Genomic DNA, 70680 nt, shown 5'->3' on the forward strand with positions numbered 1-70680 from the left:
TGGACTCCTGGACTGAGTTACCCTCATTTTACCATTCCTTCCTCTGTTTTTTCCTGCAGAATTAACAGGGTATTCTTGCCTTCTGGCCTCCTCAGAGTTCTGCAGTTGCTGCTGCTCTGGGCTCTCTGGCACTAGGTGGAACTGCACTTGGATGCAGCCACAAGCAGGAGGTGCAGGAAGGGTGTCTGGGATGTCAGTCTGGAGAGCAGCAGGAAGAAGGGACCTGGACCAGCTCCATGCCTGGTGTTAATAGTGCCAAGGAAGTTTACTGGAGGAAGAAGTGTGTGTAGAGCACCCTGTGTGGCTGACGTGTGTCTGTATATTCATCATGAAATTAAACACCTTCCCTCAACCACAGGCCTGTTGGGGCTGGAGAGATCCACAGGTGGACTTGGGAGCTGTGTTGCCCTGCCCTGTTCTGGGTCATGAAGTCCAGAGTGGTCTTGCAGGCTTGGCACTGAGGCTAGTGACTTGGAAGGAAAGTATTGGGGTGACCCCTGCTCCACTTGGAAGCAGAGATAGGTGTGCTGGTGCAACCTCTGCTTGGCACATGTTGGTGTGAAACTTGTTCATTAATTTCTATGTTTTAATAAGAGAGTATTTTTATTATTTTGTAACTGTTCTGACTTGTGATTAGAGGGTTTGGAATGCCTGGAGAAGTGCTGAAGAATGGCTCCCTTCAGGGGAGGGGGAGGGTGGTGGGGCTGAACCTGTCTGGGTTCTTCAGCTTGGAGCCGTGGAACAGGAGATCCACACCTGAAGCAGGGCTGTCCAAACTGCAAGGAACAGATGTGGTGAGGCCCCTAATAAAGCACTCTGTACAAATCTGACCTTTCCTATTTCCAGCTGCTTCAGGCCAAATCTGTATTACTGGACTGGCTAAAAACATGTTTTTAGGGAATAAAACATATTGCTGTGCATACTTGTTAACACAACTGGCTTCTGAGCATTTTCCAGCCTGTTGCACCTCAGGGTGGAGATCTGAGCTTGAGTGATGGGTGTGCTCAACCCTTCAGGTTCCTTTGGGGTGCCAGCCCTTGGGAGACAGGCCTCTTTTGCAAGGAAGGACAGTGGTGGGGTGCAGCCATGGGGGCAGTGATGCCCATCCCCAGGGAAGTGGACAAGGCACAGCCCTGCAGAGCATGAGCTGTGTCTCATCTGCATCACCTGAGGCTCACTGCAGAATTAAGTGGAATGGGGGGAGAGTTTGGAGGAGCCAGGAGAGAGAGGGTTCAGAGGGCTGGGAAACAAAGAAGCTTAAGGGAGGGGGGACTTAAGCAAAGTGAATTCTGCAGCGGAGAAGCCTGGGAGAGGGTCTGCAGAGAGCCTGCTGTCCTTGTCCCTTCGAGGTAGGTACCAAGTGTCTGTAAAATGTGAGACTTGCTCTGGATCTCTCCAGTTCACGAAGGCCCTTTTAAGAAGACAGCAGTGAAGGTTTGGGGGTGGGGCTGGTGGGAAACATGGGCTTCCATGTTGGGGTGCTGGAGAGCACGTGTGGTGTCTGCCCATAATGGGAGAACAGATCCCTGCCTGCTGTGGAGGGGTTGAGAAGGGTTTTTGGGGCTGTTTTAATACCAAGGCAAGTTTCAACAGGTTTGAGCATCTTGTCTGGGCACTACCTGCACCAGCGCTGTTGCTGGCAGCTGCTCCAACCTCTGCTGCATTCAAGGTGGATGTTTTGAGTCTCCTGTGTGTGGGGAATACATCACCTCAGGAAAAAAATCCAAACAAACCAAACATTTTGTGTGTGTCCTGGCCACCTTCTAAGTCCTGGCCTCTTTCATCCACTCCTGCACTCTAACCTTCCAGACTTGCTGCTGCTGGGCTGTTTCTGGTGCATTTTTGTTCTGGTTTACTGCACATCTGTTGCCCTGCCCAGAACTGAAGCTATTTTATTCTCTTAGTCCTTTCATATCCTCCAAAGCTCTTTTGCTGCCGTGTCACACCTTCTGCACCCCACTCTGCTCCTCGGGGGACAGCAGTGACCGCTTCCCCGGGCCGGGGCATACGGAAGGGGCGGGGAAGGGGCGGAGGTCCCTCGTTCCTGGAGCTTGTTGGAGCCGGTTGCTATTTCGGTGCGCTGCGAGGTGAGGCTGGACCCAGTTTCACGTTTATTTTAGGATTTAGCGCGTGGGAGTTGACTCACAGCCCATAAAAAGCAGCCGCCGGCACTGCCCGGGCTCGGCTCCGCCCGGGCTGCCGCGCCCACGGACAATTTTGGGTTCGCGCTGGGGTCCCCCGAGGGGGGTCCGGGCCGTGGCAGCCGCAGGGTGGCAGCAGGGGACCGGCGGCGACAGCGCGTCCCTCCGCCCGCGGGCCCGGCACCGCTCATTACCGGCCCTCATTACCGGCACGGGGCGGGAGGAGCCCGGGGCGTGGGCTGCTCTCTGACCTCATGGGCAGCTGTGACCTCACACCGAGAGAGCGTGGCCATTGGCTGAGTGCTGTGTGACCTCGTGGGCAGCCTGTGACCTCACACCGAGAGAGCGCGGCCATTGGCTGAGTGCTGTGTGACCTCATGGAAAGGGCGGTGCTGGGTGGCTGAGACTGGCACTGTGTGAGCCCATTGGCTTGGCCTGTGATGTCATAGGAGAGCAGTGGTGGTTACTGGTTGGTTTCTGGGTGGCCATGGGAAGGACAGGGTTGTTATTGGCTGAGGGTCCATTGCCTCATCAGCGAGCCTGTGACCTCACAGGAGCCTGTGTGCTCATTGCCTGGCTGAGAGCGACTGCCATGATGTCATGAGGTAGCAGGGTGTTCATTGGACAGTAGCATGTGACATTGCAGGGCTGCCTGTGATCTGACAGGGAGCACAACAATTGCTGACTGGCAGAGTGTGACATCACAAGACAGTGCATGACCTCACAATGGCACAAGACACTCATTGGCTGGCAGGGTGTGATGTCCTGAGACAGCCTCTGACATCACGGAAGAGGCAGATTCTCATTGGTTGTCAGGCTGTGACTTCCAGGAGGAGCACATGACCTCATGGAAGAGGGGACACCTCATTGGTCAGTGGTGTGTGACATCCTGCAGCAGCCCGTGACCTCATGGGTGAGCGGGCGCTCATTGGCTGTTGCGTGTAACCTCATGCGGGACTGCGCGCCCATTGGCCGCCGGGCCGTGACGTCACGGCAGACGGGCCGCTCATTGACGGCCAGCGCGGGAGCACGAGTGGCGCCGTCTGGCGGGCGCGAGCGCTGGCGCTGCGCGGGGGGGGCACGCGGGCAGGAGGTGCAGCCGTGCCGGGTGAGGGGTGAGCGGGGCCGGGGTGCGGAGCGGTGCCGGAGAGGTGTGATGGGGGCTGGTGCCGTGGGTACAGGGGTGTCTGGGGGGCAGGAGGTGCCGTGGGGTGCTGGATCTGTGGGGCACCTGCAGGCGAACGCAGGCAGGTGAGACAGGAGTGTGCACGGACTGCGAGCCGAGGGGAGAGACGGTGCGGCTGTGGGGTGTGGGCAGCAGGGAGAAGGCAGGTGAGGTGAGGCAGGTGCAGTGGGGCTCAGGGAGGTGATGGAGGCACCCGAGGCAGGTCACTGCTGGAGGGTACAGCCCCAGGGGAGCTGGCAGCGCCGGGACACCCGTGGGTGCTGGGGAGGGCAAAGGTGCGATTTGGGGCTGGGTGTGGGAAGGGATGGAATGCCCGAGGAGGAGTGTCGTGTTTATGGGGCAGGAGAAAGCGGGGTGCTGCCCGGTGGGCAGAGGTCCAGCAGCAAGGAGGGAGGCATAAGGAGAAGGGAGAGTGGTTCCGGTTTGGTGGGTCTGGTCAGGATGGGGGGATGGTGCCTGGCACCACACGGCTGAGTGCACTGGGGCATGTGAGCACCCCAAACGTCGCCACCCCAAATGTGACCACTCCCAAACGTGGCCACCCCAAGTGGAGCCAGCACCAAACGGGAAAGGTCGTTATGTAACAGGAGGGACATGCAGCCCTGCCAGGAGTCATCGGTGCAAAACCTCGCAGGGAACTGCACCGAGCCGTTCTCCTTCTGCCAGGCAGTGCCAGCTGGGAGGGAGATACTTCGGAAGCGAGTGCGGGATAAGAGATATTCCTTAAAAGAAAAAAGCCAATCCTAAAACATATCTGAAAAAAATAAAGGCAAGGAGCAGAAAGTTGCACAGAGGAATGCGGAGGACTCGCTGGGTGGTTCACCCTCAGTGTGTGGCTAAGGCAGGGGCATTCTGGGCTCTTTGCCTCACCTGGGCAGTGATAAGTGCTGCTGGTCTTGCCAGTTGTGTTGCTTCAGACAGGGAAAATCCAGGTGGGAGCCTGAGCGGGAGGCTGCAGTCTTGCCTGGTAGTGGGCTCTGTCTTGCTGGGCTGCAATGGCTGCTCACAGGGACACTGTAACATCCAGTGGGCTTCGGGGATGCTACAGCTGTGGGCAGGCTTCTGTCTGTAAGATCTCTGTGAGCTTTCACACAGAGAGTGTGAAAAAAATAACTCTTTAGTGAAATTGTGCTCATTTTCCTTTACATTTTTCTCAGTTTCCCTCGCTAGAGCGTCACAACCCCTCTGCTTTGGATTCTGCCAGTGAAAAGTTGTCGTAGCTGCTTGGACAATTTAAAATTAAATACCTGTGGGGCTGTTTAGTCTGCTGTAGTGAGAGGAGCCGAGGAGGCCATGCAGGTCTGCTGTCTGTCCAATTCTGGCACTGCTCCTCCATTACTGTCCAGTGTCTGTGTTGGCTGTTGTGCGGTGCTGGGGGGTTCCAGGGGCTTTGGGGGTCCTGGAGCATGCGGAGCTGCTGGGTGGAGCAGCAGGGTCTGTAGCACTGGCCATCCACGCTCCTCTCCTGCCAGAAACACCAGGTTGTTTTTTCCGGCCATGCTCCAGCCCTCGCACACTGAGCTGATGCTCCTGCGCCTCCTGGGAAGCTGCTGCTGGGGAGCTGCCCTCCCTTGCAATTAATTAAAGCAATTAAAGAGGTGGGCCAAGTGGGGCTGTGCTGTGGAGCAGCAGTGGGATGGGGACGATGCTGAGCTATGCCAGTGTTTAAAACTTAAGCGTGGGAGGGGTGTGGGGGGCTGAGATGACACTGAGGGTTTTTAATTCAAGGTAGCAAGGTGGCAATGAAGGGAAATCAGGCCTCGAGAAGAAAGTCGCTTTGGTGAGGTGCGGGAGTGAGCACATAAGACAGACCATATGTTGTGAAAGGTTCAGCAGAGCACAGGGTGTGCTGGCCAAGCAGTGAGTGTGCAGTGCAAAAGGTGCTGCTCCAGAAATCTCAAGTGGTCAGAGAAAGGGAGTTTCTCTCAATATCAGAGCAATTATTTTTTGTCCTCTGAATTAAGTAAGTAAAATCCACATATAAGCCAGTGAAAACTATAGTAGTGTGACTTTTCTGTGTCATTTTCTACAGTGTGCTTTGTGTTACCCAGAGAAATAGCCTGAATACCTTATAGGGGTTGCCCTGGATTTTGGGGTCTTGTGTTTAAATCCATAATAACAGTTTCTAAGAACCCTGCATCCACTGTGAAGATACTTCAGAGAGTAGAAACCACAAATAGGAGTAGCATCCTCTCACTAAGTTGCAACGTCTACCACTATTTATAAACTTTGATTTTTTGCTTGCATGCTTTGCCGAGGCACGGGGGAGCCAGAGGTTGGAGGGAAGCTGGGAGCAGTGCTCAGCTCTGGGGTGGTTTGGCTCTGCCAGCAGGATGCAGCTCTGGAAAGGCCAGCATGGTGCAGGGCTGCATCAGGCAGGGTGTTTTCAGTGCAGACCTCACCCTTGTGCAAGGAGCTGCTGGAATCTCACCTGAGGAGGCTGTGCTTGACTCTGGTACAAGGAGAGATTGAATCTGAGGAGGGAGGGAAGGGTTGCTGCTGGTCTGCTCAGACAAACAGGGCCTCTAGCCTGAAAGGAGGTGAATGGCTGGGGCATCGTTAACCTGTAGGATCAAAGGGACCCAGATTGGTTGCTGATGCATTTGGACAGAAAGCTTTCCAGTGCCTGGCAAGTTCTAGTCTGTTCCTGCAGAGAGACCCCCTAAGCAGAAGGGACAAGCTCATTTCACTGGATGGATGGATGGATGGATGGATGGATGGATGGATGGATGGATGAAAAAGACTTGGATGGCAGAGCAGGGATGATCCCAAATTCAGAACTGTAGCTTGGGGCACAGAGCTTTACATGGCTGGTTTTCCTGGTAACCTGCAGAAAGACTTTATTGCTGCTTCTGATTGTGTGTGCCTGATTTATGCTGGATCCATTCAGGTTTTTGGTCTCTCTGCTGCTCAGCTGTGGAGCTTGTAAAAACCTCTTTTTGACACCTGGATGCATGAGCTCAGGCTGAAGGATGGGAGAGGGGAAGAGGGACAGTCTCCTGGGGAGCACTGAGGACCAGCCACAAATTCAGGGGCTGTCTGTGGGAGCAGCAGTGCCTTCAGCACCACTGTTTCTCTGGAGCTGGGCGATGCACATTGCGAGCAGCCAGGCGGGCTGCAGGCTGTGAGGCTGGCAGGGAGCTTGCTTCCATGACACACTGGCAGAGGTGCCAGGACCTTTGTTTTCCACACTGTGGGTCGTACCCCAGTATTTCTTAAGCCTCAAGATAGGCTGTGAGCTGAAGGTCTTGAAGCACCCAAGAGGGAATATCTCCAGTACTGCGTGGTAGCACCTTTGGCATGGGTTGTGAGCTCCCTCAGAGCCTTCCCTTGGCTTGGAACAATGGCAAGGCAAGTGCTGATCCTGTTTAGCCTGCTGTACATTCAGCATTGCTCTGTTTGGCAGGTGATGGAGCTTGAAGTAAAAAATCTGGTGATAGGGAAGAGTATAGGAGAAACAGAACTGGAAGAAAAAATCAGAGAAACTTTGGACAAACCATTGCAGTTTGGATGTTCCTTTTACCCTCTGAGTAGCACACTTGAGTGTGCTTGTTTGCTTGCCATAAGGTACCATCACAATGAGAGACAAGAAGTTTATACATAAAGATAATTGTTTTTAAAAAAGCAACTTGGCCTCTTTCTTTTTAAATGGGCACTTTTCCCAAGCTTGCAGAAACGAGCAGTCGATGTCCACTTTCATATGACTGTGCTAGAGATAAAACCATACTGTGTGATGAGAAGTCAGGCTGTGGAGAGGGCTCACGCTCACCTGGAGGGCCCAGAGAGCCAGCTCCATCCTCATTTCCGTGCTCTGCTCTCCCCAAAGGCTCTGAGCCCTGCACAGGATGGGGCAGAAGCATCACCATCAGACGCATTGCTGGGAATTTCCTCCAATATTAAAATAGTTTTTCCCTGGCTGAGCCATGGACTGGCAGTCTGGAAAAGCCTGCCATGCTTCTGCACTTATTGAGCATTCGTTTATTTGCTGCAAGACATTTGGAGGGTCAGGAGGAAACTGAGGCTGGGTTTAAGTGAGGAGGGGAAAAACAGATCCTCGGTGTTTTGAGATCATTAAACTTGTGTGAGCAAAACAAAAAGCAAAAGGAGTAGAAAATGGTGTACATGATGGATTGAATCAAAATATTTGTGGTATTAAATACCCCATTGGGCTTCAGTTTATCTTCTCTCATGATGGGCAGGCGGTGCTGGCTGTGACACAGTGCTTTGCGTACTTGTGATTGCTCTGACAGCAGCCATTAGGCCACTGAATCCAGACGGCACAATTCTGGGTGCTTAAGTAACTCCAAAACCTCTTCTGGGAACGTGCTCATCAATATTCACAGTGTTTGGCATCAATTATTAATGCCTTTATTTCCAAAACAAATACACAGATTTGCAGTCTGCCTCACAGGCTGGGGTTTCTCTCTGCGGGATCCAGCCTGGATGGTTCGCTGTGGGCATGGATCTTTACCCCTCACTGTTGCTGGCTGAGGGGCTCCTGGGGATGTCCCTGCAGTGTCCACTTCTGCTCAGAAAGGATATAGAAGAATTTGGAAGGATTAATATCCTTTGCTGTGTTGGCTTGTGCTGGAAAGTTGGAGGAGTCCTTGACTTCTTCAGGTACAATTGGAAGCTATGGCAGGGCCGCTTCCTTTGCACTGGAAAGCTGAGTGCTGATGGTCAGCCTTCTAGTGGAAGGTGTTTCTGCCCTTGGCAGGGGATGGGAACTAGGTGATCCTTAGGGTCTCTTCCAACTCAAGCCATCCTGATTCTTCTGCTGATGCTCAGGAATGGAGCCACAGCTCAAGTGGCCACATCCATTGGGGCTGGTGGGTCCCTCCACATTGTTGCTCATGTTGAGCTGGCTTCTGCCTCTCCACTTCTGCTTCTCCAGCATGCTGCAATAAAGCTGTTTCTTTTCTCTGCTGTGTGAATCAAGCACATATTTGATGTTTCCCATCATGTCTCCAATTCAGTGCAAACAGATAGTCAGTGCTGTGGCATATTCCTGCAGTTTATATGAGTTTGGGGAATACTTGATGTGCATCTGGACTGGCAGAACACCACAGCCTGCCTGCCACACAGCCTCTCTGCACAGCCGTCTTCACCGCTTCCCCGGCTGGGGCTGGCACTGTGGCTGGCCCAGGGTGTTTTTCCAGCAATCCTTTTCCAATATCAGGCTAATTTCCTAGCGTATGAGGTGCCCCTTGGGAAGGATGGGACAGGCAGTCAGGGTGCAGAGAGTGCTTCCCAAGAGCAGGTAGCTCAGCAGGGTGAAACGGTTTCATGGCAAAGGCGTTACCGTTTTTCGCTAAATGTGACAATGACATTATCACGTGGACTTAGCTGTTGAGCGCCGCTGCTCCAGGATGTTCCTTGGGGTTTTTTTTGGCTAGTGAGTGACAGTAAGTGCTGATGGTCATCCCGGTCCCACACATCGTAAACTGTTATTCATCTTGAATTTGAGATCCTCGCTGTTGAGCCATCACTGTGTTTTCAAATGTCTGTTTGAATGACAGATTTGTTATTTTTGTATCAGTCTATGAGCACGACTATTCCTACGAACAAGTTTTTTTGTCTTTTTTCGTGCTTGGAGGTGCTAAGCTCTGGCATGACCCTGAGGTGCTGCTGTGCAGCCTGTCAGTCATTGATGAGCACGCCATACCGCTTTTCATGTCACCGATGCTGGGAAGTTTTTATCAATGTTGTGAGCTGCCTCCTCTCTGAGAGCAGCCAGCACCTCCAATGTGCTGTTTAGGAGCCTGTAAGAGCAATCAGCATCGCTGGACTCTAGTAACGCTGGCCTGGGCTTTATGGCGTGCCTGGAAGAGATGTTCTTGAGGTGCTCTGCTCATGTTTAATACCAAAGGTGACTTAACTACACTGATGGTCGTGTCTCACTCATTCCTGGCCTCTGCAGCTTTCCTAGTGTGTGTTTGATATTGAAGAGTGACCCCAGCCCCATTAAGAGACTGGGAACAGTGGGTTGGGAGGACAGGAGACAGCAGCTCCCTGCCCTTGTTGAGCTCCCCAGAGACAAGTCAAGGAAAGCACCTCTGAATGCAATTTTTATTTTGTTTTTTCTTTTTATCTGTGTAAGTGCCATGGTTTGGCTGGAGATGGAGAGGGAATGCACCCTCCAGCCTGGCTGCTGGCACTGGGTGGCAAAGATGGTTATGGTGGCTCATGGCTAGCAAAGACACACCTCTGCAGTTCAGAGGCCCTAGCCAAATGAAATGGATGTTAAGAGTGAGGATAAATAAGTGTAGAAGCAGTTTACCAGGCAGAATAATGGGATATGTGATCATAGAAGGTTTAAGTAAAACCATCGCCTTTGAATATACAAAGTTGCCCGCGGTCCAAAACTATGTTTCTGTGATGAGCAGCAGATTAGCTGTTCTTACTGGCTTCATTCCCCCCTGAAGATGTGATTAATTAGTTTGATGCATTCTCTTTTTTCAAAAATGATTTAGTTGTGTTTCTAGGTCATTGTCTATAGAAGAAAAATGTTGGTATATTTAATGCAGTAGAGTGAATTAGGCATCTTCTAAGAGAAGCTACAACACAAACCCCTCTCCTGCCCAGTGTGTTCCCAGACCTCTCTCCTGTCCTTAGCACAGGAAGAAAGAGCCTTTACACCTTCTCCCTAGAGCAAGAAGATGAACATCTCCATGTGGAGACTGTCAGTGCTCCCTGGGCTGGGCACGGTTGTCCAAGAACCAAGTGACTGCAATGGGCTGTGTGGGGTACTGCTGGGGAAAGGTGGAAGCACAGGGCTGGGGGAAACCTCGGCCATTACTTGCTGGTAGACACCATTAGACACCCCATCACAGCCCCACTAACGAGGTAATGACTGAGATCTTAAATGAGACACTGTTCTCTTACGGAGGCAGACTGAGAGAGCTGGGGTTGTTGGGTCTGGAGAAGAAAAGGCTCCAGGGGGCCCTTAGAGCCACCTGGACCTCTTCTCTCATCATGTGTAGGTCCTCATGAGAAGAGCACTTCCTGTCCTCTTGGAGGGTTTCCTCTTTTTTGATAGCTATAACTGAACTTAGAGCAAGCAGATGCTGCATAGAAAACGCATCCATGCTGCTTAAGAAATGTTGCAGAATTTTGAGGGTTTTTGGGCATGTGTGACTAACTGTTCTTCACTCGATTCCAGGACTTGACAGGGACCACAGGCTCTCAGACATGACAAAGCAGTTTCCCACGCTGAATAGCTTTCAGATGAGGATTTGACAGCTCCTCTGAAGGACGTAGAAGAAAAATCACCGTGAATCAAAATGTCATTCAGTTTAGATGTGGCCAAATCCCACATTTCAGCCGGGATCTCCAAGAGTGGCAGGACCTCCTCGATCCAGCCCAGAGTGCTGGAGGCCTTACGTGGCAGGGATACTTGCAGAGGCCAGATGTCAATAGCTGAGAGCAGCCCCTGAACCTTTTTTTCTCTTTGTTTCCTTGCATACCAGTAGAACATTGCTTTCTAGTCTGTCTTGAGTCTTTCCTGGCCTTGGGGGCTCATGAGCTTTTCCAGCTGCTGAGAGGCTCAGAGCCCGGTTCCGGTGGACATCCCTTTGCAGGACCAGTCCTGAGGGTTGTAGCATCATGGATAGGGAGATTTATTTTCAAATTTGCCTTTATTTATGGATTTTTAGCTCTGTTAGGAGATGATTGGAGTATGCAACCTCTTCTGGCGTGATCTCAGGGTGCTTCTCAGGTTGCTCCACCCTCAGAAGTTGTATGGGGGTATGAAGTCAATGTGAGATGTCTCTTCTTCAGCTATTGAATGAATCCCCAGGGGTTTGCTGCTCTTAACCTACCTGAGACCCAAATGGGCCTGCCTTGGGCTTTCCAGTAGAAGAAAGAGTCTGTTGGTAGCTTGTGCTCTTCCTTCATCAGTCTAGACATGTGGAGTACGAAAAGATTCTGCCATATTTAATGTCTGCAAAAGGATGAAGTTGTGCGTGGGAATTACTTGCAAAGATTGACATGTTGTAGCTGCTAAACACACTTTTTTTTTATTATTATTTAACCAAAAAACAGATTGCAGCCTAGGAAAAACAGCATGTTTTTTTTTTTCTTTCATCTTCTAAAGAAAACATTTCACTTATAGATATTTGAATTTATGCATTATAAAATAGGGATAGTTGAAAATTGGAAATGTATAACAAGTTCTTAAGGGACTTGATAATTTGCCTTTGTCGTGTGAAAAAAACCCAAATCAGCTGATAGTACAAAGCTTATGAAAGGCTGGGGAAAATGTGGGGCTGAACTAGATCTTTTTCCATGTTGACTCCAAACTGTACTTTTTCTTTTGATGAAACATGAAATTACTTTTAATTTTGTTTCAATCCTAGTTACATAAACTATTATTTGATTGTACAGCTGGACTGAAAAACTGTAGGAGGTCTCACATTTAGGATTTTGCTGCCTCTCTCTCATTAAGCCTACAGCCTGATTTCTTTAAATGCACCTATTAATCTTCTTAGGGAGACAAATTGTTGTTTGGTTGGGTTTTTTCTCTCTCTCTCTTTTTTTTTTAAACACTAACCTCCTAGTTAACTGGCAGAGTAAACTCTGCTGGTTTGGAGCCCTTGCAGGTAGGGCTGTGCTGCAGCTGGGCACTGCAGTGCCAGTGCCTGTTGCCTTGGTGGGTTGGGTTTGGTCTGCTTGGCTTAAACACCCGAGGTGGTCACAGCCTGAACTGTTCTCATCGTGCTCAGCAACAACCTCCGAGTCGACAGGAAGGAGTAAAAGTATTTTTTTCCATTTTAATTTTGCTGTAGGCTACTTCGGTAGTTCATGTGCGGTAACTCGCCAGAGAAGTGGCTGCCCCATCCCTGGGAGTGTTCAGGGCCAGGCTGGATGGGGCTTGGAACAACCTGGTCTAGTGGCAGATGTCCCTGCCCACAGCAGGGGGGTTGGAATGAAATGATCATTAAGGTCCCTTCCAACCCAAATAATTCTGTGATTTTATGAACTTCTGTTGTATTTTTGATTCCAGTCTGAGATTCATGGGGTTCCAGGTTTGAGACCCATTAATATAGCCCTTGTAGGACCAGCAGTAGGACACAAAGAGCTCCATGATATCCTTCAAATGTGCAGATTTTTCCCATATTTTCTCTCAGATGCATCAGCTTTGTTGTCTCATGCCCACCAACAATAAGCCACCATAATTTGGGTTTCTTCTTCCCTGCTCAGCAGAGGATTTCTCCACACTCCGGGCCACAGTAGTAGCGGCTCTTTGGGATGCTGCCCTTTGGAGCCTTCTCCGCTCCCCTCTGCTGGGATGGCTCTTGGGAGGGTGGGGGAACTGCTGTCAGTCTCAAACACATCTGTGGGCTGCACCAGCTCTGATATGAACATCTGAGATGTCTGGAGCAGATAGTGCTGGAGCACATTGTGCTGGGGCCGGGCGGCAGCGGCAGCTTTCCGTAAATGCTCTTGACGCCGGCGTACGTGAGGAGGTGATGGTGGCTGTTGCTCTCATCCCTGTAATACAGACCATCCTTTGTATTCCGGACAGATCTGTAGTCCCAAGGAGCAAAAATATCCAAGCCTTCTGCTTTTCCCACCTGTATCTAAGTTGTGGATGTTTTGCTTGGGAATCCTGTAGCTGGGGAGCACACCAGGAAAAGAGTGGTTTTGTTTATATAGTGTATTATAGAACCTATTGTGATGGTGGTGATTTTCAGAGCCCATTTACCACTATATCAGATGAGATTTTGACTGGTTACACACTGCAGTTATGACAGAACATCAGTTCCTGTTGGAGTGGAAAAGATGATCCCTATCACTACATTATATGCCACTGATTACCTCAACCTGGCAAAAATAAGGCATCCAGAAACATCCCACTGGGAGGAAACTGTGAAGAAGTGTCTCCTTAGGCATGCTTATTCTGCTTTATTTTATCTGTCTTCCTCATCTTCCAGTCTCTCTACCTCCTGCATTGTTGATGGATGTTAAGCACTGGTGAATGGATTAGGATAGGATTCCTCTTGGCCGTACAACTCAGTTTCATCCAACCCATGTCCACAATTACCTATTTAATTTTGATTTATTATTAAGTGAAAATATAGATCCAAACACTCTGAATTGGCAAATTATCACACCCTTCTTTTTCTTTGAAATATGCGAACAAAAACCAACCAGCTGCTCTGGGTAGGAATAAAGTGCCTTCTGCTTCTCAGCGTATCTAAAATTTGCTTCACTTACCAACTAAACTTCTCAGCCTTAAATTTTACCTGCTGCCATTTCTGCCAAGCTAAGCCTTCCGAGGGTTCTGCAAGGACAGGTACATCAAATATGCAGATGCCTCCATCTCTTTGGGGACAAATGTTCTGGGCTGAGGTATGTGCAGCAGGGAAATGCAGGCAGGGACAAGGAGCCTCAAAGAGTTGCAGAAGCTGGAAAAATGTTTTCCTTTGATCCTATAAAGAATTTGGCAGGGGAATTTCAGACTCTTCTATTTCAAAAGTACATTTAAACTAAACAGCTTGAGATATTGAAGTTGATGGTGTCTCTGACAGTATTGGTAATGTATTGTTCCTTGCGTTTCCTTTACCTTTCCTGTTGTGAATAGTGAGTTTTACACATAAAAACATAATTCTGAGTTTGGTTTGCCATTCCACTTCATATCTCTGAAAGCCAGAAAGTGCAAATCTAAGACACAAAACCACTGATACTGAGCCCATCCAGTGCCAGCCCCCGGGCAGTGTCCCACCAGGCACTTGAAACGACATTCTTAAATAACAGACATTGTTGGACCCTGTGAGCTGGTGTGGGGAACGTCAGGGAGGAAGAAACCTCTGCAGCTGAGAAGTGTTTTTGAGAAACATAACCTGATGTGAAGATTTTGTTTAAAGGCATCTGGCCGTGTTGGACACAGATTTCTCCTCCTCACAGGGAAATGTGGCCTCATCAGTTTTTCCATGTACCCCTCCACATGTGCTGTATTTGGAGCTCTTCATGGGGGATCAGTTGATGGCTGTTTCCTCAGTCCCTGCCCAAATGATGTCTTGATTGCTCTTCCACACCTCGGATATCCGCTCTCCTGGTAACCTGAGGCAACACAAAAAAATAGAATTAAGGACCTAAGTGGCTTGGGGAAGAGTTAAAGGGACTATTATGAGCTAGCTAAAATGCATAGAGGTGCAAAGACATGAACTGCAGGATGGACGAAAATGCTATGGTTTTTCACAGACACACACAAAAAATTAGGTCCCTTGTTTCATTTGCCCAGGCTCAGATAAATGAGGGTGCAAAGTCAGGATTTTTTGGTTGCTGCGTAGTCACCAGGAGCTGCCTGTCTCTCTGCAGTATGGCACTCTGATTTCCTCTCCTGGAAATTGCTTTTTAACTGTGTTTTTCTTTCCTTTTTCTAAAAATACAAACCAGTTTCTTTCTGGTCTGTCATTACTGCCTCTTTTTTAACAGCACTTCTCTTTCTGATGGATCTTCCTATTTTTTTTATGCCTGGAATGAATGTTGTTCTTCGTTCTGGGCTGAGTTTGGTTGACTCAAGCTGTCATGGAGATGGATAATGATACATTTTTTTGCATCAGATTTTAATTTTGGAGCATGGGTGGAAGTCATCCAAAAAAAAGTCCCTGCAATCTTCTGAGTTTCTTAATGGTTGAATACCAACTTCTTGTGGAAGGTAGAAGTGTGGGGACCCTTGTGTGGTGTGGGCATGACTGGGGATGTTGAGCTGTTGGAACCAGACCCCTGGACTGACCCCTTTTTTGCCACCTGTGACAAAAAAAAAAAAGTGTTGGTGCTCGTTTTGGATTAGTTTTGTGCAGCCAGCCAGCACCTGCAGGAATCTGTCCAGCTCCTGGACAGAGTCAAGCCTGAATGCAAAAGGGAGAATTGCAAAAGCAGATCTTGGTGCCACTCTGTGGGGAAGGAAGCCAGAAGCAAGTCCAGAGAACAGGCTGCCTTTGCTCTTCTCTTTGAATTGCTTTCCAAAATGCGTTTTTCCCAAAATAACTTAATTGTGTATTTTTTTGGGGTGGATTGTTCTATATTTGTTGATGAGCATTAAATTGATGTTTTCTGAGAATGGTCCAACATGGCTTGCAGAACTCTTTGCAGAGCATCAGTGTCTGATTTAGAAGCCATCACTACATGTGGCTATGGTTGTTCTCTGTGCCTCACTCTGCATTTCTTGACCTTGGATTTCACCTGCCATGGTGTTTTGAGACATCCAGTTCAGGAGAGCCTTTTACAGCTCTTTGCATTCGGCTGTAGTGTTGAATATGCTGAATAAATTTGCATGGCTCAGCAAACTTGTCCTTTCTTTATCCCCCCTCCTTCCCAAGCCATTTATGAATATCCCATTTATCCCATGGCAAGATCCTGCACCTCTGCTTGTGAAAACCTGACCATCTGCCTCTATCCTTGGTGTCCTAAATCCTGATAAGTTATTAACCCATAAGAAGGATTCCTCTTATTTCTTCATCTTCTGTTACTTCTTTCTTTTTCCCCTTTCTTTCTAGATTTTTATCCTAACAATTCTCCCACTTGAGATGATTTTTCATACTAAGTGTTGCCTTTTACTCCTGTAGCTTGGTTGTTTAATTATATTGCTGTGTTATAGCCATGGCTTAAACCTTTTCTTGACGGTGCATGTTTTGCTAACAGGTGCCATGGAAACTTCCCTTTGTTACCTTTCCACCTGCTGCTTTTAATTTCTTTCTAACAAACCTTCTCACTTCTTCTCTTCTTTTTTTCCCGGTTGTATCTGAAAATTATAGTAATCATGTGAATTTCTGTGTTTTTTCCCAGCCCTGCAAATAGATTGAAGCCAAGTCTCTTACAGTCACTGTTACTGAAAGTTTGTGTGTCAGGTTTGGCTCCTCAGAGCAGGCGCGTTCCTGTCACAGGATTAAGTCCAGAGCAGGTAGCTTCATTCTGCATTGCTTTAGGGAATAGCTAACGAACTAAACAAAAAATTGTGTCGCTGCTAATTAAAATCAGAGAGGCTCTCAAGGAGGGCGGGCGTGGGTTATAATCATAGATTTACAAGATAAGCTTTCACCAGCCGTGTGCCATAAAAATTCCTTAGCCTCATGCCATGGTTTATCTTTCAGCTTTGCTGGCATTTCGTAAATACAGAGCAGTAATTCATGGTGTTGGCTTTCCTGGGACAAAGGCCTTCAGTTAAGCGTGACTGCAGCAATCAGCTCTTCTACCCTTTAATTGCCAGAGCTCAGATTGAGGATGTGAGTGCATTGAAGGCTGAGGGGAGCAGTTGCTGCTTGCCTGGGGTACTCTCCCCAGCATCCTCATCCTTTCTGCTGCCCACAGTGCTTTCAAGATTGTCATGGCTCTTCTATGTAATTTTAGCACACATAAATTACTTGCTCATAGCAATCAGTTGTACCAGGGAAGGATATGGAGGCAACACATGGAGTAGCTGAGTGGAAATCAGACTGAGGAGTCTGCAGCCCACACCTCTCTGTGGCTCCTGGGGACGTTTATCCCTGGTTTAGCTGCTGTTTCCCTACATGCTCCTTGGTATTGGTCGCAGGGCCATACCTCTGTTGAACAGCTCTTCATCATTCATTGCAGACCTTCCAAATCCTGCAGTAAAAAGGAGAGGAGCTCTGCAGGCAGCAGCTCACTTTCCTGTGCAGGCAGCAGCATGGCCACCCTCAGCATCACCTGAATTAATGTCAAACGAGGGGCACTTAATGACCCCAGACCTGCTGAGCATCCTCCCCTTCAGCAGTGTCCTCAGGTCCAGCAGCTAGTGACTGATGCTTCCTGTCCCTCCAGGCTTCAGCAGTGTCCTCAGGTCCAGCAGCTAGGGTGACTGATGCCTCCTGTCCCTCCAGATCTTCCCAAAGACTTCAAGGCTTCACCTGCACTGAAGGTCCAAAGCTGACCTTCCAGCTGCACCCATTCACTGGATGAGGAGATGTTCCTCCTTGTCTTGGATCTTTCAGATACCTGCTAAGTGCCCAGAGAGAGGCAGAGAGGGATTAGATAGCCCATAGCCTTTCTGGGATCTCTGTGTTCATCCCAGGCACAGTGAAGCCCTGGCTGTGCACCTGCACTTTCCTGGTTCTCATCACTGAGCTGCACAGCTCCTCTCACACCGTGCAGCTGATGGCGTTTTGATCAAGAGGTGGCTTCTACTCTGTCTCTGGAAGATTTAAAGGTAGTTTTCAGCTATCACAGAGGAAACAGATTTTCCCTGTCGCTGAAGTAGAATGAATATTGGACACTGCACTGACCCCTGAAATATTTTAATGCTTTGAAGTTCAAGATCATTAATGTTCTCAGCAACAATTATATAATTTAAAAAGGAGACCCTGTTCAAACCTTTGGACCTTTATAGTGCCTGCTCCTGTAAAGCTATCAGAGGTGATCTCTTTGATATATATGGGACTGAGATCATTACCTGCTGACTCTTCTGTCAGGCCCATTTGCCTTTGGCTCTGAAGGGTTTGGCCAAGATCCTGACAGTGGTGGCCACACATTTCAGCCATCAGCAGCTGAAAGAGCAGCTCCCCAGAGCAGCATGTGGTGGTCTGCAGGTCGCTCAGTGACCTTCTGGCTTGTGAGAGCTCATGTGAGAGATGCAAAACTCTGCCCTGACTCCAGTTCAGGTCTTGGGGTTCATAGAGGCTGCTCTGGACTCTATAGGGATCAGTTGCCTTGCATTTAATATCAGATGTTCATTATGGTCTGTATAGGGTGTCTAATAGACATCTGACCTTGGGATTCTTTGGAGAGGTCTGGGGATGTTGGTCTGAGCAGGAACAGCCACTGCTCTGGTTTTATATTGCAAAGTGCTCTAAGGGAAATTACTCTTGGCTCAACCAGGGCTAAGTAAGGTTCAAATTAAGTATTTGCTTGCCACATATCAAAATTAGAATGGTAAACAACAGAATATAATAAAATAGGGTTGAAAATAAAGTATTTCAAGTTGGAAGGGCCTTCAATGATCATTTAGTCCAACTGCAAATAATAATGATTCACAAACCTTTACAAAAAGGCAGTTGTGCAGGAATGAGAATAAGCAAGTATATGCTTATTTAGAGCTTAAATCAGTCATAAACCCCTCTTCTGGTATGTAGGAATCAGCTAATAAGATGGCAGATGCCTCTCAACAGCCGTGGCTGACAGAGCAGCAGCGAGAGTGACATTGATGTGTTCTCCTGTTGCTGATTCTGGGTCGAACTAGACACGGTGCTAAGACAGAGAGTAACTGGTTTGTGGTGGCTGTGTAAAGTGGAAATCTCCTGGTTCCTGTTACCTTTCCATGGATGGCATTTTAAACAAAGGGAAAAACCAGCAGCAGCAGCTCTAGGTGTGTTATCTCCTGCAGAACCAGGGCCAGAGGAGGAAGCTGGCAGGCACACCGTGCATGCAGCACTGCTCCCCCCATGACAGTACCACCCCTGGGCAAGGCTGTGTGTGTTGGGTGCCAGTGGCTTGTGCCACCACCTGCCTGGCAGCCCCTCCTTGAAGCCCAGCCCAGCAGGGTGTAACAGCGAGGCGGAGGACTCGAGACTATCACATTTCTGTTTCTGTGAGGACAGGTATGAGGGTCGAGGTTAAGGACCCGAATGATTACCACATTGGGTGGAAGCAGGAGCTCAAGTATACTGTCAGCATCAGGAGATGTGCTTTAGGGATGCCTCAGTCACTGGGAAAATGCCTGACAGAAGCTGCATCTTATTTGACAGGGATAAGGCAGCCCTGGAGCACAAAGCTGCAGGAGAACAGGGTTTTTCCACTGCTCACAAGAGCAACTCATTAAACACTGTGGCCTTTCACAAGAGTGCTTGTGTTGCCATCTAATAAAATACTCCCTGGCAGTTTCTAGTCACCATTTCATATTTTCTATTTTGATTTCAGCTGTGTGGCATTCGCTGTTTTTAAACCATCCATTTCCAGAGTGATCCTCTTCCTGCATGGACATCAATGTAATTAATTTAGGGGCACTTGGATTTAAGCAGGTGCTTAATTCTGTAACTGCTGGGGGCTTTTTTTTGTCAAAGCAGAGCCTGATACAGGATTCCCGTGTCGGATGTAGGACTTTTTAGAGCTACAAGCTGCCTCCAATAGAGCACCCAAGCTTGGGGTATATCTGAGCATCGCTAGTGTGAGATTTTCAGTGCACAGAGCTGAAACCAAAGGCCCTCCACATCAGACACTTCTTTTTCTGTTTATTTATTAAAAGGGTTGTCCTATTTTCTAGTCAGACTTGCTGACAGGCAGTGTATAGCAGCTAACATTTGCTACTATCCCATGCTGTTCCTTTGCCGACCCATAACCATTCAGAATTATGTCTTTCCAAGTCAAACCCCGTGCCATTTTGACCTAGAGTACAACTGCTGCTTGTTTAGCTACCTTTTTTTTTTTTTTTTTTTTTCTTTCTAAATAGGTTATACTCAGTGATTCTTAAAATCAGTCATGTGGATGTTCACATCAGGTTTCAGTCGAACCAACTAGGTCAAATCTCTGCTCGTAGCTGAGCAGCTCTAATTCTTGTTGGTCAGCACAGCCTCCCTCTTTTGGGTGTGAGCCTCTTCACATGTCTCTCTTCATATTTTATCTTGAGTTGTTTGCTGCTCATCCCCTTGGTTTTACTGCAGATAAAAAATCAATTCCCCTCTTTTTCTACCCAGTTTTCCCTCTTTTTTTTTTTTTTTTCTACTAACAGAAAAGACTTTCTTGTCCTCATTTTGCTGATTTTTGATCTGGTTTTGAAGCTGGGAGCTCCCTTCCATGGACAAACTCAGCTCCTCTTTGAAAAGCCTGTGCAGGGCATGCAGTTTGTAAAATCATGGTGACACTGCCACTTATTTTCATGGTTTTAATCTACTACAATGCAGTCAGTAGCTCAGTTGCCCAGCAAGCAAGGACCCATTTCCCTTAGCACCAGGCAGAGGAAGGGATGCAATCCGTGTTTCTCAGTTGCACAGAAGGGCTGCAGCTCCTGAAGGATTTAGTCAAACCACAAATGCCTGTGGATGCAACCACTGCCAGAGTTTTGTGGCAGCTGAGCAGGTGGATGTGGCCAGTGTGCTCAAGGCAGGGATGTGAAATTAGACAAAAACCAATAAATCAGTAGAAAACCAATGCTGTCACTTAAACTTTCCCACACAAGTCAACAAGACTTGATTTACCAGCTGTGCATGTAGATTTTGTGTAATATTGTTATTGCTTGATTTTATAGCAGAGACATTAACAGTGTTGGCATTTACCTTGTGATGGTTATTGCTCCCAGGTTAACACCTCTGGTGAAAAAGGGCCCGCTGACATCTCTTGGGATGCTGGCTCCAAGCCTGGGTCTTGCCTGTAAAATTTAGTGGCACTGATGAACCTACTCGAGTTAAATTAGAGCAATTCCCTCCTAGAGACCCTGACTTTACCTGGGAATTCCCAAACAAGAAAGCTGTACCAGTTTGCTGGCAGAGAATTGTAAACCAGTGCTATGTCATTGCATTGCTTTTATCTTCACTGATGATTCTGACATCTTTTCCCTGGTGCTGCTGTGGCATCAAAAGCCTGGTTTAGGACAAATTATGTTTTTCTGAAATTAAATATTAACCAGCAAGCAGTCTAACATTTGTTTTGGCTGTAAGTAGGACTTTGTTTTTAAAGCTTTCCCAATTTTTGTAATTTTAATGAAAAAACATTATTTTTACAGTAGGGAAAAAATCAGGCATAAAAAATCTGAGGTGCTTGTGATATCTTACACTGCTGAGCTTGGTTTTGTGGTGAATGGCTTTGACCCTTGGTTTTCCTTGTGCTGTTCATGCTTCTGATCATCTTGGGCAGCTCTTCCCTCTCAATACTTATCCATCTCCTCCCAGGGTGTTGTGTCAGCCCTAAATAGAAAGGCTGGTTCCATATCCATATCTGTTCCCGAGTGGAACTAAGGAATTTCTGGGCCTTTTAATCAGAAGTGTCTGATGGAGAGGCAGAGCTGGATATGGATTAATGTCTCAGTGTGATTTTTAGCTCTGGGCTGTGTGGCAGCAACCTTGCAGCTTTACCTCCTCTATTTCGTGGAGCTGTGAGTTAATTTTTGTGGGTGCTTACTTAGGTTTGTGCTGGAAAATGGAGCGAGTTTTAGAAAGAAAGAAGAAAGACACAATTTTCCAATTTAAAAACAATGAAAAAAGGAAGGAAACAATATCTTCCCAGCTGCCCACCCTCCTAGTGACTGTGGCAGCTGAGTAGAGCTGCCTGCCTGCCCTTCTTGTGATAAAAAGCATTCATAGGATATCATAAATGAAAACTTTAACAGTATAATTGTTAATACAGTTAGTCAAACACTTGATATTCTTCAGTTATACAAAATTATTACTCCGTTGGTAACAGAGAGTGCAGCTGAGTTTGGACCCTGCAGAGGTCTTTGACTCCGTATTACCCAATATTTCTAATTCAGCAATTAGGGCAGTGTAAAATCAATACATCCCCCATCAAATGGGAAATCCTGTCTTAATAAGGCATTCCAATTTAATTGTTAATAGACACTCCAGTGGAATTGGAAGGAATTATTTGGAACCGGTTAGCAGCCCAGTGCTGGTCAACTATCAGTGATAAAGCCTGGAAAAAACCAAAATAGGGCTAAGCTGCAGTTTGGGCTTTTGTAACAGGAAAAAAAAAAAGGATTCATAGATGGGTACAAATCATACAAATGTTGGATCATCCTTGCAGAAGATGCAGTGAGCGTGGGCCTGTGTTTGATTCCATATGACTATTCTCATGTTCTTTCCTGAGGCATCTCTCCTGGATTCAGTTACTGTATTTGACAGACCAGATGATTTCTTCTGGTCTTAAAATTTCACGGGTATGTTCAACTGGTGCAAGTGAGAGACAGCACAGCCTGTGTCACAGGGGGGTTGAGGCATCCTGGATAATTATAAAATAAATAAATGCAGTGTTGGTAGAAGTGCATGGAGTGAAACTGCTGCTGGGAATGGGACGGAGGTGGTGCCCGGCATTACTTAGCACTTGAAAAAGTGCAGGGAGCTGGGAGGCAGCTCGAGCCCAGTCTGGGAAAGCATCTCTGGAGCAGCACTGGCCTGCCAGACAGTGGGCATCCAACCACCCTCCTCTGTCTTGTGTGCCACCAATGAGGCTCAGCGCAAAATAACAGCACCTGGTGTATTGTTCCTCGTGGGCTTTTGCATTTCCAAGAGAGGCACACTGTTTTGGGTAGGAAATGTGAACTTGTCTGTATGTTATCTGACAGCTCCTTGATGGAGTCCGAATTCTTACTGGGTGGCAAGTATTTTTCATATCAAATGGGGAAAAAACCTTGAATTTTGAAATTTGCAGTGGAATAGAATCACAGAATGGTTTGGGATGTGAGGGAGCTTACAGACCACCTCATTCCACCCCCTGCCATGGGCAGGGACACCCTCCACTAGACCAGGTTGCTCCAAGCCTCAACCTGGCCTTGAACACTTTGAGGGATGGGGTAGCCACAGCTTCTCTGGGCAGAATAACCATTCTGCTGTTCCAAACAACAATTATTTGTTTGACCATATAATGCTATTTCAGAGTTGTTTAATACACCGTTAGGATAGGGTGTGTCTAATACATAAATGCTGAGGGTTTTATAGAAATACTAAATTTAAGGTGAGAAGGTACATCTGCTTTCTGACAGTACTTCTTCTGGTGTCTGGGGCTGAGCTCTGCAATCTCCACCAGCTACAGATGGTTTTATGTGTTTTATGAGGCAGTAGCTCTGCATCCCTCGACATCAGGAGTCAAACCCCAAATCTGAACTGAAGGGTGTCAGAACTAACAATGGAGGAGCAGCACATGCCAACAACATTCTTGGCAGGTGCTACTGTAGGGCCAGGAGCAATTTTCTCTTCAGTCTAGAACAGATCACTCCCTCCCTTAGTGCTTTGCTTTATTATTGTTGTGATTCTTTCTTCAGAAAAGTGGGTTTCAACCTGCAGCTGGAAAGTATTCCCAAAGTGCTATTTTACTATTTATTTTCATCCAACTTCCTATTACTGTGGCAACATGCACTTTGAATTTCATTAGTTTTATGCATTTAAGTTCCCTTTTTAAACCTTTATAAGGTCAGGTCCTGCTTGGGTAAATCAACAATGTATTAAATTTGAGGTTCTGAGTAATACTTTTCCTTAAACAGCTGTAGATCACAGGTAGTGAGGGCATTAGGGCTTCTGCTTTTTTGAGAAATATTTGTGGGCATTACTGATAAGCACATGGACCAAATTACTTGGTAATTAGATAAGTATCTTCCATCACAGATTCATTCTCGTGTGCTTGTGGTCCATCAGCAGCACATTACAGGGTGCCTGCCCTGAAACCGTATGGGAGGAGGGTGTGCAGGCTGTCATGCTGTGCACTGCAGCATGTGCAAAGCTCTTGCAGCTGGAGCTGCTCCAGAGCTCCTTGGGATGGCCAGGAGCATCCCTCAGCATTGTGGGGTGCTGAGCATCCCACACAGGCTATGGGACTGTGGGACTGCTGCTGAACCAGCAGTGGGTGCAATGCCAACCTCAGTGTTGCTCCTTGTAGGTAGCTCTGGTTTCACAGGGAGGTTTCACCACCCTGTCCTGGTGACCAGCTGGCTTTTTTTGCCCAGCCAAGACTCACATCACCCAGAAGAGGGTTACCTGGGGGCAGCCAGCCCACAAAATCCCTGTTGTCTGTGTTTGCCACTTCAGTGCTCATGACTAAAGGGGGGCCAGTGTGCTCTCTCTTGATTTCCCATTGCTGTGGCCCCTGGGAAACAAGCCCTTAGCTGCTTTCACCTGTGATTTGCATAGTTTTGCCTGACAGGTGAGGAAGTACAAGAAGTTCTCCTGCCTCCATTAGGCTTCTGGTTAAAGGCTTCCCCATTAGTCTTTAATAAACAGGCTCTTTGTAGGCTTCTGGTTTCACAGCCACTCATGAAGGTAGGCTGTGAGGAGCTGGTTTAGCGCGTGTTGGCCGCATCCCTGCAGAACGGGCCCTGCAGGCTGCAAAGCAGAGTCACAGCTGCCTCTCCCAGTGAGTTTGTGCTGAGAAGTGCTGGGAGCCCTGGCTGGCAGGAAGTTGAGCTTCTCAAACTTCTCACGCACGTTTTTATGTGCAACTTTCTGACTAAAGTTCAACTCAGAATACAGCGAATAATTCAATTGCATCTCTGCCGCTGGGTTATGTAAGAGAAAGCTGAAATCGCGCCTTGTTTCGTAAGGTAACGTATCCTTCTGCTGATCTGAGCAATTTCCCTGGTGTGCAGTGGGGTTTTGCTACGCCTTCTTGGCTGAGATGGGATTTTGAGGGGGAGAGGGTGCTGTTGCAATTTTCTACATTGACTGGCATACAAATGTTTGAAACCTGGGCTTATTATGTGTGTTTTGATGGTGTTTCAGCACGCTGAGGAGACCGGAGCAGCTGGACCAGGCCGCGGGCCAGCGGTCAGCATCACCCTCCCTGGCACAGACCGCAGCCAGCTCCCAGAGCCCCCGGGAGATGAGGGGCCGGGGCCAGCCGGGACCGGCGGCAGAGGGGCCGCGGAGGACGCTGCAGGTGGACGCCAGGAGCCAGGGCTCGGGGAGATCTCCCTCGGTGTCACCGGACCGGGGCAGCACCCCTACCTCTCCCTACTCCGTCCCGCAGATCGCCCCCCTCCCCAGCAGCACCCTCTGCCCCATCTGCAAGACGACAGAGCTCACCTCCTCCCCTGGCCAGCCTAACTTCAATGCCTGCACTCAGTGTCACAGCAAGGTCTGCAACCAGTGTGGCTTCAACCCCAACCCGCACCTCACCCAGGTAATGCCTCCTCTTCCTCATGCAGCCCTCCTGGCTGCTTTGGCTGGGTTCTTGCTTTCTCCAAGCACAGAAGTTGCACCTTTGCTTTTGACAGCTGCAAAGCATTGACCAGGAGCAAGGGTTCTGCTGGTAATAAAGGAATAATTGTGATAATATGAGCTTTGATGAGACGGGGGAGATAAATTACTTGAAGGGGATTGGTAGATGACCAGGGCTCAGCTCTGTTGAGACACCAGAACATTTAGCTGAATTCTCCATTCTCAGAACTGTCCCGGAGTCACAGGGCTCCGGGAGGGGAGCAGGGGGGCTGCACTCCACGCTGAGGTGTGGAGTGTCTCAGCCCTGACTCACAGCAGGTCCTGGTGGGCTCCCGGCAGCTCTCGCTGGGCGCAGGGAGGGAGGCGCCGGGAGTCGTGCACAACACGCGGCAGTGCTGGGGAGGAGCGCTCCGTGGGATGTGCGAAATGGATGCTCCGGGCTCTGCGGGCGGATCCGGCAGCGGTGCCGGAGGTGGGTGCTGGGGCTGGCTGAGGTGAGGGGCTCCCCGTGCCAATCTCTCAGGTCACAGATCTCCACACAGGGTGGGAAGTGATTGGATGGTTTTTTCAGCTCTTAAGAGCCAAACCACATAGGTTTCTGATCCTAAAACAGAAACTTAAAGCTGCACTTTGGAAAGCAACTGTGCCACTCCAGTGCTTGATAAGACAGGATTTAGGCACTGAAGCCCCTTGGATACTCAGGATTTACTGCCAGTAGCCATTTTGTGGTAAGCATGCAATGCTTGCTCCTGATGCTAGACACAGCAGTGTCTAAACATCATTGTTTGAGGAACTCCTGCCTTCCAGTCCTTTATCCTGATGGAAGAAATCATAGAGTTACGGAACGGTTTGGGTTGGAAAGGACCTTGAAGATCACCTAGTTCCAGCCTCCTCCCGTGAGCAGGGATACCTTCCACTAGACCAGGTTGCTCCAAGCTCCATCCAGCCTGGCATTGAACACTTCCAGGGATGTGGTATTCACAGCTTCCCTGGGCAACCTTTTCCAGTGCCTCACTACACTGATAGTAAAGAATTTTTTCCTTTTATCTAGTCTAAACATACTCTCTTTGAATTTGAACCCATACCCCCCCGTCCTGTCACTACACGCCCTTGTAAATAGTCTTGCCCCATGAACGAGATATCCCTGCTATAGTGATGAATCAGCTGGTTCCTGATACTACTTCACAGGTATTTAGCCCTGCAGAGGTCCAAATAAGGTCTCAGATCTAAAGAGCCCTGAGGTCGAAATTCAGGGTCCTGTAAAGAAGTGCCATGGCCCACTTTTCTGTTTCGTTTATAAGTTTCATTTTTAATTAGATTTGCCAAACATTAATTTGGTGTCCAAGCATTGCCTTGAAAGTTGTCCAGTTACTCTGAACAGTATCAGTTAACAAGGAAATAACAAAATAAAAATGCAACAGTTTCTCCGTTTCTAGTCTTGTCTCTTCTGCTTTGCCCCAAGAGCTTATCCACAGTGGGCTCTGCCCCGAGTCTCTCTTGCAGATACCAATGTTAAAATACGTCTGAGCACAGAGACTTTGCTTAGCAGCTCTAGGCCATTTTGCTCTTGGCATCTCTAGGTCTCTGTGCCCTCAGAAATGTGTTTGACTGCAGAGCATTTTTAAACATCAAATCAAAAAAAATGGACCTGAAATGGAAAAAGATGTTTTTTTTTTGTCTGTCCTGAGTTTAATATGCATTTCAGCAGCAAGCAACCTTATGACTTGTAAGTAGGTCGTTGTGGGAGCTGGGGGATGAAAACAGTTGTCCAAGAGAAGTGTTTGCAGCTCGTGTTGGCAGCCCGTGTGATGGGCTGGCTGGGGGAGCAGCAGTGGTTGCTGCCTTCTTGGAAGTGTGACTCATTTTCCTCAACATCATTCCTTGTGCTGCTATTCCAGAGTCACACAGAGAGATGCCTGAAGCATCCTGGTGCTGTTACTGGGGGTAGTGGAGGCAGCTGGAAGGGTACTCTCCACCTTGATGGCGGGAGCTGGGCTGGGAAGGATCTCTGGAGGTTACCTGTTCCAACCTCTGCTCAAAGCAGCAAGCAGGGAAGGGATCTCCAGGCTGTACCCCACCGGCTCCTGGAACCTTCCAAGGGGGGACATGCTGGGCCCAGCTGCTCCAATGCCTCCCTTCACAGAGAAAACATCCACACAGTCTGGTCCCTCCAACCCAGCAGGTGCTGCAGGGTGGCTGCACAGCACTGCTCACCAGGTGTTGTATTCTCTATTTGCATTTCCTTATGAATATACTTTCATGTGTACAGTCGATATTGCCACTTTGTGCTGCAGTAGATAGGAATTTGTGACTTCTTTCTGCTTTCAAGGCTCTGTAGCAGGGTTAAATAATCAAAAATACCACATTATCTAAGAAAATCAAACCAAAGAAAACCAAAATTGTGTTTTGCTTGGTACATCCTCTGCTGTGCAATGTGTGGAATTGCCAGAAACCACTGGCATGGTGAGGTGGGAGCCACAGGGCTGGTTTGGCATAATGATCTCTCAAACTGTTTTGAGAGCTGGGGTATAAATCTTGTATAAACACTTTGTTTTCATTAGTCTTTTACTTGTATATTTATCCATAGCATAAAATAGCTTTTTGTAATATATATTTAAAGAAAATAATAGACTTAGTGTGTGAGCTGCAGTCCATCAAGGCCTATCTTGCCACTTTCAACTCCAAGAACAGATTTTTCAGAGGAGGGTTGACTGCACCGCCTTCACTTTGTACTTTGGTAATACCTTCTCCTCAGAAGCACATAATTCCCTTTGAAATACTATTTTCTTTGGCTGTTATTTTATTCCTTTTTGTTTGGCTTGATGGTCATTTTATCTTAAAAGCAAGTCATGAATTTCTGTGCTGACGAAGCAATCAGCTTCTGTGGCATCTTGAGTTGATGGCTTGCTGAGAAAAACAAAATCTCTTTTTGGGTTTTTATTTCACTGTCTGTTTATTCCTTTGAGCATCAGTTCATTCTTGTTTCACAAGACTGGGCAAAGAGAAGTTCCTCTCTGCTGCTGGTGTCACTCATATTTTACATGTAGGTAATTATATTGTTCCCTCTGTTCATCCCATGCCCTGAAATAGCTGCTGTCATGGTTTTCAGTTTGGTCGTGTGCTGGCAGGCTGCTTTCCTTGTTCATTCACATATTCCTGAAGGTCAGTGCTCTTGCCATAGACAGTTATTTTAAGCAAGGAAAGGGAATTATCAAGCAGGGAGCAATGGTGGCACCGTTAAAGACAACAAGTTTTGAAATAACGTGCTAAAATCTAGAAGTTTATTTACAGTCCTGTGCAGGAAATAGGTTTTTGAATGGGGATGTGTTATTTTAAGTGCAACATTGCAGCTTTCACATTCTAGTATGATTTTTAATTTCTCATTAAAACTTTTTTTCTACTTTTCCTCTGTGTTGTCTCTGAGGGTGTTTTTGGACAGCTTGTTCTGCAGGACCACACCAGTGATGCTGTCATCTCCTCCAGGGGGAATAGCTCAGTTTCAAACCAGTACAATAGGTTTAGAAAATCCTCTTTTTATACATCTTTCACTTTGTTCTGCTGCTCCTGTGGCTTTCGCCTGACTGATCCAGCAGCATGTTCATCTGATTGGATTTGCTCTGTTTGGTATCATAAGGAGTAACCTGCAGGCATCCTTTCTGCTTCTCTGGGGTTTTGAAGTGCTGCTGCACATTGCTAATTTGATAAATTAATTTCTTCTTCAGTCTTCTCTTAAAATTTGTTGGGTTTCTTTTAATTTGTTTTCTCACGATCCTAAGCGCTAAACCAGAAACATGAGGAACTTGAGTTTGATTTTAATCAAGAGCAGCAGCACAGCATTAAAATGTGTACTTTAGTTAGAGCTGAAATGAAACTCAAAATGCCTGGCTGCCTGATAGGTCTGCTTGGAACCACTTGGGATTATAGGAAACCTTTCCTGTCTGCCTTACATTTCTATTGTGCCTTTTTCAATTTGAAGTAGTGTGTATTAGAGGCAGTTTCATAAATTTTCAGATGCACATCTCTGAGTAAAAGGAACATGTTTATACATGTGTGTTCTTTACAAAATTGCTTTATTTTTGAAAGCCTTGCTTTTGTCCCCGAGCTGTTTTTATTTTATTTGCTGTATTTGTGGCCTTATTTATGACTTATAATTGTTAAACTTCAGTTCTGCCCCATGTTTTTAGCTTCACTTAGGGAGATTGAAGAGGTTCTTTGTACTTTTTATGCTATGAATATAATGAATTATAAAATATTTAAAATATTTGAGAGCAAATCTGTTCCCTGCATGCTCTGTGCCATGTAAGCTCATCACAAATCTTTGATCATGGACCTTCAGCAAGCAAAACGTAAAAAGTCTCAAGGAGAATTAAAAACTTGCTGGTTGGTTTCCCAACAGTGGTCAGGGTTGTTTGACAGGAGAAGAAAATTCTCAGCACATCTTGAGTTGTGTGTAGCAAGAGGAGGTAGCCACAAAAATCATTTAAAGTTTTTAAGTAAATGTTTAAATTGTATTAGTGGAAAATAGACCATCAGTTGAGGAGATGAGACTGAAACAATGTGAGCATTGTGTATCCTGTCATAACCTCACAGCTGGTCGTTTTCTGCTCAGTAGTATAAGAAAATTTGAGTAAAGTGGAAAAAAGAAGTGGGGGGAAGCTGAGGGGTGACACCATGCAGAGCATCTCTGGTGGGAGGAATGGGGCTTGTTGGCACTGGAGGAATGTCTCTAGTCCAAAGCCTTTTCCAATCTGGCTGTACTGTCAAGAGTGGTGCCTGCCCACAGCATTGCCTCAGTCATTTAGCAAATGACTGAAGAAAACTCAAATACTGAAATTGTGAAGCTCTTCTTACACTGCTTTCAAAGGACCCCATTTCTCATTTGGTTCATTGTCCCAGTTTTACACATTGCACCATGTTGGTGTCCAATTTTCAGTAAAACCCAGCATATTTTTGAGTTAGGGGCCCAGTCTAACTTATTTACTCTGCAGGAAGCTTTGACTTGACTAGTGACCCCTGGTTCAGAAACCCTGCAAGGCAAGGGCTGTGTTTAGCATGCCAGGGGGGTTATTAGTTCTACATTAAACCAATGGCTGTTATTAATGGCAGTGAATCCTCATCTCTTCCTCTCATCTGTCTTCTCTCCTGCCTGTCATTCATTCAACATCCAAACATTCACAGGTCTCTGATGCTGTGCAAGTGTGGGTAGAATCCCTGCTGGCATCAGTGCTTTCACCCCGGGCTGAGCACTGAAGGACTGGATGAAAACAGGGATCTGCTTTCTGATAGATAATTAAACAGGAGTTTTGTTTCTCCCTGCCTTTTCAAGCAAGTTAAGTGTTCTTCACCTCTTTGGATCTTTATTGAGAAGCCATGGGCCCCTGCTGGCGTGGCATTTCCTAAATTTCTACATTTCCTCTGGGTGCATCAACTCCATGTTGGATGTAGCTCTTTGCAATGGGAGGGATGGCAGAGGATAAGCTGTGACAGTGATACTACATTTACACAACCTCTTCTCTAGCTGAACAAGGCAAAGCCAACAAGGTTTTCTCCTGCCCTTGGGACCTCAACAATGTTTGTTTTCCTGGCCATGAAGCACCTCCAGCCTCAGCCATTGGCACATGTGTGGTCCTGCATCTCCTGCATGTCCTGCACCTGTATTGTTGTCCTCATGGATAAACACAAGGCTCTGTTTAGAGGTTATAGTTCCCTCTCATTTTAAAGAATAGGTGTTGGGTCTGAAAAATAAATGTTTCTCTGGTCTGGCATCCCTTGGGGCATTTCACACTGGTGTCATGCTTGTGGTGTCTGTGGGTAGCTGGGGAGGTGGTGCTAGCTCTGTCAGCAGTTGTCCTTCCTTGTGTGCACCTTTCAGCAAGTTCAGAGGTATGTTTTTTCCTCCTGTGATCAGATCAAACCCCTGGACACCCTTGGGCTAGTAGTGTTTTTGTTCTGCTGTGGTGTTAGACAGCTTTTTGTGTGTGTATGTGGTAGGTTGTACCCTATTTTCAGCCAGACCCCTGTGTTGCTGAGTCAAGTTGCCCATTTTAGAATGATTTGTCTTTTGAGATCATCCTCCTTCACCATATAGCTGTAAAAATAAATCTGTCGTTGGCATTACGTTGCAGATCTGGGAGAAATTTTCCACTGGATCCTGCTGTGCGATAGGAGTAAGATGTGTATTTTATTTCAGTTTTTCCTTTGTTTTTAGCAGAGCTTCAGCCAGCAGTGACCTGCATGGACAGTGGGTGATGCTGTTTGCAGGAGCTGGGGCTTGGCATGCCTGCTACCTTCTCCTAAGGATACAGCAATTTGGGCTGCAGCTGCCTGGGCAGGGATGCTTGGCCTCATGTGCTGCCACAGGGCTGCTCCATCCCAGTGTCTGAGGTCAGCATCTGCCCCATGGGCAGGTGGGACCAGTGCTTTCTGCCCTACAGCTCTCCTCAAGAGAACCCTGTGAGCTGGGCACTAAAAATCTGCTCTTCGTGGCTGCACAGAATATTCTGTGGATTTTTTTATGGTGAGAAAATATTGATAGGACCATGGGATTTATCACCCTGAACTAACAGGTTGTATGTGTATGCATATTTGCCACGTTTTAGCCCTTCCTCACCGTTGCCCTTCACCTCTTAATCCCTTTATCCCTACACCAGGTGCTCCATCCTGTATCTGCAGCATTGCAGTGAAGGATGTGTCTCTTATCTCTTGGTGGACTTTAATTTTTTAATGGGGTGATTAACACTGAATGAAGCAACTCATATGGAGCTGGAGAGTACCACACTTGCTCTTGCTGAGCCTTTCTACATAGAAATGGCTTATTTGCCTTTTTGGCCCCTGCTGCAGCCCGAGCAGGAGCTTCTCCCAGCCATCCACAATGACGTGCGACTCATCTGTTTGACAGATCACAATTTAAGTTAGAGCCCGTGACAAGAAAAAGCTCATGAGTAATTCTGGCTGTTTCTCCCAATGAGCCGCCTTGTGCTGTGCTCTGCGTGGATGATTCAAATAATGCAAAATTCGCTGGCAGAAAATGTCAAAGAAGATCTCGGCTAAACGGCTGCTGGTGACTGAGGGGGCTGGTGTTGCTCAGGGTGGGTCCTCTGCGCTCGTTCGGCTGAGCCGCGGCCGTGGTGACATGTGGAATGTGCTTCCCGCAGGCTGGAGCGATGCTGCGGTGCAGAGGGGTAATTAAAACAGCTGCAAGTGAAGAGGAGGCCTCCCGAGGGACGGGAAGTGGCCTCCTTTCCGCTCGGCGTCTCCTGCCGCCCGCTGAGCGCCGAGCCCAGCGCGCCGCACGGGCTGAGCCGCCGCCGCCCCGCGCCCTCCTTCCCTCGCTACATTAAGTTACAACAAGCTGTTTGCTTGGATGAGACATGGTTTTCCGCTGGCTTTTATCTCCCAGATCACTTCATCATTAAAAAGAAAAGCCAGTTGAGGATCGGAAGCGGCTGTCAAGCTTTCCATAGTGGAGCAGGGTACCGAGTCAGCGGCTCCCTGTTTCTTTGAGAGCTTTGCTGCGGCGGCTGCTTGCTTTCCCTCCCTCCCCCTGAACATCCCCGGGCAGAGGGATAAGATCCCGTACAGCCCGTGGTGGTGGATGGGGATATTTCGCTCACACGGGTGCTGCTCCAGGTTTTCCTACCGGTCGAGTGTGTGAAATCGCTCAGTGTTTGTGTCCCTCAGCTCGCACTTGGTGCCCACGCCGCAGCCCCGAGCGCAGGAGCTGCGCAGGGCTGCAGAGCCTCGCCTGTGCGCTCTGGTTTGTGATGTGTGTTTGCTGCCGGAACGCTGCGCTGCCTCGGGGAGCGCTTAGGAGGAAACTTCAAGAGCTTTCAGTGCTTTGATGGGGATTGAGTTAATCCCAGCTGAATTCATTCCTATTTACGGTCTTTCTACAAGCTGCAGAGAGCAGGGTGGTTGTAATGGAGGGTGTCAGACACTTTAGCACCCACTCTGCACCCACCCTTACAGCGCTGTCCCAGGGGCTGCATCTTTGGTGCAGCAAGGGGAGCCCAGTGGGACAACCCCAGCACAGGAGGAGATGTTGTGACATGGCTCTTCCCACCTTGAATGACAGTGACATACAAGGTCTGTCTGGTCCTTAAAGACAGAGGTGGTGGCATCTTGTCAGTGTCTCTTGTAACCTGAATTTAGCTGATCACCAGTGCTATTTTTAGAGCTGTATGGGCTCCCAGCACAATGAACCACTTTGCTTCTTCCTGACCCTGTCTCTTGGCCATGGTCACATTTAGATGCTAAAAAGGGATTTACATAGTGTGTGGACTGAAAAGCCTCAGAGATTTCTGAAAGCAGTCCTGTGTATGCAGTGAGGTTCTTGTGAAACAGCAGTTCATGCCTGCAGAGGTATTTCTCACCATCTTAATTCAAGCCTTGCTCCCAGACCTCACCCTCCTGCCATACCCAGCTTTTTTTGGAGACATGATATGTAGCTGTGCTCCTGGACAGCCCAGATCTGAGGGGTATGGTGCTGATGGATTATGAAAACTGACTATTTAAACTCTGATTTAAATGGTGTTTTATCTCAGCTACAAACCTTTTGATCAAGGACAGCCAAAGGGGGGATATTTCCATTCTGGAGTCAGTTTATGTTGTAAATAGACTGTGCCGGTGGCATGGCTTTCTGCTTTGAGTAAATCAAAGCCAAATTGTTAGAATGGCTCTGGAAATCCAGGGAGCAAAATGTGATCTTAATGGAATGGGAGTAGACTATGCAGCAGGCTAGTGAGATTAAAGGTTTGTCAGAAGGAGTTAAGGCATGTATGTAATGCAGCACTACACCAGCTATAAGTTGTTTTTGAAGACTGAACAACAAGTGTGTCCCTCCCCTTCCTCTCTTGCTCCCTGCCCTGCCCACTTTGATGCCCATCTCCTGTATCTTAATCGAGCCCAGCTTCTTGTGCAGCAGCATTGCAAAAAACCTTCAGGGTGAGAAGTTTTTGCATTGACTTTTTGTTCCCTCCCCAGCTCCTTTGCCACCCCCTTGCTGTGTCCAAGCTGAGGGGGCAGACTGGCCAGACCCTCAAGTTGGAGACCTCCATGGAAGAAGGAGACCTGAGCGGCGGGCAGGAGAGATGTGCCCACCAGTCTTATAGAGAGGAAGTTCTGGTGCCCTCCTGCCTCCAGCAGCCCTCTCCCCTTTCCGATGAGCACAACACAGTATTCCCATTAGACGGAAGCAGAAGCACAAACACTCGGGCTCATCTGTTCAGCAAAGCCTAGATTATTCTGAATCATCCAGCGTCCTTATCAGAGCGCTCCAGCCGGCGCTTGCATCAGTCACAGCGCGGGCTGCCGGAGTCAGAGGCAGTGCTCTGCCCGTTTTAATTGCCACAAGCCAGCAGCTATTTGAAGCCCTGTCCCCAAAGAGCAAACGAGCTTGTCACTGCTTGTAGCTCAGCTTTGCAGGAATCGCAGGATCAGCAAGCGTTCCCCATTAAAAACCTGCTAAGGACACAAACGTGTAGGGCTGTTGGTGTAGTGCAGCAACCAGCTGGGTGGGATGGAGTGGGGCACTGCTGGGCTTGGACCTAGGAGTGGGAGCTCCCCTTGGGATTTTAGTTCTGGAGTTTTTTTCCCCTCTCACTGCAGAATACCCTAGAAGCTGTAAAGGGCATGTCCCTGTGACTCCTTGAGTGGGAGATTCCTCCAAAAACAGCTTTATCATAGCTCTGAACTGCTTACTGGTTCTGTTCAGACCTTCCTGTTCTCTCAGGCATACCATGTTGCCCTTCCTCCCCACAAGACATCCCATGCCTGTCCTGATCTCCTGGAAGGCACTGCTTGCTGCCCTTTCCCCCTGAGAACCTCTGTTCTCAGTATGATGCCCACTGGATAAAATACCAGGTCTAGTGGAGAGGTTTGGCTAAAAACTAGTGGTCTGTGTTAAAATTACCCTGGGGACCTGGGAAAGAGTTGAATTACCTGTATTTCTGGATTCCTCTGAAATAAGGAGCATACTTATTGTAGGAGAGGCCTGTCCTTGGGTTCACCTGCCTCTGTTTTGCCTACATACTCTATGTACTGCAAAACCTTTCGAGCTTTGACAAAAGCAAGTACTCTCAGTATTTGATGGAGCACAGTATGTTAGTGCAAGACCAACAGTTCTGGGATCCATCCCAAAAGGTGAAGCCCAGTTAAAGTGAGCCCTTGTACCCCATGCATGGTGCTGTCATCTTCTCCTCAGCAACCTGCTCAAGGAACCTTTGGCAGATTGGAACATGAATCCTGATTTTTCTTGGAGTACCAAATCAGTATAGAGATGCTGGGCCAGGCCAGCTAATGCCCTTAAATTTATTTTTACACACTCTAGCTTATGTTGTGACCTGCCATATTAATTTTCCAGCTGATATGATTGTGTCTTTCAAATTGGAGAGTGCTTTGAGAACTCTCCCCAAACAGGCATGCTGCTGCTGCCATCTGTCTTTAAGCTGCTTCTGGGATCCCACTACTTGCTCTCAGCAGACAACTGTTGCTGCTTTATTGAATTAGGGAGAAAAAAAATCCAATGACTTCTGAAATATAACTAATTCCAGGTGCTAAATCTCTTTTGGAACCAGGGGGAGATGTTGGAATAATAACACTTTATGCAGACCCTGGGTGTAAAGTTTTTGCAGTTCTGCCCAAAAAAAGCGTCATGCTCTGATGGTTTTGAATGACATGTCATTTGGAGAGCTCTGAAGAGCTCCACTGCTCTGAGGGATCTCCAACTAAGAGCCAAAATATGGCACCCAACCGAGAGCTAAAATTGGGCAATGTCACTCTTACAGTAAAAACTGAAAGCTTCAGTGCCCTTCCTAATGATTTTGGCCAGCTCAAGCTCTTGCCCCAAGTCACCCTTCTTCTCCATCCAGTGCCTTCCAGCTGCAGGCACTTGTCCAGTGCCATCCACCCTGCATCCTACTGGGAAGCAAATACCTTGGCATGGCAAGACCCTCGCCCTGTGGGAGCAGGTCACTGTGCACCCAAGAGCAGCATCCCCATGGGCCGCGTGCTGTGCCGCATCCCAACGCCTGCTGCACCCCGTGCTTCGGACCTGCTCCTCCTTTCCCTTCTCTGCAGCGTGCCAGGAGCCAGCCCACGCCAACAGACAAGGCTGTGGGCAGATAAAAGCTTATGGGAAGGTGGTGTTTATTTGGATATCAAATGTTTTTCCCTCCTGGTGCGTGGATCCTGCTGCTTCCCCCTTGCTGGCCAATCCATGCCTTCTCTGCCTGGTTTGAGGCAGTTTGGGGCTGATTGCTTGCAGTCAGCGTGGCTCCCACTGTTCAGATGGATATTTTGATGCACGATACTTAAAAATCAGAGGCAAGATCTCTCCAGCTGAATGCCTGAAAGTGGGGGGAGCTCTGGTCACTGTTGCTATCTCACCTGCAAAAAATGAGCCCTGTAGGTCATCAAGTCAGTCCCGTGACTGGTGATTACACACGAGTGAACAAGTTTTAGTGGTTCTCTTCAGAAGGTGTTTTTGATTGACATTTGAGCAAATCAAAGCAGGGTGAAATCAGCTTGAACTGTGCAGTTTGCTCCTCTGTAGTTTTCTTGCTGTCTGGATGGACGTGGAGCACTGCAGCTGGCTCTGTCTATGTGCTGCTTGTTGGAGATCTTTCAAAGGAAAGCTAAGAAGCCCTAGAAGAGCATTTGCTTCTGCAGTATTTTTGGTGTTTTACCTGAGTGATTTCTACTGTAATGCTTTTCTCTTTTGTAGCAGTTTCCAGTCTTGCAGTTGAGGACTTGACCCTTTCTTTGAGCTGAACTAAACTGGCTTTTGTTGTAAGCTTGCCCAGAGTTTTCAGTTGTGCTGAGGTGTCCTAAGCAGGTTACTCTATGGTAATCCTGTGGGCTCCCATTCAGGAAGGCTGCAGAAAGCTCCAGAATGGAGTCACTTCAAATTTTGGCTTGGGTTGTGACAGAAAAGACAATCTTTCAAGTATCAGGATTCTTTTTCATTAATAGCTTATTCACCTTTCTGGTGTATTGGTTTAGATCTCCATGGCAATGATGACTTCAGCTCAGCAAGCAAAATATCATAGACTAGAATCCAGAATGGTTTGGGTTGGAAGGGACCCTAAAACTCATCTCATTCCAGTTGTGGGCAGGGATGCCTTCAACTAAACCAAATAATTCCAAGCTCCATCCAGCCTGGCTTTGAACATGTCCAGGGATGGGAAGTTCACATCTCATCACACCCCGGTCATCCTGTTTCAGTGCCTCAGCACCCTCACAGTAATTAATTTCTTCCCAATATCCTCTCTATTCCTGCCCTCTTGTCGTGTGAAGCTGTTCCCTGTTTTTCTGTCACTCTATGTCCTTTAATAGGTCCCTCTCTAGCTCTCTTGTAGCCTCTTCAGGTACTAGAAGGGGCTCTAAGGGCTCCTTAGAGTCGTCTCTTTCTAGGCTGAACAACTCCAACTCTCATCAAATCATGATTTGAATGACCAATTTTAATCTTGCTTTGCAACTAGCTTTGATATTTTTTTGATGACAGGGTGATTGCTCTTGTAGACTGGCTGTCAGTGAAGTAGCCCCTTCTTCAAGGCTAAATAATAGCTATAAAAACCCAATTAAAAGTGATGTGGATTTACGGGTATCTGTGCAAACTAATTGTTTGCAGATTCTTGTGTAAATTTTATTTAGTAGATGATGACTTACGTCATTATGCCAGGTGTATTTGGATGTCCAGGTATATTAGAACTGGGATAGGAGTTCCAACACAAAAAACCTATTCTAATTTATTTAAAATAGGTCGCTGGTGACTGGACAAGCTATTTCTGGGAAGGGGTGCCCAGGCTGGAGGAAATCTTCCCAGTGCCTCTCCTCTGCTTCTCAGAGAGTCACAAAGAGGCTCAAGGTTTGTGGTAGTGCCCCGAGCCCCGTGGGAAAGCCCCTTGCCTTTGTTTGGGGTCACTGGAGCCAGGAGCTGGTGCCTGCCCCTCTGCCTGCTTCATTTCCCCTCTGCCCTGGGAAGGGAGTTGCCTGGGATGGCTTTGTCACGGGTTTAGGATTAGCCCTCCTCCTGGACTCCTTCCAGGTTGCCTTCTGAGGTCTCTCCTATCCAAGCATGGTAAGTTCTGGCTGGATGGGACCTTTCCTCCCCCTGGCAGTGCTCCTTCCCTTAGCTCTTCCCCGGCACCCTGAGTGTTGTCCCTTGTGGCAGGCCCTGTGAGCCTCCATCCTCCAGCACTGCATCCTCACTGCAGCTCTTCAGCTCATCACCACCATCTGATGCAATTCCTGGGAAAACCAGTACAACCCAGGAGGGGCTGCATGGGACACCCAGCCACGTCCAGAGCATGAACAGGAGGGGAGTGTGTGCTGTGCCTGTCTCCTCCAAGGTGCACACCCACACTTTGTGCCTACTTTATTTGTCAATAATTGCATCCTCTCAGCATCACAGTAACCCAGATGAAGATCTGGGCTGTCCAAAGGAAGATCAAACCTGCCCTGGGCAGCCTATTGCTCCTTTGACCAGCGTTTAGTACCCAGAAGGGTGTCTTGGGATTATGGCATCTGCTTGCATTTCTTTTGCTGCAGCCATAGATTTGTCTTTCACAGATTGTGTGGCTAGCTGGATTATAAATTATTCATGACAGGCAACTTATCGTGTTTATCTGGAATAATTGAGCAATTAAGTCTGTTTAGGTATGTAAAAAGATTGTGCAGTGGCTTGTCTATCTTCAGGCCCTAAATTCTGCAAGAGCATTTGTTACATATTTAATCCAGAATAACAACAACAAGAAAAAAAGAAAGGCAGAAGATACACTCTGCTTTGATGCACTGATCCACTATGATGTGTTCATTCACACAAGTTTTTCATTCCAGTGTCTTCATTCGTGAATACACAGTAGCCCAGGATAAATTGGACTTAACTTGGCTCCTTCAGTCTGGAAAAAGTGTGAGGCCATAACATCAGGTCTGCAACACTGTCTCTGAAAACACTTTGGGCTGCTTATGCCAGGACCAGAATTGTTTTTAGTGTTTAAAACCTTCCATCCTAGACACGTGGGTCAGAGGATGGTGCTCCTCTCTGCCCTCATCACTGCTGTGCTATACTCAGATGTTGATGCTGCCAAGGTAGTTCAAAGTTTGGGGGTGAAAGGACCTTTATATATTCAAGAGTGTTTAGTTTAGTCCCTGAGCTACAGCCATTATCTCCCATTGCTGTACTTGTCCAGGAGCGTTCCCAAAGGAGCTGGAAGCTCATGAGCAAGGCTACAACAGGGACCACTCAGAGCTGAATAAATGTGAGCCATGCAGTAAATGGATGATTTTATTCTGTGTTACTAATAGGAAACTGGGCTGCTTTCAAATTGATCTGTTACAAGTCTATTTACTGGGAGCAGCCTGTGCTCTTTATAGCATTATAGCTGTGAATTGCATCGCTGCTGCACATGACACCCCGAGGAGCTCCGTGGCCTCATGTATTCCTCTTCTTTGGGCAGGAGGTACCAGGGAATGGAAAGTTTTGAGCTCCTCTGCTCCCTCCCAGGCTGCTATTTTAGTTCTGCAGGAGACAATGAGTGAGCAGGACCGGAGGCTCCTGTTACTCAGGACGTCCGTCCTTCGGCTGGCGGCAGGGCACGGGAGCAGCAGCAGAAAAAGGCAAAGCAAGCCATTAGGCTTTCCTTGGCCGAGAGGGCTCCCGTGGAAGTCCCGCATTAGGGAGCGAGAGGGCCCCGGGGCTGCACTTAGAGCTCGGGAGGTTAAAGCCCGGGGTGAGCTCTGCCGTGCTCCCTGCCCCGGCCCGGGGAACAGCATCCTCCCAGCACGTACAGACGTCCAAATCTTCCATGCACTCCTGCGGACGAGGAACAAAGGCTGTCTAAACAGGAGCTAGTGAGGCAGCAAATCGCACAAGAAACCTTCCCTAATGAACTGGAAGGACTTGTCCCTTTGCCTCGGGCGGCGGCACTGCCGGTTTGCTTAGCTAGGCAGCGCCTTGTTAGGCGGGGGACCCGCGCTCCGGGGGGAGCAGAGGAGCAGCGCTGGGTCTGGTGCTGGAAAGGTTTCCTCTGCCCATCTGCTCCTCTCTGCCAGCAAGGGCAAGCACTGAAGGAGGGGATGCTCTCACTTCCCGAGGAGCTAGCCATGGGGGATGCTGCCGGGAAGCACCGTCCTGCCTATGACGGCGGATCGAGGTTAGTTGCAAAGCTGTTGGGCGTGCAGTTATTTCCTTTGATCGTGTCCGCTTCATCCCTGTGTCCGTGGCTGTGTGGTGCAGGGAAAGATGGACCGAGCAGCGAGGTGCAGGTGCTGGAGGTCGTCTTTGAAACTGCAGAGCCTCGTGGGGGTCAGTGCCTCCTGAAGCCCTTTGGAGAGAGGAGATGTGCTCAAGTAGCCTTGGGTTGGTTCAGGGAGTGCTAACCAGAGAAAGGAAACTGTTTGAGAAGTGACTCATAGGATGAAATGGCACTGTCTTATTTCGCAGCTCAGTTCTCTGGACAAACGCAGTTTCCCATCTGTTATTTGCAGAGAAGGAGATGAGTTTGGGGGTTGGTTCCTCTCACTCGCCAGCAAGCGAGCAAGTTGATTATTTTCTGGCAAGCATTAGCAGGATGATTACTGACGGCTCCGGTGGCTTCCCCTTCTGGGCAGGAGTGCCAAGGACTAGATTTTATTTATATTGAGATGTTTGAAGATAAAGATGAGCATAAGGTGGCCTTTTTGACAAATGACTCGGTGCCTCTGACCAATTCACCTGTCAATTAAGTGCTGAAACACTCCTAATTGCACATTTTCTCTGGAGCCCTGGATTCTCCTCAAACTGTGCTTTAGATTTGGACCAGGAAGCCTCAGCCCACGCTGCCTGCATGTTTGCATCCGCCTCCTCTCCACCTGGATGCAGGCGTGAATTCTGGTGATGTCTTGACATGCAGCCTGGCCCCGGGCACACAGCAGCTCCTGCACCCTGGGCTGCTCATGCTCCTCCCAAGGCCTCCTGGTGTTATCCGTGCCCCTCAGCTCGGACTCTGGCTGATACCCCACATCACAGCCTCCACGGGATGCTTTGCAGGCTCCTCTTTGCATTTGCATGTAGGATGTGCACTGATCCAAACGACCAGGGCTGCTTTTCCTGCCCTCCACACATGAGCTCCATGGCAAACTGTCCCTGTGCTGCTGTAGGAGAACTCAGCAACAGTCTCATGAAATGGTTTGGCTTGGAAGGGACCTTCAAGATACCTTGCTCCAACACCCTGCCATGGGCAGGGACACTTTCCATGAGATAAGATTGCTCAGGGCCCCATCCAACCTTTGCCTCAAGCACTTCCAGAGAGAATTTAGTTTTGCTATAAAACAAACCTAAAACTTCAGAAAAAGGTATATATTTTTCGTGCACTCCATCAGCCAGTCTGGGATGGTGTAAGAAACCTGATCCACAGGGTACCTTCAGTTTTTTCCATGCATCAGCAGCTCCTCCAGGATTTGCTGAGCTTTCCCTGGTCTCCTGCAACCATTCCCACCTCCTGCCTTCCCAGCAGTATCCCAGCTCCCCACAACGTGCTGTTCCCTCTGTTCTCTAGCCAAGGGCTGCCTTCTAGCACTGCCTCTTCCCTTGGATCAGGATATTGTTTAATTGCAGAGTGTGTATGTGGCTTTGGCAGAGCTCAGTGTGACAAGTAAAACACGAGACATGCCCCCCAGAGAGCTCCTCAGGAGTGGACCCGGGAGGCATGGATGGAAGGGACGTTTTGCTGACTGGCTGATTTTGTGAGACAACAGTTCTTCATGTGCAGGCAGAGCTGCCGAGCTGAAGACACTTAAGGACACTCTCAGGCAGGGCACTGGCAGTTCTGGAGAGGCCAGGCTGTTGCAGTGTTCCTCCAGGATAAGGCAGTAGCAGCCATGAATGAAACCTGTGTCCATCCAGTCAGTGATCCTGCTGTTGAGCCTCTCTATTAGTCTGATTAGCACAGTACCTTCATTACCCAGTTCCAGCTGGGGTTATTTTTATACTCATACTGGTGCCTGCAAAAGGCAGAGGGAGCTGTGACCTTGGGGTGCATCTGCGGGAGGGTGGCTTCATCTGGGAAGGGACCCACTCGAGGCTCTTGGATTTGAAGAGATGCTGCCAGAGGTGCCCTGTCACACTCTTCCCAAACACAGTTGGGGTTTTTTTTCAGGATTTTAGTTTTGTAGAATTATTAAATACACATGTTTTCGGCAACTCACAGAAAACCCACATTCTTTTTCTGTTCTGAATTCCCATGAATTGGTTTCTGTTTTTTCAGCTCGTTGTGCATCTCATCTCATCTCATGCCAAAGGATGAGTATTGATTGTATCTTCTGCTGAACAAAGCTCCTTTTCTCTGTCCTGTCCAAAATGGTCACCCTTGGGTGGGATTGGTCATGCTGGACTCAAGATGACTTGGGATCTGTCCTTCCCAGTCTAAAATAATTGTTTAAAGCAGGTCAGATGGCCTGAGCCCAGTGGCCTCCTCTGACACGAGGGTGTGTAGCCAGCAAGGTCGATGGCTTTGGCTGCAGTGAGGTCTAGATGGGTAGAGCTGGTGAGGAACCATTCCATCTCAAATCTCCAAAGTCATAAATATGGTAATCTAAATATGGTCTCTCCTTTTTGGTTTTATTATTCTTCTGTAGTAGGATAACATCCTGGGTGACCTCCAAATGGTCCAAAATAACCAACCCTCAGCAAAGACAGAATTACTCTTAATTATAATCCTAAATTTTGGCGTGAAAATATCTTGGATGTTCAACTACAATGCTTTTCTGCTTACAGTGCTCATTTTAAAGCTTCTGCCCACTGCAAAGGCTGAACTCTATACTTGAGATACTTTTAGAGCTGTATTGTCTTACCACAGGGGAACAAAACAACCTGCACATAACCAGCACTCCCTCACATCTCCTGGTAACAAATACTGGGGATGGGCTATTTTCACACAGTCTCCTGAAATAGGTGGTGTTAGAATAACTGCAGAAGCCTTACAGACTCAAGCTGTGTCTGTATCATTTCAGATCCTTTTTAAATGTGTGCTTTTCTTGATGTTTTTCTAGATGATTTAGAAAGCACAGTGCACAGGGATGGATCTTTCTCCCCCTTATTATGTACCTGCTCTGCAGAGGGTCACAATCTAGCCCACCATGCCTGTAATTTTATATGTCTGTGTGTATATGTGTATTCAATTTATAATTCTTATCAATGTTTAAATCTGCACTGGCAGAGACAGCACGTGCTGTGGATATTCCTGCTGCAATTTTTTTAAAGAAAACAACTGATTGGAAAGTTTTCATTCCTAACAGGATTTGCAAATGGTCGGTGCTCACAGGACAGCATTGAGGGGGGAGGCACATCTGGCAGCTGTGACCCAGCAAGCACTGCCACTTGCTGACCTACTCATGCATTGGGGAATAATAAGATTTGGAAGGGGGTTTTGAGGAATATTCTGGGCTGTTGGAGGGCTCTGTGGTGGGAAAGGTAAGGCTGGTGGTCATAGGTGTGTTGGGAACTGCATGCAGGCTGGGGCAGGTTAGGTATCAGATACAAACATTCCCAATGTCCGTACAGATGGGGTGGTTCAAGCTGTCAAAGCTTGTGAGACCAGAACAGGCATAAAATACGCTATAGATGAAAGGCCTGCAAGCTTTACCTCCCTGAGTCTTCTGCTGAGCCCAACAGCATGTGTATAATTTGCTTTAATGGTTAGAAACATCTGCTGTTAAAAGTGATGCTTAATATATTTGGCTTCCACTTCCAGTCATTAGTTCTTTTTATGCCTTTTTGTGCCTAATTAACAACCTTTTAGTACCTGATATTGTTTCCACTGAATGTGCTGCTATATCGTAATCAAGTCACTTCTTAATCTTCTCTTTGATAAACTAAAAAGATCAACCTCTTCAATTCTCTCATTTCAGACATTTTCTGCATCCCTAGAATCACTCTTACAGATCCGGCCTGTGTTTTACTAATCTCCTTAAAATGTCGGTGTGGAACCATGGAGGGCTCTGGAAGGAGTCCCTTGGTGCTGGAAGAGGAGGCTGAGCCACCTCCTCACTCCTGCTTCCAGCTCCAGGCTTCCTGCATGGATTAAGCACAGGTTTGCTAGGCAGTAGAGACTCATCTTCATCGATAGTTAAGATATGAGTGGCTGGAACAAGATGATCTTTAAAGTTCCTTCCAACCAAAACCATTCTGATTCTGTGGTTTTACCAAAACCCACTGTGTGTGAGTGGTGCTGCCCGTAGTGAGATGATGATACCTTGGCAGTGGTAAATTCTTGTTGCCCCCAGCTCAGCCAGGTAACCAGTCTGCTTTTTATTTTTGTCAGCATGTCACACAATACTAGGTCAAAACACCTTTTGGACATCAAGGATATTGCTTCTGTGCATTACTAATATCAGATGTGCAGAGAATAAAATCAGGTTTGCTTTGCTGTGACCTATTTTTCCTAAACCCATGTTGATGGATGTATTTGCGTGTCCTTCAGTTCTCTGCACTGTTTTTCTGCCTTGGACAGATGTCTGTCTGCCTGTCCCCTGCAGACCATACCTTTGCCTTCTTCAAGCAGAAGACTCTTCCAGCCTCCTAAAATTTCCTCTTAAAAATGAACATCAGCACGCAGCAGTTTTCTTAGTTCTCTTAGAGCTCTTGGATGCAAAATTATTCAGTTCTGCCAAATTTAAATATCTTCTGGTGCTGGTAGATGTTGTTGAATGTTCTTCTCAATTGCTAATAGGATGGAAACGCTTCATCCTCATAACGAGTGTAATCCTTCTTGTTCCCAAATGTTCCAGGACAGTGATTACAGCCTGTCCATCATATCTGTCTCATTAGCATCACTTCCATCTCCACCCAGTGATGGACCCCCATCCTTTCTAGGAAGAGTCTGGGTGTAAATCTTTACTAATCCAACCCCTGAAACTTCTGATTTGGTGAAGAACTGGGCAAACAGGACACAGAAATAGATGGAATGGGATTATATCATTATTTGCATCACCATCCTCTAAATGCTTCTCTTCTAGTTTGCAGATTCATCATGCAGGGGGAAGATGCCCAGAAAACAGCAGAGAGAAATAGGGGAAAAGAATATGAAAATAATGATTTTTTTCTACTATTTCTTTATCACCCAGGCTTTTCCCTTCTCCTTTCTCCTCCTTGGGGGAAGGATCTTTGGCAAGACAACTCAGCCCTTCCTCTTTGCTATCTTCCCTGCAGCATCCTTTAAGTTGTCTTTGATCTGTGTAACCCACAGGGTGTGTCATCAGTTGCATCAGTGGAGGCCGGCCAGGCAATTTGTGATAATCCCAACTCAATTTACATTTCAAATGCTTGCTCTGGGAGCTCATGCCCCACTGTATTTCCTGCAGCTTTCTCCTGCTCCCCAGGACAGATGTTCCTCAGCAGTTCCTCACCAAGTCACCAAGGGCAATTGGATGCTCCTATCCCATCTAAAACACCCTCTGGCTTTTTCCTATCTGTGTGGTAGGTTCATTGTGAAAAGTGAGAAAGTTACAATGATCCCATTGTTCTTCAGCCCTGAGCTGAGGGAGGTCCTGGTGGGCTTGTCCATGAGCCATACACAGCTCCTGTGGCCCCAGGCACAGTGCCTCCCACTGCCCTGGTTTTCCTGGAGAAACTTTGGCCAAGGGCAGAGTGGGGGACTCTGTGTGGCACAGGGAGGGAGTGGATCTCCTCTTCCCCCACTTTCCACCTCACTAAGGGTCTTAAAGTGCGGGTAAGGAGATTATGTGGAGAGGGAAGATTTGAATTTCTTGCATCCTGGGAACAAGAACCTGAATAGAAAGGATTGGCTCTCCCTTAATTTGAGCTGATGGGGATGGTGGGCAAAGCTGATGGGATTTTGGTAGACACTCTCTTGAAATAGAACTGTGGGAAAAAATTCCAGGGGGTGTGAAAGCAAAAATAACGCAAGAAATTCTGGATGTCAGAAGAGAGACAGCAAGACCCTAAGAAATTATAAAAACTAAAGTACTATTTTCAGGAACTAAATATAATGTGGCTCCTTTGGAACAGCTTGGAGAAACGACAATGTAGCACAAAATTGCTGGGGAAAATTGAGGCTGTTTTCCCTCGGCTCCAAGTGAAGGACTCGAGCGGAGGCTGGTGTAGAGAGTGGCGTGGGAGCTCAGCAAGTACAGGGAAGTCTGGGAAAAGCACAGAGCTGATGTGCAGCCAGGCTTGTAAGGTGATGGGGAGAGTTTTGCTGGAGGCAGTGCCAAGCCTTGGCACCTGGCGTGTGCTGGGCGGAGAGGGGAAGGGCTGCGGTGGGCAGGTGGAGCTTGCATCCACCCCCCATGAATTTGAACCATCTTTCCTAGCTGATCTGAATTTCCTCTGTTTTTAAAACTTCATTATTTGAAGGCTGGCCTTTATGAGAACCCCTCTGGGGAGGGGACTTGTCAGGAGGAGTTTAGGGCTTATCTGCCTCACCTCTCGAGGACTTGTCATCATATCCCATCATGAGACCTACAGTGACACCCTACATCTCCGCAGGCAGCTCCTGCGAGCATAAAAAGGTTGAAATGTGCCTGTTTGTGTCGTTGGAGTGTAGGGGGAAAAGTCCTGGGGCCAGGTTATGAATCACCCATGCCTCCAACTGCAGGACCAAAAGGCCAAGCAGACCTGGAGCTGCGGGACTGGGCAAGGTGATTAATGTCTCTGCAGCAGGGATTAAGCTGAGCCTTAGAGGTGATCCGTAACACTGGAATGAAGAGATGGCTTCCAAAATGAAAGACAGGAAAATCCACACCTCGTGCAGTGGGTGCAGGCCTGTGGGATGTGCAGTCCCCAGATAGCACAAGGGCCAGGTTGGGTGCTGCTCCTGCCGAGCTCTGCATCTGCTTGTCCTGGGTGCTGCTCTGGTTTTTGGGAATGTTGTGGACCTTTTTACCACCTTAGTTAATTGTCTTGGAGAAGTCTTTTGGAAGCAGACCTGGCTGTCCTGCTGACTGTGCTGTATATTAATACTTGTGTAGCTGCTGAGCATCCTGGTGATTCCTCATACGGAAAGGCTCTACAACCTCTTTAATTAACTTAATTTAGACATTAGTGTGTCACAGGGAACATCTCTCATGGGGAAAGTCTTTCGTTTATCACCACTTAGCCAGGGAACTGTTCTATTTTTCATTTGCATGCAAAAGTTCATCATGGTGAGAGGGAAAATTAACCCTTTGCTCTCCAGGGAAAATTAACCCTTTGCTCTCCAGGCTGCACTTCCCTTCCTGGAAGTGCAGATGCATTGTGCAAGGAGCAGCACTCTTTGCACTCCCCTATAGCATTCCAGAGCCAAATTTTGAGAGGGAGTATCACAACCACTGCACTGATTCCAGAAAATCCATCTCTGCTAGCCCCAGGGAAGCGCTGAGCATGGCACAGTGGTGTTTCCTCATTTGGCCTTGGCTATTCTCTTTGGTATCTCTGGTCACCAAGCAGGAGGGAGAAAATGGGCTTTGGGGAGTTGGTGGAGCTATGAGCCCTCGGAAAGGCCCCTCTTCCCCCAGGAGAGGCAGAGCCTCATGGCAAGCAGTCAGTTCGCAGCAGAAGCCTTGGAAGCAGACCAAGGCTAATTAAAGCTGGCGTTCACGCCGGCATGCTGTGCCGTGGGTACCTGTGACAGATGGGGGCTGCTTGCCCTGACTGCAAGGTACTGCCAGTGAAGAACATGGTACAAAATGTTTTTCAGGGGCTGATGACTGGTTTCTGTGGCTATGTGGGGTCTGTTTGGGGAGAGGTAAGGGTGTGCTGGGGCTACCTGCAGGCAACTGTACCTACCCATCACTCACTGCCCATGTCCTCTCCTTGTCTCCCAGGTGAAGGAATGGCTGTGCTTGAACTGCCAGATGCAGCGGGCGCTGGGGATGGACATGACCACCGCTCCTCGCTCCAAGAGCCAGCAGCAGCTGCACTCCCCTTCGCCGTCCCCCTCCCAGTCCCCAGCCAAGCACCCGCAACCCCCAGCTGCAGATAAGACCCCGCCAGCCCCCCGCCCCCAGCCACAAGAGCAACCCAAACCTCAGCCCACAACGCCACAGAGGGAACCGCACGGCCAAGGACAGCCAAAACCTCAGGAGGCGGCCAGGTCCTCCCCGCAGCATCAGGCCAGGTCCTCCCCGCAGCATCAGCAAGCCAAGCCTTCCCCCTCTGAGCAGAGAAAGACGCCAGGAGATGCAGGGGCAAAGCCTGCTGCCCCGGCCGCCGGGGCTGGAGCAGCAGAGCAGCCCCAGGAGGGGCTCACAGGGAAGCTCTTCGGCTTCGGGGCATCCCTCCTGACCCAGGCCAGCACGCTCATGTCTGTCCAGCCAGAGGCCCCTGCTCCGAGCCAGCCGTCTCCTGGCAAAGTGCCTCCAAAAATTGTCTTCAGCGACGCCAGCAAAGAGGCTGGGCCCAAAGCCCCAGGGGCACAGGGCCGGGCTGGTGCCGCAGCGGCGGCGAAGCCGGGCAAGCCGGAGCAGGGTGTCAAGCCAAAGGAAGTGCCGAAAGCAAGGGTCTCGTGCCCCCTCTGCAAGGCAGAGATCAACGTGGGCTCCAGTGAGCCCCCCAACTACAACACCTGCACTACCTGCCGGCAGCAGGTCTGCAACATGTGCGGCTTCAACCCCACGCCTCACCTCGTGGAGGTAAGGGGGCTGGCGGGGCGGGTGTCTTCTGATCCAAGGGTGTGTGCTCTCTCCTTGCTTAAAATGGAGAAAAGATGGGGTGCTTGCTTTCAAAAGTCTATAAAAAAGCCTTTAAGAAGCTGCTGAAGCCAGTTTCCTCCTGGGGCAAGCTGCAGGGCTGGAGTTTATGGTCCTTCACCTCTTGGCAAAGACATGGATTTCATGTGTGTACACTGATTTCATGCAAGGAACAGAACAAGGCATGGCTGTTGTTAAGGGCACCCCCAGCAGTGCCCACTGCTCCCCAAAGGTGTCCAAGGGTGAGGTCATGCAAGTACCAGTCACCAACTAGCGTCCTCCTCCTTTTGGAGGCTGTGGATGGAGGCCTTGGCCAGACTGGAGATGAGGCTAATGAGGGATGTTCTGCAGCTCCTGCATTCTCATATGGTGAGGCTGCAAGGAAGATGATACAGGGGAAGAAGGTGTCAGGGACTCAGCAAGAGGAGCCTGGGTGCAGGACAGTGGAATGGGCTGTGCATAGGGTGGATGTGGGCATGCCCAGTGTTGTATGATGTGAATTGGATGGTGAATTCTGCAGCTTGCTGAGATGGAGTGCAAGGAGAGGAGAACGGAGGCTGAGATGGTCTGAAATCCACCCAATCTTACCTGTTATAGTTGAGAATGTCTCTGAATTGTTATGTCCACATAGATCATCTTCCCAAGCACCAAAGAATTACCTTAGCTAATTCTAGCCACTGGTGCCTAGAGAGGAGAGTGGTGCAACTGGTTCAGCTGGAGCATCCCCCTACCCCTTCCACCTTGAATGCTAGGGAGGGACATCTTCCAGGCACTTCATGCCATCCTGGACAAGTGATTTGAGACCCTGACCAGTGGAGGCCCAGGGCTTGCTCCTGGAAGTGCTGCATCTCAGAGACAGTTAAGACACAGAATTGATAACATCAGCATATGGAGAAGTAAATGGGAACTTGAAATGACCAGAAGTAGGATTGCTAATCTTGGATCCATTCCATGGCAGATAATTACATTTTATGTCCCTAGCTCCTCCCTGCAGTTTCAATTATACCCAGTAATTTTCTGTTCTTCCTGAAGCTGCTGCTGCTGCTCTGCTCATGGTCACATTGGCAGTGGAGGAGATGCCTTCCCAGCGTCTGTGGAGGTGCAAACCCCCCAAATGGCCATCTCAGTGTACACGGAGCTGTTTTCAGTGCCAGTGCTCTGCTCCTGCTGTTGCTCCCCCACTGCCTCCACCCTGCCCCGGGGGCTTGAGTGAGGAAAGCTGTCCAAGTGTTTGTTCTTTGGGTAGGGCTGAACCCCGTGTTGGCATGCCCCTAGGCAGCAATGTGTTCCCAGGCTTCAGAAAGCCCATGGATTGGTGAAAAGGCTTCAATGCTCGCTGGCACCCGGCTGCTAATTAATTAATTAGAGAATTAATTTGGGGTTGGGTTGTAGCCAGTAACATGGTGATCTCTGCATGTACCAGGGAAAGGTGAGCTCTCCTCAGCCCTTGTCTCCAGGGTCACTAGCTGACACCTGGGATTAAATTTCAGATTTTGAAGGCTGGACTCTGCCCAGGTTCCCAGAGTTCTTGAGCAAATGCCTTTGGACACCCTTGGGTAAACCCACCCTGGCATGTATGCTCCTCTTAGTGTTTCTTTCTGCAGCTCATCCCTGCAACATCTCGGAGCCTTCATACAGAGTGAAGACCCACAGCAAGGTCTTACCCAGGCGTTGTGCTGTCATGGCTTTTGTTTCCCCTTACACTGAACCTTTGTCCAGCTCTGCATGGTTGGGTTGGTTTATGAGATTTATAAGAGTTGAGAAAGAAGTGCAACACTTGTGCTGTAGATGTTTTTAACAAAAACTTTCTGAGGAAAAGAAAGCATTGCAAGGTCTGTTAATGTGGTTGGGCTTTAGGTTTGCTTGATCTTCTGGGAAAATTGCTCTGTGGTCTGATCTCTTTTTGCCTGCAGCTCACATGGGCTTGTCCCAAGCCCTGAGGTTCATGCAAATACCAGAACTCAGTCTTTGAAGTAGTGAGGCTTGATCCATTAATTGCTTGATGAATTAGGACCTTGGCTATAAGTTGCCCTTGGAAGCTGTGTGAAAACTAATGAGGGATTTGATCCCAAGTCTGGTAAGTGCAGAGGAGCACGAACTGTGGGTGAGATTGGCAGCATGCTCTGTATGCACTCCTGGAGCCTGGGCAAGGCTTCACCCTGGGCCCAAAAAGCACCAGGGAGGGAGAGGGCATGGCCCACAGTGACCTGGTTTACTGGAAGAAGGGTAAAACAGTGCTAAAACAATGTGTTTCCTGCAAATAAAGTTGTATTGTCACTTCCAGAAAGCAGGGAAGGCTGTTGCCCCTGTTTGCAGCCCCCTATAACTTCTGATTTCCCTGGAAAGATGTGTTATTATACCCATGGTATTTTCATTCCCATCCCACTCCTGATCTAAAGATGGAGTCGGAGGCTCTGTGTCCCTGCCGTCCCCTCCCACCCTGTGCAGCTGCCTGGGGAGGTATCCAAGGAGCTGCCTCCTCCCCAGCACTCTGCTCAGCCAAGTGCACTCAAACCTACCAAAAGAGAAGAAAATACTAAAAGTGCTGGTTTTCTGTGCACTCACTGGCTGAGCTGCATAGGTGCTGAGCCACCCAAAGAAAAGGGTAACTTGTACTTCTCTTATTGTCCTTGCTCCACTGTAGACTGATGCTTATGCAGGTGAAGGATGCTCCGAGAGTATCCCACTCACGAGAAGCTGGGTCGTGCCTCTGAGCCCAGAGTTTCCAGAAGATCTGCCACCAAGGCTGGCTTTCCTCTGCCTTTGTGTCTTGGTGGGAATGACCAGAAGGTGCTGGTGAGAACTGGAAGCCTAGGGCATGTGAAGAGTTTAGGGATAAGGGTGGCATTTTGGCAGTACATCCCAGGAGAAGCGTGTGGACTGTGGTGGCCCATGGCTCTGGAAGCTGTGGGTGACCAGCAGAGGAATCCCAAAAGCGTGCCTGACTTCCACTTCCTCTGCATGCTTGCCATAATACATATTACCCAGCTTTAAATAAGTTGTTTATGTGAAATACCAGGAGTACAGGTGCCTGGAGCTTCCTCCCACCTCCTCACACCTCCTCCAGGAGCTGCATCCTGGGAGCAGTACTATGAGATGTTCTCAAGCCAGAGATGACACTTTGGGACTCTCCCAAATTCCCTACAGCGTCAGCTCAATGCCATGCAGGAAGGGAAGAGGTTTCTGTTGCAGGAAGACCAAGTGCTGGGTCATTTTGGTGGGGATGTAGGAAATTTCTCCTGTTTATGGCAGAGTCTGCTGAGGGAACAAGTGATCTGGCAAGAGCTGGCTTGCAGCGTGATTTGCCTTGTGCTTGCATGATGTTCTCCCAGTAACCCCAGTTGACCCCAATTGACTCCAGGGGTTTTGTATTAAGGAACAAATGAACTATGCATGTTGTGGTACTAAATAAACATGGCAGGATGCCCCTTTGCCTAATTAACCAGCCTGAAACAGGAGCAGTGACGAGTTTCACTGCAGAACACTGCTGATTCCCAGGTGCCAGGCTGTGACCTCCAATGGGCACCTGACCCTCAGGAGGGTCCTCTTAATGATTTGCTGTGCCCCATCCAGATGCTAAAACTGATTTTTTCCCCTTGATTTCCCCATGCATTGTAAAAACAACCCTTTTTTTCAATAACACTTGGTTATTGTGTTGTCATAGGTGGTGCTGCTGCATTGCCCTGTCTGATCTCCCCAGTTGATGCTCTTGGGCTCTTTATTACGTGCATTATATGCATATATAATATAGTGTATGCCTATCATATGTTGGTGAGACACAGGAACAGGTTTCCCAGGGAAGCTGTGGACTTCCCATCCCTGGAAGTGCTCAAGGCCAGGTTGGACGGGGCTTTGAGTAACCTGGTCCAGTGGATGGTGTCCCTGCACATGGTAGAGGGGTGGAATAAGATGAGCTTTAAGGTCCTTTAAATATAGGATTCTGTGATTATCCTGGATGTGGTATCACAGGATGCAGGAGCAGCGTTTGCTTGAGCCCTTCATGGGACATGTTCCCCTTCTGCTGCTCCCCTTGTACCTGAAGCCAGGTACAAACCAGCCCGTTCAGATGGATTTCTGGCAAGGAGCTTGTGATCACTGTATCAAATACTGTCTGGAAAGCCCCAGACCTCTCTTTTCATCACAATCCAAGAGCTCCTGCTGCACAAAATTGGTCTCTGAGCAGAACAGCTCCCCGGGGTGGGCTGCTGCACTGCTCAGGCTCGAGATGCTGATGCTGAGGATGGGCTGACCTGCCCTACTTGCAGAATCAGCCGCGGCAGCTCCTGTGCTCGGCTGCAGAGAGGAATGCCTGGGAAAGCGGACTTCAGGGAGAGGGGAAAAGCTCCGTGAGATCAGCCTTTGTGCAGAACAGGGTGTCACTGCCGGCAGCCGGAGGATGGGTTAGAGGAGGAGAGCCGAGGAAAGGTTTTGTGCCAAAATTATTTCAGTGTCGGCACATAGGTTTCAGAGAAGAGCTTAAAAAGGGAGCAGGGAGGAGCGGCGGGCTCCTGCCTCACCTGCCCCCGCTGAGGGGGAGCGGCAGCCAGCAGCCTGCGTTCGGCTCCCGATTGTGCCTCCCTGCCCCCTTCCCAAGGGTCCTGCTCTGGCTGGGAATGTAATTAGCTCCTAAGCAAAGAGGATTAGCGGGGTTAAGAGAGCCTCCAGCTCAGCACTGTCCTGGGGGGGAAATTCCAGCTCCGGTCTGGCGTCTGGGGCCATTCCCCCCTCCTTCCAAGGCAGACAAGCAGGATATATGTGCCTTAAGGAGAACCTCCTGCCCTCTGGAGCACAGGTGCCTGTGCTGGGGATCCAGCAGCTCTCCATCTCAGAGAGCCCTATGTCCTTCATGGGATGATCAGAAATGCTTCCCAAAGAGCCGCCTGCCTTCGTAGGGTGACAGGGAGGGTGGGTGATGAGCAGGGACAGGGGCTTGAAGTTTTCAGGCATCATTTTTCCATAGGAATCCAGATCCTGTTATTGTCCTGTTGCTCCTACCAGGCTCAGAGGGCAGCAGGGACATGTTCTGCAGCTCCTGATGGAGCAGGGAACAGCTGTTGTCAGTCACCCTTTTGAGGCTGTTTTCCCTAAGTCGAGTGTCCTGCAATGACAGCTTGGCAGTGTCCCTGGAGCTCAGATGGGCGCTAGGATGGCCCAGTCCCCTTTCCAGGGACAAGAGGAAGAGCAAAGTGCCACTCCTGAAAGGTGCACAGGGGGTTGGACCCTGGAGTTTTCTGCAGGAGAAAGAGGTAGCCAGAGATGCAGGGCACGGGATGCAGCAATTGCTGGGTTTCTCCTAGATTTTTGTCTAGAAATCATGATTTTAAACAATACCTCAGCCCTGAGGGTATGAATATTTGGGTCAGTCACATAAACTCAAGTCAAACTGAGAGCTCTGCATAGTAGCTCTGCACGAGAGGAAGGCGGTTTCGCTGGCCTGAGCCCTCAAATCCTGTTAAAGGCTGGTAATTAACAGCTCTGTGACTCAGGAGTTTTCTGTGCTGCTGAACCTGCTGTAATTAAGCTGGTTCCTGCTGCTGGGCTGGGCCGCGCTGGGCTCCCCAACAGCTCCTCCTGCGGACACGGGGCTGCAGTGGGGCTGGGATCATTGTAGCCTTGCAGACAAGTCTGAATTACCACAGGGGTCCCATCTGATGGGTGATGAGGAGCATCTGTGGGTGGTCCACTTGTGCAATCCATGTTTCTGTGCTGGACCTCACTGCTGGATTTTCTGCAGAACCCCATTAGATGGTAGCTCTCTCTGCTGCTGGCTCTTCTGCTCGTTGTGTTTTTGGAGCTTCTGGGACTGCTCCACACACTGGGGTTTGCCTTGCTGTGCCTGCTCTCAGCTTCTGGCCACTTTAAAATTATCTTAAGAACTGCTGTTCCTTTCTTTAATCAGTAAAAAAGCCCAGAGCTCCAGGTTCCTTTCTTGTTTTAGCTGCAATTATATTATTAAGGGACAAATGTCAGCTGTATGTGGACCCCGCTGATTGATACTTCTGAGGCAACCTGCCCACACTGCAGATTGTTTTCAATGGTTCATAAAACTGAACAATATTTTGAGAGGAGTGACAGTGGCTGAGCAAAGCAGGGGATTTCTGCCTTTTAAATGAAGATATATTTGAAGTGAACGATGCTTCCCCGATGCCAGACTGGTTTTCCAGGGCACATTTGCTGTGCCCTAGGACTTGGAGCTGCTGCCTGTTGTATTGCTGTGCTCCTGGGCTAGCAAGCTGCTAGGGCCAGCATGCCAAGGTGTCTCCAGAGCTGTCTTGCTGGGAAGTGAGTGGATATGTCAGGATCAAAGCCTGAGTGCTCACTGTGGCTCAGGCAGTCAAAAGATTTGGGCTTACAACAGGCAGCCTTTGGCTTTGGGGAGGTCAGTATTGCTTCGGGGCCAGCCCGTGGTGCTGGAGGTGAGATGGCAGCAGGGCAGACGTGACACCTGAGTCTCAGCTGCAGATGTCCTTCTCAATATCTGTAAGAGCTCTTGGAGCCACCACCTCACTGCGGGTTCTGCTTTAATTGGTGGTGAAATTTCATCCTTGTGGTATTGATTATGGTTTCCTAGAAAGCGACAAGGAAAAATTTGGGGAAATGGTTTTTGCTCGTATAGCATGAATAGATCTTCATGGCAGTTCTTCTCCCCAGCTAAGCTTTGACAGCTTTTCCCAGCAAATGCTTATTTTGGTAGGTATTGCAGATCTGCTGCTCAGGGGTGATGGTATTCTGTCCATGAAACTTCCACAGACTCATCCTTCAGAAAGTCACTCAAGCCATCCTTGAGCAGACAGACAGGGACAGTGACCTTGCAGCAGGGACATGGACACAGACGTACAGGGCCATCACTGCAAGGGCATTGGATATTCTCACCAGTTGGGTGCCATGAATATTAAAATTCACCCACATGGGAAGGGCCTGAGTAACTTTCCATCACCCGACTGAGGTTTCACAGTTTGGAACAGCTCCGGGAAAGGCTGAGAGAAGATCAATAACTGCCCCAATTCACCCTGTTAGGGACTTTCTTGACCTTGAGAAGCTTTGAAAAGAGCTACTGTTGTGCACATGAAAGGCTGAAGGCAGCAAAAATAGGCAGAGTGGAGGCACAAAGAGGAAGCAGGACAGGCTAACGCTGACATAGTGTTTTATAGATATCAGAAAGGGTTTCATATATATATGTACTGGAGAGCAAAAAAATCCAGTTCATTCACAAAATTCAGGTCATCTGGTTCTAGCACAGGGTTTTCTGCCTTTGCTGTTCAAGTCAGACCCAGCAGCCATTCTGGTGGGGCAGCCCTGGAGCTCTGTGCCTCGAGGAGCCTGGTGCCTCTCTGCTGCTTTGGGCAGATCGCTGCTGTCCACTGCAGCACCAGCCCAGAGATGTCCCCCTGGCTCCCCAGATGAGTCCCCTCACAGGGAGCTGGTGCACACCTCAGTGGGCATGGGGGAACAGTGAGGGGGTTCCTGTGTCACCCTCCTAACGCTGTGCCAGCTGCAGCAAAGAGCAGGAGATGATGGAGGGAGGCAGGGGAAGAGGAGGGCAATGGTACAGAGGAGGCATGGAGATCTCAGGGGAATGGGGAAGCCTGGACACTCATTCCTGCTCCTGCTGTGCCTTGCATTGAGCAGTGAGTGTCTGAAGAAGCTCAGAATCAGTCCCCAGTGCAGTATCCAACATCAGGACGCTATTGCCATCTCTACCCTGGGAGACAAAGTGCTTGGATCAGAGGGGTTTGGATCACACTTGGATCATGTTTGTGATGGTCAGCTTTATGAGATGGCTCCTTGGGGTCTGGTAGGACACGGCAGCCCTGGCCCCTGAGTCCAGGCTGCTTCGTGGAGTCTGGGGGTTCCTGTGTCCTAGAGCTCTCCCTTGCCCACAGCAGGAGCTGCTGGTGGAGGTGGTGGTAGACACTGCTCTTACAAAGGCAAAAAGTGTGGGGGGAGTTGGATTGGAGGGATCCTTTGGAGCAGCATGCTCTAAAGGAGCACCATGGGGGCTGGTGGTCCCTGAGCAGGTACCAACAGCAGATGATGAGGATGGTGGGACCACCTAAAACAGAGTCTTGGTCTAAAGCTGTGATGGGCAGACAGAGAAACAGCTCTTTTAGTGGGAGATGGTGAGAGGATTTGGCTGTTCAGCTCCTATTTCCACCCCTGTGAGCAGCCACAGCTTATGCTGATGGGCTCACAGACCATTATACAACCTGGATCTTTCTTCTTTCTATTTTTTTTAATAACATGCCATGTTAGTGCTTTATTTGGGAACATGTTGGGACACTTAATCGAGCGTTTAATTGGCTTTGTAACAGTGGATTTCTGAGTGGGCTGAGGAGGAGACAGCTTTAGGGCTGGGTTGCAGTGGAGATGCTCAATTTTCCAGCTGAGATGGGAGCATCTCGGACTGAGTTTGCTGGTGTTGATCCACTTACCAAAGCACTGTCGTTTTTCCTGTTGAGCCCAGTGGCATTTTGCAATTGTATCCTACAGACTTTAGGATCTGTAAAGGTCCCTGGAACAAAATGAGAGTGAGGAGGGGGGCTGCCAGTGGTGAAGCGTGTGGCCATGCTGGGAAAGAATCCGGTGGGAATGCTGATGATGGAATGTGATTGTTGGGGATGGGTTTTGCTAGCTCAGGCCAAGCTCTTATGTTGATTCCTTTCTTGCCACATCCAAACTGTGCTGGTAAAGTCCATGGGCAGGACAAGCCCATATGGGCAGCTTGGGCACTGGAAGGACACCAGTGCTGTGCTGCTGAAAAAAGTCCAGGCCTTTATCAGAGTGTGTGCTATTGAAGGCTGTGTCCTTCTGTAGGGACCGGCAGGACCTCAAAGACACTTTGTGGTATCTACAACTCAGCCAATGCAGGGGTTCACCCTGGTTTAGCAGTGTTCCACATACCTTGTAGTTCAGGATTCAGCCCTTGCTGTGTGCTGGGTTGCCCTGTTTCCCCGAGTACATGTGTGCTGGGGCGAGCCATGCGAGGTAAGGACTAAATTCCCATCTCCCAGGGAGTACACTGGCTGTTTGAGAAAACACTGCTGGGCAGGGGAAGAAATGACATTTACTTCTATGGAAAGAAGTGGCTTTATTGGTGAGGTTAAAAATGACTGCTCAGGAGGTGGCCAGCTGGGTGTTCCTGTTCTTCCTCCATTAAATCATAGGATCACCGAATGGTTTGGGTGGGAAGGGATCTTAAAGCCCATCTGGTTCCAATCCCCCTGCCATGGGCAGGGGTGATCATGTTGCTGGTGGGGCTTTGCTGGAGGGATGCAAGCTTGTCCCATCAGGTGGCACTGCCAGGAGATGTGGGATGGGGAGCTGGGCCCTCACCATCATCCCTCTCCTCAAGTTTCACTGCTTTGCAGTGTGTTCTCCTGTGAAACAAAGCCTTGCTCTGTGGTGGAGACAGAGGCTTTGTATAATTAATGCTGCCAGGGGAATCGGGGTGCTGCAGTGCCCAGGACTCAGCTGGGCTCCAGTGCAGCATTCCCTGCATGCAGCCATTCTCTGCTGGGCAGCACTGAGGAGCAAGCACTGTGAGCCAGGGTGCTTCAGCCTCTTATTTCAAAGCACAAAACCTCACAGCATGTGAAAAGGCAGAAAGCTGAATGGACCAGGGAGGTGCACTAAGGAGCTGCTCCTTTCTCCTCCCCCTGGCCTGGTTACTGGGCTGATGAGCTGGGGAAGGTGGATGGCACCAGCCTGAAGCAAAAATAAACACCAAAGTGAAATAGAAAATGAAAGCAAGCTCATTCTTTGAAGCATACCGAGGCTCTGAGCCTGAGAATGTCTCTGAATGGATATTTTGAGCAACGTTTCATTCTTACATTACCCAGTAATGTGTAGTGGTTCTCAGTCTCGGTGGTGGAGCTGTTAGTGTGGCCTGTGGCCACCTCACAGCCATCTTTGCAATGATTTTTCTGTCACAGGGGTCAGGGACTGAGTGGAAACGTGATTGAATGCCTTTTTGGTTGACATTTGCTATGGAAGTTGAGAGGAAAATGTTTCACAGGGACAGTTTGTCTCCTGGAGGTGTGAGACACTCATAGAAGGTGGGTCCCCATGTGGCACCCCAGGGCAGGTGCTGGGTGGCAAAGCCCCAGATGCTAGAAATAAGTTTATTTATACTAATTTTCTATTCTCCCAGAGGAAATTCTTGCATGGCCTCTGGGGACCCACATCCTGACATGAGGAGGAGTTGGGTACCAAACCTTTACAGGCACTTTGACCCCCTCCAGGGAGCTCATCTGCATCTTACCCACTTAAAAGCCTTGCCACAGGACCTTGTGAGCCCTGGCTTCATCTATTTGCATTTTCTCCACAGAGCAGCAGAGGGGATGACATGTCCTTCCATTTTCTACTCCCTGTTCATTTCCTGACCCTCTGTCAACCCATTCAGCACAGATCATCATCCCTGCCCCTCTCATTTCATCTGAAACTGCTTCGTTTTCCTGTGTGTCCCTATTTTTTTGTGCCTAAGAGCAGCTGCTCCACTGGGCAGACAGAAGCCATGCTGCAGCTTCCTTGGTGGTGAGACAGGATTCCTTAAAAACCCTAATGCTTCCATAGTCTCCTTCTTCACACAAGGCTGTAAACTAGCTCCTTTCCAACGATTGGGAGCGTAGGAGGGATTAGCCAAGAGGTGCCATTATTAACATAAGTGATTGTAATTGTAAGCCTGGGCATTAACAGAGATGCTTATGCTTGATCCAGCAGTGATTGCACTCCTGTCCTTCTTCGATTTTTATCCCTTTTCTGTTCCAGTGGAAAGCCATTTCCAGAGCTTGGGCTTCTGCTTTTCCTTCCCTTGTGTGTTCACCCTGCAATATTTAGAAAGCATAGGCAATATTTAGAAGCCACTGGGGATAAAATGCTCCATCAAATGTGTGATAATTCCCTGAGAAAATGGGGAGTTTTTAGGGAATGTCCCTTGAGAAACTGACAAAGCTAAGGAGAGTGCCAGAGGCTGGGCCAGCAAGGGCTCCAGTGTCTCCAGGGGCTTGCCTGCTTCCTAAGGATATTGATTGCTCCAGTGCAAACTGAATTTCTCTCTGCTGTGAGGATGGTGAGGCCCTGGCCCAAGTTGTCCAGAGAAGCTCTGGATGCCCTATCCCTGGTAGTGTTCAAGACAGTCTGGATGGGGCATGGAATAACCAGGTCTAGTGGAAGGTGTCCCTGCCCATGGCAGGGGTTGGAACTAGATGATCTTGAATGTCCCTTCCAACTCAAATTGTTCTAGGATTCTGTGATCTCCCAGAGGGAATGCCAGCGTCTGCTTGGGACTGATCACCTCCAGCATTGCGGGTGATGACACGGGGTTCCACCTGCAAGTGCCTGCTCTGCCACCCAATTAATTTTAATGTAAAATTCCCCAAATTTTAAAGGCAATCCAGGCCAGGCATAAGAAAATTTATAAGAAATGGGACATAGTTTAAAGCAGGAGCGTAGCCACACCCTCAGGAAACTGAGTAGGAATTCGTGTGCCTGCCCTCTAGCAAAAGGACATCCAAAATTATTTATTACTTTGTACTCTGCCAAGAGTTTCTAAATATGTTGCTTCAAATGGCACCTAGAGAAGTGAGATCTTCTAGGCAGTACACAAAATGAGCTGTTATAAGTAAGCAGCCCATTAACAGGAATGCTGGCACCTTCTCTTTGAAGAAAAACATCCTCCTTGGATTTAACATTGGTTGTTAAATTGTTGTTTGCAAACTGAATGGTGGTTGGTTTATAGTCCTGATGCAGTCACAGCCAAGCACAGGTGCGCTGAGAGCAGCAGGGAGCTGGAATTCCCAGCGAGGACAATGCCAGGAATCCAGGAATTAAATGTGCCCCCAGCCTGAAAACAGCAGCTTGAGAAGCTCAGCCAGGAGAGCCTCCTGCACCGACAGAAGGAAATATCAGACTTTTTCTTAAAAATTGCTTCAGTTCTTTGTGTGGCAGAATAGAATTTGCTGGGATTGGGGTGGGCAGAGGTGCAGCCCACTGCTGGACTTGCTGCCCAGCTGAAATGCATTTCCCTTCTGAGGCTGTTCCTAGAGCTGATTTTAAAGCTCTTTTGGAGCTCCTGGAAGCAATTCCCCAACAAAGCAAATCGTTTCAGCTAATTAAGAATCTGATGAGAAAGCCCCAGGTAATACTTTGCAACTTAAACAACTTTCTGGGGTGTTTGGAAGAGAAACAGTTTGAAAGGTGCAGCTGCTGTAGTTACATTTTGCGTGTTGGATGGCAAAGTGGAGGCGCAGGGATCTGGGGGACACAGCTGTGCTTACTGCTGTGCTTTATCCAGCTGGTCACAGTGGATGTGACAGGGTGAAGGGGACAGGAGGAGGCTGGCATGTCACAGCTCTTGTCCCATGTGGATGGTGTCTCTGGGCATCCCAGCAGCTGTGCTGTGGGGTTCAGCCTCTGGGGCACGGGGGGCTGTGCTGGCAGGCGGCACAGGGCAGCTGTGAGTAAACCACCTTCCCCAGCACACCCTGCAGGCCAGGCTCGGGGCTGGACTGGTCCCTGTGTGCTGCTGCCGTGGCCCCCAGCTCTGCAGAGGCTCAGAGAGGTGCAAAGCCCAGGGTGCTCTGCAGAGCATCCCCTGTGTTTCAGGCAGGGAAAATCCAGCCCTGAGAGCTGTTCAGGCTCAGCCACCAGCCACGCAAAAATCCGTGGTGATACAGGGGAAGGGAACAGTCCCAGCTTCCCCCAGCCCCGTGGGCAGGAGCCAGTGGAGCCCAAGCACCCTCTCGCCAGGGCTGGAAGCCTCTGCAAGGGCTCTGCCTCCTTTGCTGAGGATTATTTCAATTCAGTTTCTGCCTCACTGAGGCCGTGCTGAGCCAGCGCCAGCTGTCCCTGACTGTGCCAAGCAGTATTTGGGAACCAGGGCAGGCTTTTCCCTGTCTCTCCTCTCCATGGCAATAGGTCCCCCACCAGCGAACCCTTGAGCTGCCTCAAAGCTCATTCTGGCTACAACCATCAAAATGCACCAGACCCCCTCAGCAGAGCTTTAGTTCCAAAGTGTTCTCTTCACTGCTGCTTTGCCTCCTCATCTTCCCACTGCCATCTGCTCTGCCTGCTAAAATAAGGCAGCGTGCTGCGGGTGAGCGGTGCTGTGCTCAGGGAGCCTCTGCTCTGCCCAGGCTGCTCGGCACAGGGACCCTCTGCTGGCCGTGCTGTGGCCTCTGGGAGTGGAAGGGAGGGTTTATCTGCCCCCCACCCCAGTTTCAGGTTTGTCTCTCCATTGATGGAAAGAGTGGTACCCACTCAGGGTGATGGTGCCTTGCCAGGGATTTGGCTTCTCATCCTGGAGATGCTCATCTCCCACCTGGGGCAGATGGTGACTTGCTGAGACTGGATGCCCAAATTTTACATAGTTTAAGTGAAATAAACCCTACATTAGGAGACCTTAAGCCTCTGGAGAATAGTCCAAGTCCTTCATGCTGCTGTCATCCCTTAATGCCCTCTCCCGTGATTTCCTTGTGAAGAAGTTACTGTAAGGAAATAGATATAGCACCACCTCCACCACCCTTTTCTCTGGAATGATGACAAGCCTCAAAGGTAGATTTTCTGGGGGCCTCTTTGCACCAAAAATGTGAATACCCAGGACAGGGTGGGAATCACTCTGTGTCCTAACACATGGCAGAGCACAATCCTTCATCTGCTTTTGTGTTTCTCACAACACAAAATCCAGAAGAAAGATGAGGTGGGGAGATGGAGAGGAGATATTTTGCATAGTTAGCCCAGAGACCTCCCATTGCCATGGGATACTGGAAGAGAGAGTACAGCAAAACACTGGAACACAAAGGGAGGGTTTGGGGGAATTGGAGACACCTTTGGGAGCAATAAGAGGGATTTCTTAATTTCAGAGATCTGTTTTGGGATTTTCAGATGGGATCACTGAATGCTTTGTATTGTCCCATGCCACAGCTAGCAGCTTTCAGCATTATTTGTGTCATCACTGGGAGATAAGTAGCAGTCTCTGAGCTCTGACATGAAGGGTTGTTTTAGGGCTTTTTTTTTTGTTAGGATATTTTAATTGTTTGGAGCTCAAAGAGCACCTGGTTCCCAAGCCTGTGGAAGCAGTAAGCATTGATTTCAGAGGGGTTTGGTTGACAGAGACAAAATATTCTCAAAGAAAAAGAAAAGCAATCCAACAGGTAGTTGGTTTGGGAATAACCCCACAAAGTGTGGATGCGGGTATGAGGACAGGCTGGTGGTGTGGGTTTGCCCATGGCTCTGCAGGTGTGGGCTCTGTCCGAGCCGGGCAGGGTCCAGGCTGGGGGGCTGCATCCTCAGATGTGCATGGCTGAGTGCCAGCCCGGGTGAGGGAGCTGATCCCGCTGGCTGCTGGGAGCAAACACCCGCATGGCTCTGCGAAGGAGCTGTGAAATTCCCCTCTTTACATAATTCCCTGGTTTACTCAGAGCTGTTAAGTATGACCAACAGTCATCTGTTTGCCGAGAGCAAATAGGACATGAGGAGAAGAGGAGCAAGGCAGAAGTATTTTTAACAAATCTGGGTTTTTCTTCAGGCTGGAAGTCAGGGGAGTGTTGCCAGCCTTTAGAGGAGCAGGTTTCTGCAGTGGCCCCAAACTACTCTTAAAGTGGAGCTTCTTAAATTACTTAAAGGGTTTAAGTAAGGTGGTTCCTCTTGTGGCTTCAGGAGCCACAAAGTCCCACAGGCATATGTCTGTCTGCAGAAAGGGCAGCTGGGGAAGGAAATGCCTTCACAGATCATATTAAATTGAGTAAATATGTGATTCATATGATTTTCTCAATTTTTTTTTTAAGCAACCATTTTATGTGAACTTCACCATTTCATTTCATTTTGGCTTCTCAGCTTCTTTCTTGCTGCATTGACTCTTGAGGTGGAAAATCGCAGCTCTTCCACCCCAGCAGCTGTAGCCAGTTCCCACCTCCCGGCTCCAGAGAGACTGGGCACTGCTGGTGGGAGCGTCCATCCAGGTCAGGGTCACCATCAAATCTCCACATGCCAGCTGGGGGACTATCAGCTATTCCTAACTAAGGTTTAAATTAAAATAAGATGGTTTTCAAAAGAATCTTACGTTTAAAATAAGTTCCGAAGATGATGAAAATTGAATTGGCCTCACCAAGACACATTTCTCTGTAGGCAGCTCATGATTCCTGACTCCATCAAAGTGCCCAAAATGTGGGCTGGAAGGAGTCAGGAAACACTCAAAATGAGGCCAAATGGTGAGGACAGGGGATGTTCCTGGAGAGGATGGTTGGGAGCTGTACCCCAAGCAGGTGGGAGATGCTGGCCCTGCCACTCCAACTCTGCCATGGGCAACAGGTGAGGGGATGGGACAGGGTGTGCAAGGCATGAGTGCGGAAAGATGCTGCTGTGTATAATTTGGGAAGTAAAATGGCTCATCCATCTCCATTGTAACAACTCATGTTTCTAGAACGTTTCCCAGCCTTTTAGTGTAATAGTTTATTGACCTGAACGGCAGCATGAAATATTATGGGAGTTAATTTTTCAAGCTTATCACTTGATTTATTCCATAAAGGTAGTTCATTTAATTAAAATATTTCTGCTGCTGGAATTAGGACTCACAGCTCTGAAGCCTGGAGCAGGGTGCATGGGCTTTTTTGATTCAGCAGTTGTTTAATGTGGTCAAGCAGCACTGCCCACGGAAACCAAAGCATCCAGTCCTCTAGGCACACATGCATTTCAGGGCAAAATTAATGGATGCAGCTGTCTCCTCCAGTGGTGCATCTGCACCCCATGGAAGGACCATGGGAAAAGGGGTTTGGTGTCTCTTAGCAGTACAGCCCTAAGTACCCTCAGCCACCTCCATGTGGGGGTTTTGGTCTCTGCCAACATTGGGATAATATTAAAAATATAACGACTTTTAAAGCTTGGAAAGCTTTATGTGCAGGTACTGCAGGATATTGTCTTGTGATGTCCTCAGCTCCCAAGCCATACCACTGGTGGCTTTCCAGCCTGCATTGAAATGATCCCTTGTGATCATGAAAGAGGGTCAAACCCAGTTTGCTGCTGCTGGACTACTTTGGGGTGAGGGGACAGGGGAAGCAGCTCCTAGGGGAAGGAAGCCAAAGCTTCCCAAGATGCTGATTTTCTTCTGGTTTGGAAATGAGTGTCTGATAGACACTTGGGGCTCTCTGCAATTTAAAACAGAGCAATCAGACAGCTTGAATCTGCTTTTATCAGATGCAGCAAATTGCTAGTTGTATGGCTGGATATTTTAGTCAACACTAGTGCCTATGAAAAAAAGAAGGCTTTGGTTAAATAAGACTCCTCTGATAAACTTAGCTTTTCGTGGATTTTCTTCCATTCTGTTGGAAAAACACATAGTGTATTTGTTTTCTGCAGAGTTGGCCAGGTTTCCCTTAGCAGGCATTGTTTTTGCTGCAGACTTGAAATCTTCTGCCTGTGCGTTCAAATGGCTTCTGCGGAGTCCCAGTTCCTGTGTCAAACATGTGTGAAATAGCCAGGAGGAACCTTGCACCTGCACCATGGGAGTGGGGTCCATGGTGACTGGGCTCTGCTGGAGCTGCTTCGCATCTCCTGGGCGTTGTTGTGGGATTATTATCATGCAGCTGGTGTTCAGAGATGCTCCTGCTGCTGCTAACCTTGGCTGAGAAATACATCCTGATAATGGGCACTGTTAAAGATAAGGCTGGTTGGCAGGCTGATAAATCTCGTTGAGGAGTACCTGATCACAGAGTAAATTACAATGCATGCCCAGATCGATTCAGACAAAAATGAACAATATATTACTTTGTTATCACTTGGGGAGAGTAGACTCCTGGCTCAGTGCTGGTGGGTTTGGCTGCTGGAGGGGGAGCTGTGCTGGATGGCACTGGATCTTGCTGAGAATGCAGCTTCTCAGTGGGTGCATCCCTGGCAGAGGCAGAGCAGGAGCCCAGCAGTCCTCAGGGAGGGTGTGCTGGGAACAGCTGGTCTGTGTGTGGGTGAGAAGGCACAGGGAGCTTGGGCATGGTGGAGAACAAGAGCTCTGTTCCTCTCTTAGACATGGTTAGATGATGGTCATCCCAGTCTGCTCTGCAATGACTGTAAATGATCCAGACAGCTCTATAAACGTCACATTGGAACAAAATGGGAAAATTAGAGCTTGCTGTCCTTGGGACAGCCATAGCTAATCTGTGAAAAGCAGACTGCTTTAATACTGTTGCCTGGATTTTATTGTGAACAGAAAATCTTCTTAATACTTCATCCATTTGGATCCAGTCTCTTGGAACTGAGCTGGTAGTTAATTTAGTTCTTTCTCTGAGTTGAAACAGAGAGGAATAGTAAGGCTCAGTGAAAAGGAAAATGAAAACTGCTTCCAGCATCAGATTTGCTCTCTTGTTCCTCCTGTTTTCCTTTTTCTTAAGTACTCAGCACCTGCTCACGTGTCACCTCCCATCATTGCACCTCCAGTTGTCCAACCTGGATATGACTTTTCTCCCACTTCTCTGGAAAGATGCTCCATCTTGAGCCCATCCTAGGCCAGGGGCAGTTTTATCTCCACCTGCTCATTGCAGGAAACATCAGGTAATGGTCAAGGTAGCAGAGGATGTGTGGTGATAGCCAATGGCCAAGAAAAAAACTTGAGCACATCCAGACTGGAAATAACATCAGAGATAAATGAGTGTCAAAGCTGCTACCCAGTGGTGGCAACTCAAGGCTGGGAAATCAAGGATGAAATGTGAAATTTGGACCAACGTGCTGGGGGGTGACCAGGTGCAGATGGGAGTGGCTGACAGTAACAGAGAGAATGGCCCATTGGAGGAGGTTGGGGGTTGGCCTCTGTGTCTCCTCACCGTCTGCAGGGAAACCCACTCATGTTTATCTCCACCACCATTGCCCTGCTGGGAGCTGGCACCTCTGCTTCCCGCTCCTAAAGGCAGCTGGTTTCTTTCTGGATGTTTGTGCTAGTGCTGGAGCATGGCAGTGACACTGCTGCTCAGCAGGCCATTCCCAGGGCAATGGATGCTCACCCACAGCCCTGGGAATTGGTCCCATGACTTTTAGACAAGCCAAAAGCATCAAAGTGCTCTCCTCAATACCCTACTCATTTTTTCATTTTTTTAATTTTTTTTTTTTTAATCTAATGAACTGGAAGGAAATATGTTGAGTGGGGAGGGATGTCTATATATATTCTGCAAAAGCACCGGTTTCCAAATTTTGGACAGCTGTGTACCCTTTTTTAGCAGCCCCTTCACACAGCCCACACAGCACCCAGGCTCTCGCCTTCAGCTCGTTTGGAAATACACTTCCTTGATTGCAAAATAGTTTAAATCCTTTGACTTAGAAACATTCTTGCCGTTCAAAAATAATTTTTTTTCTTTTTTTTTTCCAAGCTCCAAAAATACAGAAGGTGCTTCCTGCCACAGCAGCTGCCCTAATTTTGGAGGGGATGGAAAATGGGCAGGGATGAGCAGGGGGGAACCTGGCTCGTGGCTATGGCCGCACAGGGATGCAGGTGATGAGAAGCTTCAGGGTGGGAGCTGCTGGCTGTGGGGGCTTCAGCCAGATGCCAGAGCCAGGGCTTTATTCTGGGGTCCCAGCCAGATGTCCCAAACAGGTTGTCCAACTGGCCCCTTGGCATTTGATCAGTCAAAGTGAGCTGCTTTCCCAGTTCTGTGGAATAAAATTGTTGGGGTCCAACAGTGAAATAACAATATCAAAAAGTAATCTGAGCTTCACTAACACCATAGTTCCTGACAACCTGGAAAAGTTGATGGCATTTTCCTCAGCTTCTGTCAAGCCAGATTTGGGAAGGACCCTTGCTGGGAGCCCTGGGACAGCCCAGGGGACAGCAGAGCAGGATACCTGTCCACAGGTCAGCACTCCAAAAAGTCCATCCATTTACTGCAGTGGGCAGTGGTGCAGGGAAGGGTCTGGAGCACAAGTCCTTTGAGAAGCAGCTGAGGGAGCTGGAGGGGGCTCAGCCTCGAGAAAAGGAGGCTCAGGGGGAAATTTCAACTCTCTACAACTACCTGAAAGGACATTGTAGCCAGGAGGGGGTTGGTCTCTTTTCCCAAGTAACAAATGCTAGGATAATGTAAACAGCTTCAAGTTGTCCCAGGGGAGGTTTGAATTAGATATTAGGAAAAATGTCTTTGCAGAAAGTTTGTCAAGCACTGAAACAGGCTTCCCAAGGAAGTGGTAGAATCACCACCCTTGGAGGGATTTAAAAGACATGCAGATGTGGCACTTGGGACGTGGGTCAGTGGTGGCCTTGGTAGTGCTGGGGTAATAGTTCAACTCGATCTTGGAGCTCTTTTCCAACCTAAACAATCCCATAATTCTGTGATTCCATCTTCACTTCTGCCACAGGAGGTACTGCCCCAGATGGGATGCCCTGACCCAAGGTCATAGCCAGTGGGGTTTGCAGCTGGGCAAGGAGCTGCAGGTGGTCCGGGCTGGTCACGGTGGTGACAGCCCCATCTGCAGCTCCTCCGGCCGCAGAGGTTTGTGACGCTCTCCCTCGGCGGCCCGGCCATCGGCCGCTGCAGTGCAATAAGCTGGACTTGGCAAGAGCACAGCTATTCCTCGAAGGCAAGCGGAGGGTAGCACTGCTATTACTCATCAGTCAGAGACTTTCAGCTGGAATAATCCTCCGCTGGCTATGTGGAGTACCGAGCCGCGGGGTGGGAGGCCCCATGGGAGCTGTTTTGCTGACCCTCAGGCTCTGCTGTGGAGGGCTGGTTCTTCCTTACTGCAGTCAGGAGCAGGGAACATAATCCCTGGGATGAGATGTGCAAGGGAAGGGAGAGACAAGGAACAGGTCTGTGATGGCCACTTTGGCACCTGGCTGTTAGGTATCTGGCTGCCCATCTCTACTTGCCTTCCCCTTTCCATGGCACCAGTAAAGGGGATGGGCTGTGGAGCTGACACCTGGCTCCTGCTCCAGGTCCCCTCTGGGTAGATCTGGAGAGGGAGCACTGGTGCAGTACACATCATCTTCCCTGCAGCTGTCACAGGGCTCAGAGATGCCTCTGCCCATGTCCTTCCCTCCCAACACACTGACAGCAGCTCCAGTGCTCAGCCATTGTGTGTAGCTTCTTCCATCCTCTCTTTCTATGTCTATTTTCCACCTGAGAGAGGTCCCAGCACAGAGAAGGGACGAAGTGGAGCAGATGGGAAGCAGAAAGCAAGCCCTGTGAGGCAGAGCTCATCCCGGCGAGCTCATTACCCTGTGCTGCTTTTAATCACATTATTGCAGTGTGAAGGCCATCAATACATCTCACACATTTAAAATAGAGCTGGGGAGGGACCATCAGCTCCATCAGCCTGAGACAGGCCACAGGAACAGATAAGAATAGTCTGTTGCTGGAAAACACATCACTGGGTGGCTTAGTCAAACGCTATAAATAGCAAGGGATTGAAATAACTCTGGTGGCTTTCAGGGGAGCTGATCTGCAAGCCCGGGGTTGCACTAAAACTTGCCCAGTTGATGGTAATGAAGTCAATTAGTGTGGAGCAGTTGGCAGCTGAGGAGACTCAGCTGCCTGAGGTGTGTGCAGTCCCCTCTCCGCCTTTCTTTCCCTGCAGATGGAGTTGGGAGCCCGTTAGGCTGGGAGTGGCGTTACAGCCTGGGGGTGAGGGAGCCAGGCAGGGGGAAGGATGCCTGAGAAGCTCCACTTGCTCCCCCAGCCTGGCAGGCAGCAGTGTGTGGGCACTGGGCTCCAGAGACACGGCGTGCTCTGCTGACCACTGTTTGGGAGTTGCATTTAGTGCTCCTTTTTTGTTTACAGATTCTATGTATTTATGTATCTACACACGTGCTAAGCTTCAGAAGCAGCATTGCATTAGCACATGTGCATTAGCAAAGACACATGCAGACAGTTCTGCATCTAGCTTGACTGGGGTTTTGAGGTAGTTTTAGAGCAAAAAAAAAGGCACAGTCAAGGTAATAAAGTACCCCACACTTTCTGCCCTGTCTGTCCTGGAGGTGGCTGTCAATGGTGGTGTGGGACACACATGCTCTCCCCAGGGATGCTCCTTTCTCCATGCTGCTCCCAGTTTCCCTTGGTCTCATTCCCTTCCTGGTACTGGGGCACCTGAATTCCCTCTGATCTGTTCTCACCACAGATGCAGATCTCACAAGCACCCCCCTCTGTGCACTCCATCTCTCCTCCTGATCTCTGGTGCTTCCATTGTCACAGCGCACATTTTGTTTCCTTGCCCTCGTTTCAAATCCCATCACTGCCTCAGCCTTCTAGGAGAGATAAGGGCTGGGGTGGAGGTAAAACCAGGCCTGTGGTTGTCTGCTGATGGCACATGATAGTTCAAAGCACCCTTTGTGAACATCCCCATTTTGTTCAGATTTTGTTGTACATCCTCCCCTGTGTAATCAAGAATCCCAGAGAAGAGCCTTTGGCACTGGTCAGCACACCCCCTTCCCCCCAGTGTGTCCCAAAACTGTGGCAGCTCAGTCACAGGTGCTTGGCAGAGGTGTGGGGAGGGGATCTGGGGGTGGGCTCTGGAGAGTTCAGCTGGGAGAATGGGCAGAATCCCAGGGGAATGAGCATGAGCCAGTGTTGGGGCATTGGCATCTGAAATGAGTGAGCACCAGGGTTGCCTGGAGAGGCTGGCTGAGAGAGGGAAGGGCACAGGAGCACCTGGAAGGTGGGGAACCTGCCAGGCAGACCCCTGGCATTGCCTGAGGTGGGTCTGAAACAGCCCTGGCAGCCAGTGATCAAGCATGACTTAGTCCCTTTCCTTCAACACTGTGCTAAAAACCATGCACAGCATGGTCAGAGCTGCAGTGTTCTTAGCACAAGGATGCAGAATGTTAGGGAACTGGGATCACACGGTGAGATGCCCCCATTTCTGCTGTGGGAGGGTGTGTGAAAGGTGTCTGCTTCTCAGGAGCCCTCCTAAAGGG

At 48.8% G+C, this 70680-nt stretch overlaps 1 protein-coding gene across 1 annotated transcript; it reads left to right on the forward strand.

Moving 5' to 3' along the window:
- The first annotated feature begins 22152 nt into the window (after positions 1-22152).
- On the forward strand, positions 22153-49077 carry LOC121350951 (protein bassoon-like). Its single transcript, XM_041462756.1, has 4 exons — positions 22153-22169; positions 24702-25101; positions 47940-48746; positions 49036-49077. The coding sequence occupies exons 1-4, from the start codon at positions 22153-22155 to the stop codon at positions 49075-49077; spliced, it is 1266 nt and encodes a 421-aa protein (XP_041318690.1).
- Positions 49078-70680: the final 21603 nt, after the last annotated feature.

The sequence above is a fragment of the Pyrgilauda ruficollis genome, unplaced genomic scaffold (genome assembly GCF_017590135.1).
Source record: "Pyrgilauda ruficollis isolate IOZ18807 unplaced genomic scaffold, ASM1759013v1 scaffold10, whole genome shotgun sequence".
NCBI classification, from domain to species: domain Eukaryota; kingdom Metazoa; phylum Chordata; class Aves; order Passeriformes; family Passeridae; genus Pyrgilauda; species Pyrgilauda ruficollis.

What these genes read in the sequence shown, in the direction of transcription:
- LOC121350951 (XM_041462756.1), top strand. An exon ending in CCAACCCGCACCTCACCCAG is followed by an intron (nt 25,102 to 47,939) that starts GTAATGCCTCCT and finishes CTTGTCTCCCAG; the next exon opens with GTGAAGGAATGGCTGTGCTT. An exon ending in CCACGCCTCACCTCGTGGAG is followed by an intron (nt 48,747 to 49,035) that starts GTAAGGGGGCTG and finishes TGCTCCCCAAAG; the next exon opens with GTGTCCAAGGGTGAGGTCAT.